Genomic DNA, 64713 nt, shown 5'->3' on the forward strand with positions numbered 1-64713 from the left:
GCAAGCCAGAGATATAGTAGTTCTCACAGAATTATTTTAGTTGATCTGATTCAAAAGCACATGAAGAAATGATAGCTGTGACCAGCTAGCAATGAAAATCTATAGGTTTTAAGTTAGAAATGGGTTGGAAAGAGAGGCCTGAATGTAGGCAATCGTTTAAATGCACATCTGTATTTTTTTTACACCCCTGCTCTATGAAGAGAGTGAGGAGGGAATTGGTGGGTATTCCTTGATAGCTGGGGAAGCTGGGTCTGAGGGGTCCCAATCACCCCTGCACACATGTAGCCAGGGAGCAGGGCAGCTGGGTGGCTCCAGCTCCAGGCATCAGGCACCTCCATGGGGCTAAGGCCTGTAGAGAGATGGGCAGGACACCAGGCCTATGGGGAGCTGGACAACATCACAGTTGCTCTCTCTACTGTCTTGCCTAGGCAAGTGAAAAACCTCATAAGAGAAGCACTTTTGCAATACTCAGAGGATTCTCCCTGGGCCATTTATGAAGTCCAGCCACCCCAGGCGGTGCTCTCCCACCAGGCTGCAATGGTGCTTTTGAAGTGTCTCCCCAAACACTGTTCCATGCTCACTTGCCTGTGACACTGCCCAGAAATGCCTCTTTCAACGTGGAAGAGGTGATGAGAGGCACTCCTGTCCTCCCAGTCTCCTCAGGGCCTAGGTACCTGCCTGCCTAAGCAAAGGGCAGAGCAGGCAGCTGACCCAGGGACAGATGTCTAAACACCCCCTTCCTCCCCTCACTTTTTTGGCACATCAGGGCCAGGTGCTGCTTCCGTGCCCTGTGTTTTCACACCATCAATTCTCTGGGGTCTGCTCAGGCCCGTAGAGCTGGCCTCCAGCCCGAAAAAAGACAGAGGCCTGCCCAAAGATGAGCAGATGTTCCTCTCCCCAGGATGCAGGGGCCAGCCAGGTGTCACCCACTGACAGAGCCAGGGCAACACACAAAGGGCCTTCCTTGAAAGGGACTGAGTCACGAACCAGGCCCAACTTGTAAAGCACAGAAATAATTTTTTGTTTGCCATTGTAAAACTCTGGTTTTTTACTCTTTCTGTTTTCAGGTGAAACCAAACTTCATTTACCTTGCTCGAAGGGGGTGAGGGCAAAACTATGTCCCAGAAATCATAACACTTTAAAACCTGCCAGCCCTATGGAAATGAGGGGGGTGGGAAGAACATCCATGGAGGCCAGTGACTGGTCACCCACAGAAGCTGGAATGCTGTCCTTCCATCTAAAATTTCTCAGTTCAAAACAAGAGCACACACTGACCTTCTAACTTAAGTGTTGGGCTTGTCCCTCAGGGAAAGTCAAGGAGGCAGAACCAGACCAGTCTGTCTTGGTACTTAAAACCACTTAAGAAATAGCATAACTAGAAACAGAGGTTACCGGCCTGCTCTACCCCATTTTTAATGTTTTAATCCAGCTGCAGGGTGTTTGGCCATGTTCCCAGACAAACAGAGCAATATCTAGCCAACCTGCTGCCCCCCCTCCAGGCCTTCACTTTGTGGGCCTGCAGGCAGCACTGGCTGCTCCTCACTGGTGCACCCAGTGTCACTGGGAAGCAAACATGCCACAGCCACAACCCTTGCTGGTATAACTAGAGATTTTAGGACAGGGAAAAAGGATGTACTCTCACCCCAAGCATGGGATTACTCATATTTTAGTCATGCTTGGTTATATGCATAAATATCCAGAGAGGGGAGAACATGCAGCTCTTCAGGGACCTGTGTTTTAATAGCAAGTTTAACAGCTGGGAACTGCAGGATGCTTATTCTCAATGGTATTTTCTTGACAGATTATTTTCAAGAATCCTGAGTCAGCAGTAATAACCACAGGTTACAAATATTTGTTTGCAGGATGCAGTAGCTTTGCTATGTTATTCACCTCTGTTCCCCAATCTAGAAGGTTTATATGTATAACTAAGGCTGGCTTTCCATGGTGAGCAAATATCAACTCATCTCAAGTAACTATTGCCTTAACTCTTAGCTCCATAAGAACTAGATCATATGGTAGCAAGGAATTAAAGGGTGAAGGGTTAATCATTTCACTGCACCCTGGGGATTAACTTCACACTAAAACCATGTGCATTTGTATCCAAGTGACATAATGAAAAATGTGGGAGATGGAAGGTACACTTATTCAAGCAAGCAAGGATTTATGGAGCTAGTGCCTCAAGATCCTAGGAAACCTGACTGAACATTTCTCAGCCAAGGTACTGGCTGCTCCCTCAGTTAAACTGGTATGGTGATCCCATGACTGACAAGAACTTTCATTAGCAGGCAGATGAAGGCTGTGTTTCAGTACTGGATTTTAGAGGGCCTTGGCAATCATCCTGTAACAGTATGGTGACTGAACTGTGCAAGAGCCCAGTAAAGGAGAAATTGCACAGATTAGAAGGAATGGAAATGCAGACATGCCATTAAAGATCAGCAATCAGCTGCCATTTGGGACAGTCCTTATGAACAGTAGCACAGACTATGAGCATTTGCATCATTTTGAATGAGCTGAGTTCACACATGCTGTCCTAATGAGTTACTGGTGTGAGAAAATGGTCACCTGTATGAGATGGGGAGCTGCTGTCCGGCTTCCTGGAAAAATTACATACAGCTCATTTTTTCCATCACCGATGTGGCTATGTGCTGACTGACACAGAGGACAGTTTGACAGCATTCAGCAGCAAGGAGTAACCGGTGCCACCAAAAACAGAGAGAGGAGGAGAAGGCAGGAGCTCTGGTACACAGAACACAGCCCCTGGGACTTCTCAAGGAAATACAATTCATAACTCACCCTTAAGGAAGTGCAGCAGGAGGTTAAATCCCTGCAGGATATCAGTTTTACAACCCAGCCAAACCCCATCTCTCCAGCAGCACAGTGTCCTTTACCAGCTGGCAGAACAGCACTGAGAGATAAAGTACAACCTCTTCCTGTCTGCACTTGTGGGTCAGCTCTGGAGACACTGTTGCCTTTTCCACAGAGCTCTGGCTAAACCGAGAGACCCTTGTCTGGGAGGGTACTGTCAGAGCAGATTGGTCTTGCACTGTGAAAAGAGCAATAAAAGGGGAGGGGTCACACTATTGAGTCCTGTGTAAAACCCTAAGACAAACATGACAGCATGCATAAGAACAACCTGAAAAGCAGACTGTAAGCAGCTAAAGAAGGATGCAGTGGGTCAAGTCTGGAAACATCAAGTTAGGCTACTTGAACTGTAGGCCAGCAACTAAATCTGAAAAACTCAAGTCGTTGTGTTCACCAAACTGAGGGGATTATCCAGCCACTCAGTGGCTTCACTGGTCAGGTCACCTCTACCAAGGCACCCTGGAGCAGTCTTTCATCCTGAGTCACAGGCCTATTTTTCTGTTTTCTGTGAGCAGCTTGAGAGAGTCGCTTGCTTTTCCTGAAATTTTGCAACCCTGTGTTCCTGCATATCACCTCTCCTTTTTTGCTTTGCATGTGTAAGTTTTCTTGAGCATGTGATTCAGAATTAATGCGTTTGCAGTGTAGTGGAGGGAACTGACACGTCCTCGTGATACTGCAAATGAGCAGCGGCAGTTCCTTTGAGTTCAGAACAGCTATAAAGATCTTTATCAGCTTTCTAAATGGCTTGTAAATCATCACAAGCCCAGTGAATGTCGTATTACCTACCTCACTTCTGCAATGAGTTGTTGAGTCATGAGAATGCGAGGGAGCAACTGTATGACATAAATTCATTCATTTCCTACACAGCAAAGCAGAGCCAGACTTGCCTGCCCTTGTGATTTGCTGAAATAAGAACATTCCACCTGCAAAACACAACCAACAAACAGCCAAAACCCATTAGGCATGGGTCATTGAGTATGGTGTGGGTGGAAAAGCCTTTCTTGTACTATGTCATAAGCCATGTAGAGCAGGTGGGAGTAAGAACTAGCTACTAGTTGATATTTATGTATGAGGAAACCAGTTCAGTCTAAATTATATTAACACTATTTGTTAAGGAGACAAGTTTATTCTTCACAGCTAAGCAAAATTCTGCCCATGGTCTCACTGCACAAACCTATCTGCACTGGTCCACATTGTGCCTCCAAGACCTGGGGCAATTAGGGGAATGTGTCCATGGCTGCAGCATGCAGCCTTAGACCATCCCATACACCCTCTGAACACGTTCTGGGTAAAAAGCATGGCTGGTACTTGAGGGGATTGGGCAAGGGAGCCATCCCCACCATCAGAAGCAGTGACCTGCTGCAGCCTTCAGTGGAGCTGCAGGAGAAAGAAATGCCTCAGATGCATCAAGCTTCTGGTACAGATAAAGTAGTATTACACAAAAAGCTAATTTGGGCCTTATTATGCATAAACCCAGCAGGAAATGAAGGTAAAATACACTCACATACCCCTAAGTGCGAGCAAGTTTAAAACATAAAAGCTGTGAAAGAAAATTAGCCTCTTGAGAGGTGATAGTGTTTTACCTTGAAGTTTTCTCCACTACTGTATGTTTATTACACGCGCTTCTGTCAAATAGATGTACCAGTATCACCGATCTTCCTTCAGCTTGCCTTCCAGAAGGTTACAGGATTCTGGCTTGAGTGCTTGCAATGATCTTATATGATCATCATTAAAGCAGCCAATGATCAAAATAAAATATAATTCACTTATAACTTTTGTTATCATTTTATTTTTAAAAAGCTTTAAAATACTCACTCCTGGCATATTCCATGTATTGCTCAGAAGCTGTAAAACAATACAAGAATTTCTATGGCAAATGAAACAGTGATTGCAGGTTAAAGGGGCAGGATGAGGGACACTGAAACCATCCATTTTAACTTAAAGTATTCCTCTTCTTGAAAGAATGAAGACAACAAAATATGTTTATTAATCTGGACAACCTGCAACTAACAGTTAGGGAAATGACTGTTTAAGCTGAAGCAGAAGTTCTGTGGACCATCTGTTGAGCAGTGAGTCCTCTCCACATCTGTGTGGTTGCAGGAAGAACTGCTGGTATAAGGAGGTGCTATTTGTACTTACAGGTTTCTGGTGCCTGGGGCATCTCATTGGGTGACAGGCTGGCAAGGGCAGCGTTATTATTTTGGAAACTGATGCTTCAAGCACATGAATGCTGACCTCCTGTTTTTATTGAAGTGATTGGTAGCACTTTTCTGCCTTTCAGAGGCCCAATTAAATATAAAATTCTTCATAGAACAAGAGACTTGTTTCAGAAATCCTGCAAACTGAGAACATTCCTTTTATATTATCTTGGTTTGTCCTTCCTTTGCCTCTGGCCATGCCTGCCTCTTCCTTGGCCCATCCGTCAGCCAGCCATTGTGTCTGTATCCTGGTAAGGATCAACTGTGCTTCATTCTGCTGGTGAGAGACAAGCATGCTGAGGGTCAAGGAGTGAATTCTTCCTTTTCCAGATGTTGCGTGGGATGTCTTAATTCCAGAGCTATTTATAGGATGCATGGGCACTTATCTTTCTAAAGGAGATAAGCTCCTTTTTAGGATTTTGGGTTTCTAGTTGATTATTTTTCTTCATAGCAATGACATCATAACCAAAGCACTGAAGGTTAATTAATGAGCAAGCTCTTTTTTATTAACTTTCTGGTTCAGTTGTAATTTTATCCCTCAGTAGTTCTCTTTTTTCATCTATGGAAATGGCTTTATACTGGTGTGAACCAAATGCTGTCACACCATTGTAACACACACCAGATCAGACTGGGCAACTCTTAAGTGAGCACAGTCCTGGGTAATGACAGAAATATAAGTTAGAGCTTGCTGCAGGTAGGATGCATGTGGTAGGCAACGGCTTTGTCCTGTCATTTTAAGTATTCCATAGGTGTATAAACACAGAAATTTTATACACATTTTGAAGTAAATCTCCACTTGACATGATTAAGAAGACAGTGTCCTCCAGCTGAGGACATGTCTCTTTAAGTTTTGTGTCTTCCTCACGGAGCTGGGGTGCAGACTTGGGTTGATAGTTCTTTCTGATCACTGTAGGAGCTATTGTTGTTCTGGAAGCAACTTGTTTTTCTGTCCTTCTTCCCTACCTGAATGGCATCAGATGTCAGAGTGAAAGGGAAGTTTTGAAATGATGAGTAAGGTTCAGGTTTTCTTAGGGATGCTGATTTGAGTAACAGTGCAATCTTGGCAGCCTTCTGCCTGTTTGCATTTCACATGATCTACAAAATGAGTGTACTGAATAAAATATTTATTGAAAACTGCAATTTTTTATGAATACTGGAGAACTCTGGTGATGGACTTTGGAATTATGTATACATTGTGTATGGGCAGACAGGAAACACCATGTGTTTTGGTGATTTTATCAAAACTGACCTTCGTAGCTGTGATTTCACATGTTGAGTACAGAATATTTGCAGCACGTTGCTGATGAACAATCCCCAGACTAATCTCCAGTCTTGAAAAACTGGATGTGTGTTACTTAAAACACTGAAGAGTCTCAAGGAAGTCAACATAGTCTCTTACAGGTTACAGAGAGGAACAATTTCTATGAATAAAGCATGAGCTGTGACTCTGTAAAAAGCCTGGGTGTAGCTTGATGCTTTAAAAATATGCAGAGTCAAGTGCCTGGGTTCACCTTTGAAGAACAGGGGTGAGGACTCATTCGTGGAAACAGATCAATGAATGCCTTGAAATACCAGAGGAAATTTTGAAGTGTCTTAAGGTACCCAAAGATAGTTCCCACAGAGAAAGAGATACTGCAATCATACTACTATTTATTTACTGGAAACAATCTTTCCACTCTATTTTAAAAATAATACATATCTGTTTACATTTATACCACTGACACTGAGTTTTAGGACTTAAAATAAAACTGGGCTAGATCCAAGTTGATGTAAGGTGATTAGCAATCAGTGACTGCAGCATAGTGGTGATCATATTCCACTCTCACTCACTGGGCCAAACACTCTTGTTTCCAAACTGGGAAAACCTCATCCAAGGTGTGAAGAGCTTAAAGATGTATTGCATAAGCATGTCCTTATCAAACTTCTTAAAAAGCCTTGAGACTTTCAAGCCAGCACAATATAGACACAATTTCAGGAGAAAAGTGATGCATCAGGACCTAAACCAGCATGTATCACCTTCAAAACTGGAGAGTTGTGGGTTTGGTTTTTTTTAAATCTTCTTCTAGAAGCCATGCTCTGCCAGCAGACTGGGCAACCCCTTAGAATTGTGGAATTGTTTAGGTTGGAAAAGACCTTTAAGATAATAAATTCCAACCTTCAGCCATTAAGAACTAATACTTTGCTCTAAGGGTGCCTAGCAACATTGCAGAGGGAGGGGTGTACAAAAGTAGCAGATGAGCCAACAGCAGTGCCTCCTCCAGTCAAACACATGAAGCTTGTACAGATAGTGGGTGTGGAGGAACCTGGCAGGGAAATAATGGGTCTGCCTGGTCTATGGGAAAAGCAACTGAGGTCAGTCAGAGCCTACAAGAGACACAGAGCCTACAACACATCTCCAAAAAGCAAAACAAAAAGTGTTGGGTAGTGCCAGAGGAGAAGTAGATCTCACTTAGCATGTGCTTGTAGTACATGACCATAATGAGATCACTTGTCCAGGACTAACTCAAAAGGGAGAATGGGTGACTTTTGGGACACAGGGGGGAATCGAAAGAGAGAATTTCAGGAATCTTTGTTTGCTGAAGTGGTTTCAAAAGACCCCTTTGCTCCCCAGCTACATTCCTTGTTTCTTACACAAAGGTTACTGCATCATTATTCGCTTTCTGGTGTAGACGTGCAAAACTCCCCACCGCGTGACTTCACCAACATTAGGTGAGTTACAGAGGGACATCAGTTTGGCCAATGGAAACCACTAGAAGGATCTCAGAAGTTTGAACTAAGAACTGGAATAGCTGAGATTTCCACCTCTGACATGCACACTTAACATCAGAGGCACTCTGCACAGAAACAGGTGAGGAAGGAGGCAGCTGCAGGATCAGACATCCTCGCACAAACACCTCTGTATCATCACACTCCCTTCAGCACTGACCCTTCAGCACAGGTCGCCTTTCTGGGCGGCTTTCTGTGGAATCCCTGAGAGTCTAGTTGTGACCATCAGGCTGTCTTCATGCATGGCACCTGCTTTGGAGTTGGGCTACCAAAGAATTGCTTCAGAGATGTAAACAAACAAAATGTAATGGGTGTCACTTGTCTGCACTCACATCAGATTAGGAAAAACAATTTGCTTGTGCTGCCTTATCTTCTAGCTCTCTGACTTCTGAATGCAGAGCCATACTACCACAGCTAGTTTTAGCTTCTGTAAATTCTCCTTGCATACAGATACATGCACAGTGCTTCACACACACAGAGGAAAGATCCTAAGGATACTTTTTATCTCTCCATTAAAGTGCAGCAGTTGTGCAAATTAACACCAGCTGAAGGTTTTGACCATCCAGGATAGAGATTTATTTTAACAATAGTGCCTGTCAGGCTTGAATAATGCCAGGGCATACTTTATTTATTTTTAAAAACATCTTTGTGCCATTAAATTTTCATTGGGTTTTAGTACAGCTACATGCTAGAAAAGATATCCAGCAGCATATTCTGTGAATAAGCCAGACTGGAGAACTGGAATGACCACAAACATTATTGATTCTATTGCTCTGCTTACTCTACACAGAGAAAAAATGAATATGTATGTTCTGCTGATGCCGATACCATGGTTATAAAACGATGAAAGTCTAAACTGAGTCAAAAATATTAGATATGACTACAGGCCCTCAGCTAGAAAAGGAGAAAGCTCTGTGTGAATAGCCCTGTATATTACACTCAGTGATGGTGGGTGAGCAAATACTCAAAGAGCTTAGTTAGTCTCATCAAAGTTATTGTTGTCAGAGCAGAACAAGTTGAAAAGTGACTCTTTGGTTTCCAGCAAAGTCCTGGATGAAACAATGTTTTATCTGTGTCAAAAAAGGCAATCCCCTAAAAGTATCTCAAAGTGAAATAAGCCAGGTGGTAGGACACATTCAGCTCTACAGCCCTGGATGATTCATCTGTTGCTATTCTCCCTTTGGAAACTAACTCAACTACCAAGAATCACTTGGTTCATTTATCAGATTACATTCTCCTTCCCAATCATTGTGATCTGTATCAAAGATTACTGCCATTTCTGCTTTTTCTACTTTTGTTCCAGTTATTGCACTGGCAATAGGTGCTGTACAAACACACCGTGATAGGCAATTTTTCTGATGAGAATCTTCCTTTAAACAGAGATTACAGTGGACAGGCAGGGGAGGCAAAGAGCTGTCCCTTCCCAGCTCAGCTAGGCAATGGCTCTGTGACCCTGAGCAAGGAGCATCGCAGAGCAGATCCAGAGAGAAGCCACAGGGACCCAGACCAGGGTCGGTACCCTGATCTGATGCTGGCCAGAATATTGTCTATTAACCATATGGTAAAACTCTTTGTGTTAGAAAATCCTCTGCAATAGGTTGGAATAAAGAATCTGAATTTTCAGAGCAGACCTGGAATTCTGTCTGCTTTTAGGGAGGCCCAGCCTCAGAGGAGGACATGAATGTGTATACAGCAGTTGCAAGTTTGCATTTATAACTTCCACGCTGCAAAATCCTGAGCAGCACAGTCCTTTCATTTGGTGAGAATTGCTGTAACATACGAGCCTGCGATGGTCTATTGGAAACAGACCCCTGACTAGGAAATGGAGACTTTAGATGTTGTAAACTGCTAGTAATTTATTATTTTGAGATTGGCATATATTTTGGCAAAGTTAAAGTTGGCTGGACTGATAGTGAGTGATGAAAGATGTTATGGCGGTTGAGAAGTGGCTGAATTCCTTTGTTTCCAGACTTTTCACTTTTTTTTTTTAAGGCGCGGAATGTTTATATAGAAAGTGTAATATTGTTTTATGAGCATTTGCTGGACCCTGTTAAGCCCAAGTATTCAAGCTTTGCTCTTCTAACAAAGTGTTTTGTTACGGAATTCCTCTGGGTTTTGATGTTTCTAAATTAGGGTTAAATCAGGTTGGTATGTGGGGGCCATGGGAGAACAGCCCAAAAGTGAGAAACTGTCTGATATCTAACAGGGTGCACTTCCTCTCCAGAAGGTGATGTGATGGCAGGGAGAGAGGGGACTCCTCAGCTGGATGTGAAGAAGCCATAACATAGGGGCACAAAAGGGGGAGAAAAGGGGCTTTTAAGCACTGGGAGAACTTACAGTATGTTAAGAGTTTACCGTTCTTAATGCAAGATCCTGCCTGTCCCTTGTCTGCTCTCTGGGCCACTAGAGCCTGCTTGCTTCTTCTTTCTCACTCCCATCATCTGCAACGCATTTAGCCCCATGGTTATAAACCAGCATTCCTCCTTCCTGGTCATCTCTATTTTCCTCTCCAAAACTGTGGAATACAATTAGCTGTGATACACTCAGGAAACATGTTCTTGTTTCTGATATTTCGTTAGTGACTCAAAAACCTCATTGGCTTCCTGCCCTCGGCTTGGCCCACTAAACCCTGGAGTCGGGCTCAAGCCTTTTTGTTTTTACAATAAAGGACATTCTGTGTACAGAGCTCTGATCTGGGAGCAGATCACAGAATCCCAGGACATTGTAGCAGCACGGAGAGAACTTTAAACCATTAAGGAATTGGAGCTGCTAAAGCACCCTCAACTCAGCATTTTGTTGGGGTGAGCCATTGCACAGGGGCTTCCTTCAAGCTGAGTACAAGTAAAAAGAGCAGTCTCTTTACTAATGCTAGGGAAAAACAACTCTGGAATAACTCTCAAAGCTTATTAGGAAAAAGAGACTAAATTTTCTGATTTTGTCATGCAGCCTGTGTTGTGGTAACTTTCTGAGTCTCTGTTCTCCCATTTAAAACTCCTCTTTAATGAAGACCTCACATAATGCTTCTACTCTGCTCCAGCCTGCTTGCATTATAACCTTCACAAACTCCTTTTCCCAAGTAGCATTAAGCACTTCCAACCCTCCAAAAGATGAAGCAGAGGTTATCTTTTCAGCCCTAGCGCTGCTGGAGAGCAAATGAGCCAATAAGGAAAACACAGGGGGAAGAAGCAAAAGAGCTTGCATCAGAGAAATTTAAGAACAAGACATATGAACCCTCATCTGTACTAAAATAAAAGACCAATTTGCCAGTGGCTTCAACAAGGTAAGCATTATACCTCCAAACTGTACAATCATTTTTAATTCCTTTTTCAAACTCCTAAACACACACACACACATATATATTTAGCTTAGCACTGCGAGGCCTCAGCTGGAATACTTTTCACAGTTTTGGGCACTGCACTTCAAGAAAGATGTGAACCAACTGGAGAGAATCCAGATGAGAGCAACAAGAATGATCAAAGGTCCAGAAAATGTGATGTATGAGGAAAGACCAAAAGAATTGGGTTTGTTTAGACTAGAGAGGAACAGTCTGAGGGGAGACATGACAACAGTCTTCAGACATGTTAAAGGCTGCTGCAAAGGGGAAGAAACTGTTCTCTATTTCTACTGGAAGTAGGCTAAAAAGCAATGGATTTAAATTACAACAGTGAATATTCAGATTAGACTTTGGGAGAAACATTCTATTGATTACAGCAATTATACCTGAGAAGACATTGCCTATGGAACCTGTGGAATCCCATCATTTGAGGTCTGGGTACTGGCACAGTAGGGTCTGCTTTGTGGCAGAGGCATGAGCAATATGGCTGGTCCAAGTGCTTTTCAGCTTATTTTCCCCAATTTCCCCCATGTTCAGAATGTTGCACAGAGACTGTGTGTGAACAGAACAACTCATTGTTTCTGAAGGAAGATGGACGGGTCTGATCTGAGTGGTCCTTGAACAGGAGATTAGTTGCTTAGTATGACTACCTTACAACCATTACAAACCATTTGCAACTACCATACTCAGGCAAACAGAAAAGCAAAGTTTTGATTCTCATCTGCTGTAGTGTCTGACACTGTTCTGGCAGTGGAGGCCTGTGTCAAAGAGTCTGGGTGTAAATAAGCTTCACACCCTAAACATTGTAAAACATACCAACCAGTCATAGATTTCTATGAACTCTGTTATATAGAAAGATTTAATACAGGAAGGAACCCAAATGTGTGACACTTTGTTAGAAAGAAGAAGATTACATAGTACAACGTGTATTTTGGAATGAATTTACAATTAATTTTAACTATAAAATAGAATCAAAGAAAAAAACAGGTGAAACTAAGAAAAATGCAGGGTGAATTGAGATAAAGTGCCTGCCTGATTATTCCAGAGATAACTGGGGATGTAAGTTAGCACTTCTGAGATCCCTTGTTTCAATAGGTGGCTTTTTGTTTCTGTTGGTTTGTCTGCTTTCCATATGTAATGAAACAAACAAACAAAAAAGGCAAGATTGCAAAAGCCAGCTTTTTCCTCAGTTTCTTTGGTGCTTTTTGCTAAGCAGCCTTGGAGCTACAAAGATTCACAGTCTTTCAAACATAGATTCATACCCCAGAAGTGTTTACAATGGAAAGAAGAGTCCTTAAAACATATGACCACATAAAGAATCATATGGGATCTGCTGACGGTGCATCTTCAGATGTCTGCATCCTGGTAGGGACTGTGCATGAAGAGGCCCCCCTCCTCAGGTAGGCAAAGGTCAGTGGGTCTGTGGAAATACTGGTTTGGTTTAGAGCTGCTATAAGTACTGGCTTCTGAGGAGAGAGTTCTGCAGAGGAGGAACCGTCTCTCTTGTTTTAATGTTTCCAGGGCACAAACTCAAGGTTTAGAAGGAGTACTGTGATACATATATCCTCAGCCGGATGACAGAACTTCCTCTGAAGTTGATGACAGTGTTAACAGTGATCATTTCCAAGTCCAACTGAATAGTACGGGGCCCCTTCACAGGGCGGGTCATCACTAGAGTAGCACTGATTGGTCCCGTTTGCTATGCACAAAATAAGAAGAAACAGGTTAGATTTAAAAAAACAGGGCTCTTGAAAACAACCATCTCAGGTAAGACCACATTTTCACTATGGTCTTTGAGCAGCTAGAGTAACACTGTTTTCTGCTGCAGTGTTGGAAGATACTGCAATTCACAGGAGAGAGAGGTTTGTTTCAGAATTTGGTTCCATTTCAGTATTTTGTATGAACCATCACCTTCTGTGGTTTGTAAAGCCTTTGGGAACCCTGCACATGGAAGGAGCTATTGAACATAGAAATTGGTGATCATCCAAATGGAAAAAGATGAGAACATGGATTTAAGGCATGTGCAAGAAGCGGCACCTTTTTTGTGTGTGCATGAGCTATTATTTAGTTTGATGTAAAGACCACTGTTACTCTGAAGCAAGGAACACCAAGAAGAGGTTATGTTAACAGATCTCGGAGAACAGATGTTCCTATGGATCAAGGTTTGTTGTATAATTGCATATGTTAACGTTGCAAAGCATTAGCTTCTGAAGAGAGCTTTGAATATATGAAGACACTTCAGAAAAATCTGTCTTCTGGTAAGTGGAAGCAGACCTTTGGAATAACTGGCCAGAACAGTGGACTATGAGTATTTAAAAAATCAGCTTCTGATGTTAAAGCATAGAATCACAGAATGCTAGAATAGTTTGGGTTGGAAGGGACCTCAAAGATCATCTAATTCCAAGGCCCTGCCATGGGCAGGGACACTCTCCACTAGCCCAGGCTGCCCAAAGACCCATCCAACCTGACCTTGAACACTGCCAGGGAGGGGGACAGCCACAGCTTCTCTGGGCAACCTCTTCCAGTACCTCGCTGCTCTCACAGTAAAGAATTTCTTCCTTACATGTAATCTAAATCCACCCAACTTCAGTTTAAGGCTTTTTTTTTTTTCCTTTTAAACCCTTTGTCCTGTCACTCCATGGCCTTGCAAACAGCCCCTCTCCAGCTTTCCTGTAGGCCCCTTCAGGTACTGGAAGGCTGCAATAAGGTCTCCCCAAAGCTATCTCTTCTGCAGGCTGAACAAGCCCAACTCTCAGCCTGTCTTCGTTGGAGAGGTGCTCCAGCCCCCTGATCATCTTCCTGACCCTCCTCTGGACTCGCTCCAACAGGTCCATGTCTGTCTTATCTGGGGACCCCAGAGCTGGACGCAGTACCCAAGTGGGGTCTGACAAGAGCAGAGGGGCAGAATCACCTCCCTGGACTGGTCATGCTGACAAAGTGCAATTTGTTTTCCAACAGAAACACAAAGTGGGACCAGTTTTACCATGAAACGGATCATTTTCTCTGATCAGAGAAGCCTGACAAAGCCGTGCGGAGGTGTCTGGCCACGGGCCTTGTCACCTCAGCCCCCGGGGTGCAGCATCGGAGGCTTCCCTTAGCCTGGGCAGCCCTTCTTCCTTTCCTCCTGCCGCCCTCGCCCTTCGCAGAGCAAAGAGCAGGCACCACCTGCTGGCTACCGACCTGAGACGGGAACAGTGCTGCTGCTAGGGAGGGACCAGGACAGCTTCTGTAAGTGGAGGGGGTTAGGTGACAGCTGAATGGGTGTGTGACAGATGAACGAAAACTAGCAGACTTGAGAAATGATGCTGGTCGTTGGAGCCTTTAATGTCTGGCAGATCGACCGGGATGAGGGAAAAAGGTCAGTGGGATCACTAATGACTTTGCAACAAGAAAGATATTATGAGATGGAAACGATCTTTCTGGGGCCACTTGGTATTTTGGAATTTTGAAATATTTTCCTTTTTTTTTAAACAATGAAAATCTGAGACTCTTGGGAGAAAAGGGTGTTGGAATCTACCAAAATCTGTCGTGCTATCTGTTTTTGTGAAACATGGGAACCATCAGTAGCCACTGAACATCAGTTGAGTATCAAATCCAGGTTTTGCCTAGGGTTAAAAATCAACCTTCTGAACACCACCATACCTAGTGGCTGTGTCTTACTGTGTGCAGGCACTTCCATCATCCCTGTGTGTGAGAGGACCAGGGAAGGTCACTGGGGAACAGAGATGTCTTCTGAGGAAAATTCAGATTATATATATAAAAAAGCAGTTGTATTTTCTCTAACAGTGTCTACATAAAATGTTGCTCATGGAAAAGACATTTGCTTACTTTTTTTAGTTTTCAGGTTTTCATTTTCCAATGAAAAGTTAAAAAAGCCAGATGAGAAACATTGGCTCTTTCAGTGACAAGTACAGATTGTCCGTCAAAAGTAAGGTTTGGCACAACTCCTGAGCATGGGAGATGTGAGCTGTTCTTAGACATAGGTAAAGCCCTGGACTTTCCTGAACCTAATGTCTCATAAAACAAGTGCAGTTACCTTCCTGCAAGAGCCAGCAGCCTCTGCAGATCAACACACGTCTGCAGTAAAAGTGCCTCATGATATTAGTTAAACAACATTAATTAAAACCAGAGTTCTGCTATTGGCAGAACGTTCAGCTAACAATAAGATACCCTGGCTTCTCTCTCAGAAAGCACTAGACTTACCCGCATGTAGAACTCCCTGCCCTCGTTCCCTGATTTGATTTGGAAGATGTAATAGGCTCCAGGGTAGCGAGTTGTTGCTTGCATCTGAAAGATGTCCGAAGGTACAGACCGCCCGGACACCATATCCATCACTCTGTACAAGATGGTGAATGGCTGATCTCTGCAGCCGGCGTTTTCAGCTGGACACATGCAGCGGCTAATTGTCAGAGATAGGATCATCATCAGGGGTCACAAATTGCTACAGCATTTGTTTCTTTATATGCAAATACAGATAAATAAATAAATAAACAAACAAATAATGTGGTTGACCAGCCAAGAGAATCAGTGAAACTTTAGTGAGTTTGCTCACTTTTTAGTATTCTCTGTACTGCTATTCTGGCCTACCTAGATCTCTGCCTTCTTTTTCTAGTCTTCTAGGCAAAAATATTTTGGCATCCTTTGTCTCCTTAGATCACTTGAAAATCTGCACTTTCTTTAAAGTTGTTCTACAGGTGCAGAATACCCTGTACATGTTCTGGTAGTTCCCAAAATAATGTTAATTGCTCATTTCACTAATGATGCTATATAAATGCTGTAGACTTTGTTTGACAATCTCTTATGAACTACATAAAAACATACATCTTGAAACAGAGATGTCTTCTGCATATTCATCAGCCCCTAATGCATTTATAATCCATCAGCTTGTCCAGCTTCCCCTTATACCCAACTGAATGTTTGGCAGCCACAGTGCCCTGCGGCCAGGAGCTTCACAGCTGCTTCACCCCTCTCTGCACTGCCCCTTGCTGACTCCATCTGATGCTCCCAGCTCTGAAAGGAGAGCGGTCAGGCAATCCCTGCTCATCCTTCTCATGTATCTAAGGGTTTCATGTATCACCCTGTGCACGGCTGAAGAGTCCTAACTTAGTTGTTTCTCACAAGGAAGCTATTGCATACTTTTGATCATCCTCACTGTTCTTTATGAACCTTTGTCCAGTTATATTTCTTTTGAGAGGAGGGGAAGGAACTACACAGTCCTGAAGATAGGGGTGCACAATGGCTTGTGTCCTAAGGATATTCTCTAGCTATTAACAGCTCAAATTCAGATTGCTTTTCTCATCTCCAGTGAGTACTGCAGATCAAAGAACAGATTATAATCAGATCAGTGTTCATTATTTAATTTGTGAATTTTTGATTGTCTTTTAACTTTACATACACTGAATTTCCCCTTGCAGTCACTGAGGTTCCTTCTGCAATTCTTTTCTGCCCACCCTTTTCTCTGCTGCCCTCAGATACTCTTATAGACTTTGCCCATGTCATGGTTTATCCTTTTTCCCACGTTGCTATCAATATGTTGGACAAAGTAGGTCCAGCTCAGACCTCTGTAGAACCTCACTTTAAAAGTTGGCAATTTAATATTGTAATGTATTTATTTTTTACCTTTCAACCTCTTATCCTTCTTTGCCAGGGACTTCTCTCTTACTTATAGCTGCTTAATTTCCATAATAACCTTCTGTGAGGGTCTTTCCAGAACCCTTTGGAAACAGACTGCATTAGCCCATGTGCCCTGACCACATGCTGCTGCTTTCTTCAGAGAACGCTAATAAAGCTGTGAGGCAGGATGTCACTGCATAAAAGCCATGTTGGGGAATTTACTGGAAGGGTTGGGTATCTTTGCCCATTTTTTCCACGATCTCTACTACTGACACCAGTTTCAGACCGTTCATCTGGCATGTCCCCCATGAAAAGGCTGCTGACATGACAAACACCCAGCTGCTTCCACAGAAAATACAGAAACAAAGGATTCACTTGGCTTTTAAACTGGCCACTTCTAGACATATGCCACAAATTAAATGCAGTCCCATCCAGACACAAGCCAAAGCCACCAGACAAAAAACTCAGAGATCAACAGTTCTGGTGCAAGATGATCTGTGAGGACTCTGTCATTCTGCTCTGGGCAATTTAGATACAGAGGCTTCAGATATTTCAACTTCCAGTTTAAGACTCTACCACCTCTGAAGGCAGGTAAACACAGAACTGGAAGAACAAAACATGTCCACTCCTCACCTGCCCTAGTTCAGAAAACAAAGATGTGAATAAGTTATAATGTAAAGAAGGGGATTCTTCATCTCTTGCCTTTCTATACAGTACATTAGGCCACCAAGTAATCCCAAATGATTGGGTTTGGTGCAAAAACTATGGATGAAATACCATTGACTGCAATATATAGAGATCTGTCTGGAGCTGAAATATTTTGAGCCCAGGCCAGTACATACAAAAATTTAAAAGTAACAAACAGTTTTCATATTTTTTTTTTTTTGCTTGCTCAAATAATTCCAAATGTAAGTAGTAACAGTGCTCACAGTTCTGTCCAGACATACCCAATTTCCAGACAAGGCAAATGAGTCTGTGGACTTTTCAACACTTTTACGCTTTAAGCAGTAGTAAACTACTTGTATCCTGCTGTAACTATCATCTAATGTTTTAAAGCACTTCCTAGACATAAGCTAGTTAATATTTACAGGGAATACTGTTACTAATAAACAGGCTGCATTTGAGTATATATGAAATCAGTAAGTAATGTCAGTAAATGTCTCTTCCTACATTAGAAATCTTGCTGTTTTCTCTACTCCCTGATGTTTTTCCAGTCTAACTTCCCACACATCTGAGTATCACATCATATTGTATCATCATATCATCTATCATATCATATCCCACCTGGTGACTGGGTAAGGAATTGCAATTTATGATGTTTATAAAGCTTACCAATGGTAAATGCAGGAACAGCATGTATGTATAGCTCTCTAGACACACTTCATGGCTGTGTTGTAAAAATGCAGCTTATTTGGTTCACTCTAGATATGCTTCACAGAGATAGAATTTGCTTCTGTGGCTGTGGGTATGTTACTCACTTCTCATTAATCTGGATATAAGGATCCTCACATCTTACTGGGTCTAAACATTTATATTCTCCCGGGATATTGAAACACGTTTGCTGTGGAGTGCAGGTGAAGTTTCTGTTTTCACATTCATTGATATCTAAAAACACAAGAAACGAAAGGCTAAAGCAGGGGAAATGTGCAAGACACCACTCCTACAAACTGGCTTCCACCTTGAGGAATTGTCCCCAAATTCATAACATTCCTGTACTGTGAGAAGTGGCCTTTTGATAACTGATCCCTCTTTTAAGATCAGTTGTCACTCTACGCTTTTCTGCTATTGGAATGCTCCCAGACATAAGTGCTGCAACAATAGAAAACAGGTTGGCCACTCGAGCTCTCTGACCTTAGAGAATACTAGAGAGAGACGTGCAGCAGGGCTGAGAGCATCTGAGGGCTTCTCTGTGTAGCTGTTTCTGAGTCAGTAAAGTCTGTCTTACACCAATACACCAGCTGACCTCTGTGGGACTAGTAACATGATGACATTCTTACCAGAATTACATAATTGGCCCCTATGAGTATTTCACTGTGCAATGCCAAGACCAAGCATCTCAGTTCTTAAGAAGCTCTTCCCAGACAGAACCTATTTTCTGGTCCCCTTGGGTTTTAATCAGCACAGGAATGTTCTTACCTTGGCAGCTTCTGCTATCGTCAAGCAAGTTGTAGCCCGAAGGACAGATACAGTAGTAAGAACCAGGCGCGTTCACACATTCATGCTGGCAGAGGAACTCTGAGAAGCTGCATTCATCCATGTCTGCAGTAGTAAAACAAAGTTTAGTGTCTTTGGCTTTACAGTCAAAAGAGTGGCCACTGCAGGCAGGTGGCCATCCAGACTATGTGCCCATCACCCCTGCTGGAGGTTGGCACCCTCCAGCTCCTTAGAGCTCTACAGCAACCTGGCAAAATGCTATACAAGTCCTTGGTTCAACATTTTTCTCCTAGGGAAACCAAAGCTGCTGCTGAACACAACACATGGCTTTTTAAAATTTATTTTATTTTCCCCTTTGAATACCTGTCACCAGTTGGCCATGTTTTCAGTTCTGTTTTACGTCAGAGGTAGAGCTACTCCAACAACAAACTGCAACTGTAGTTTGAAAAGAGAGACTTAGTGGTGGTTTTCTTTTTTTTTTTATTTCTTTCTGGAGAGTGAACTTCCCCTTCCCAGGGCCACATGGGTCCCAGCAGAGCTCCTGCAGCCAGCCCTGGCTGTTTTATGCTTTTTAGTCTCTAGCCAGTTACTTCCAAGGCATTCCAGCAAGACTACAGAGCTCATCCCAGTTTGGGTCAGACCTACTGGAAGGCCCAGCCATCTCTCTCATGGTACCCAGGGAGCTAAGCAGTCTGTCAGATCTCTGACTGAAAGCAGAAATCATGCTCTTTTCCCCTTGCAGTCATGATTTTACCAGGCATTGTATTCTGCAGAACTGTGCTCAAATGAGAAAGATGAACTTCAGAGCTGCACATGGAGGCACAGCTGATGTAGGGGAAAACACATGCATAGGCGCTAGACTAAGGGAGCCTGCAGCTAATCATTTCCTTATTTCCCCATCTGGGGTAAGAGACAAACAAAGGCCAGAGCCCCAGCCAGGAACTCCCAAGTTCTTATTCCCAGCTCTGACAATGCTGACTCTCCCAGGCAAATCACTTTTACTCTTCAGACTGAATTTCCCTTTCTTCTGAATTGGGCTCAGACCATTTATCCACTTTTGGTGTTTTGTGCAGGTGGATTGAAGTCCAAGTATGTTAAAGTGGCTTTATGGCTGCAACCACCTTAGCAAAAGGGAGATGAAAGGAACTCTACACCTACAGAGTCTTGTTGTCTAGAGGGGTTTTCTGGGAAAAACACCTTCCTGACAAAACATGAGCCAATGGCTGACTCCATAAAGGGACCAAGATATCACCCACCCACCTTGAGGTGTCCTAGCCCAGTGCTCCAGCACATCAGATTCATATAACCTGTGCTCAGCTGCTTTCAAGTGCTGGAGGGAGTTAAAGCCCTGAGGGTTCTACATTTCTGCTGCTGAGCCCACACAGGACAGACACATCTTTGCATTTCCTAAACACTTCTGGTGTTTTGCTCACTACGTGCAGGGGACAAGACGGGAAATGTTTCACAGTGCACCTAATGCACATGCAAGTTCTGTCATTAGAAAATCATGCTGACACTGGGAGACCCAGGTTGAAATCTCTGCCTCTCTTCTTCGCTGGGGCAGAGATGCCTTCTATCTTCAAGATAAGCTGGCTGCTGCACCATGGACTAATCCAGAGACTGCTGAAGTACATCTGGATCCTGGGTGTCTTATAGGAGTGTCCTTCTAACCAGACATTCCATTTGTGAGCCTCGGCGATGTCTAGCAGGTGCCTGTGACGTGAAGAAAGCTCATCCAGAGAAATGTGACTGGCTTTGACAAGCATTTTCTTGAACAGAGTGGTCAAGAAAACATTTTCAGCTCTAAATCCGGGTGGTGGAAAGTCCCTTTTTCTGGCTTAACTCTCAGACATGAATGAGGCTTGAGAACCACCTCTCCTGGCACCATTTCATATTGTCAGTGTTGCTGTGGCAATGCATTAAGCTTAACTGGTTCGGGCTCACAACTAGCTGAGGAGCACATAAAAAAGGTGCAGGAGTCAAATTTAGCAGCAGAAGCTCCATTAGAAAGCAGAAAACTTAAGTCAGGTGCTGCAGCTCTAAATGTTAAATGCATAAAACCCTTTAGAGATTTAACTCTTTGTTCTTTCCCTTATAATAAGGAGCTTTGCAAGGAAGATTAGCTTTGGAAACACTAATCTATACACATACTGCATATGACATGTCTTCTCTCTCAGAAACAGCATGTTACATCTGTTTACTGTAAATTAAAAAACAAGTATTTTCCAGTGTGTTTTTCCTTCCAAGAACTATTGGCTGGATTCTCTAATTTTATCAGGCTGTGGGAACATTAAGCACAGAAAGGAGTTTTGCCTTCAATTAAAATAAAGCAATAAAATAAAAACCAAGGGAGGTAAAAGTACAGTGACATAAGCACAGTTTCTTCTGCTATGTGCTGAACACATTCACAATAGCTGTACTAAGAAGTCGTATATTTTTTTCTGAAGCGTAGCCAGAGCCATACAGGGCAGATGGGGAAGTTTTCAGGCAGAAGTGTGGAGTAGCAAGAACAAGAGGAATACACATATCCAACAGTTAAGTGAAAAAGTGCTTTATAAAAAGTATAGAATAATGTTCTAGGATAGTCCCTGCTTTATTTGCTCTAATAACGGTTCCTCTTCAGCATTTAGAATGCATTTTCTTATGTTTTGCTGTAATATTTAGCTTATTTCTTTAAAATCATTTGCAGCCCTCCTCCATTGTGCTGCTCTGGGTATTTTCTATACGCTTTAACTGGAAAGATGATGATATGATTAGCAGCTATCATGCTGCCAGCCGTGGACCAAGGCACAAATCTTTTTAAAAAGCATATACGAAACAATATGTTGGGAGAAGAAAACTTGATGTACTTAAAGAAACCAAAACAACAAATAAGTAAACCCAGTTACCACTGCAGTTAACTCCATCAGCTTCCAGTTCGTAGCCAGGTTCACAGCGGCAGAGGAAAGAGCCGTAGGTGTTGACGCAGCTCTGAGTGCAAGGGTTTTCACTTGTACATTCGTTCACATCTGTGGGAAACCAATGCCCAAAGCATCAGTGGCTTCTCCCCAAACTCTACTTTCAATTCATTACTGTAAAGCGGTTCAAAGAGATGAGCTGCACAGTCAGAATGATTTGTTCAGAAACAATATACCCAGCTCAGTACTGTTTAGTGGGATTGGAAGTATCTCAGGCTGACGAGCCGATCAGCATTTTCAAAAGCAACACTGGGAAAGTTACTTGTAGCCTGAAAACAAAGCAAGCTCTGGGGATTGGGAACAAGGATTACAGTCATGGTTTACCATACAGCAGTACCTTGGCATGATCTTCCATCATCATTAAGGGTAAAGCCCGGGTTGCACGTACAGGAGTAGGAACCAGGCACGTTGGCACACAGCTGCTGGCAGTAGCCATAGCGACATTCATCTATATCTACAGGTGGGGAAGACAGAGAGCAGAGTGGTCTGCATTTTCACGTGCAGGTACAAAGCAGCAAATGCACTGAGTCAACAGTACCAATAACAGCATCTTAATTACAGATCTAACAGCCAAACTTCAGAGTTCAGATCCAGAGTTGTAGTTAAAATACAGCTCTACCCAAAAGAATGCAACCATATGCTGACATCTGTCAGTATGTCCTGTGAACTGACTGTCATTGCTGTGATCTTCAATTCAGTGCAACATCATGAGGAAGCCCAGTCAGCCACTTTAAGCAGTAACTTCAAGACATACCAGACTGCAGCATTAGTAGCACATGCAATGCATGTGAAAAATCAACATGACTATTCTGCCTGTGGTTCACACGCATACATACATATCTGCATGTGTCCCAGCAGTTTATTATTTGCTAGCTAAATTGGTTGCTTCCTGTTTTAGTGTTAAATATTAAGAATGTTTTGGGAAACCGAATTCTGGAATGCCTTGAACTTGTACATGATGCGGTAATATCATAAAAACAACAATGTTGTGAATCTGTTGTATAAGTAGCTACATCCTGCAATTCAAATTTATGTTGTTGGCCTCATTGGGGTAGTTTTGCCATAGAAAGCCTCTGGAAAACATTCTGAAAATGTCAAGTCTTGGAAATACTTTGTAAAACAGTGAGGACACTGACACTCAGCTTTGTGCTTACTAGCTTTTTTCCCCCCACTGCATTCTGAATAGCCAGATAACCCAAAGGCCAGGGTCACCTATTGTACGTGCACCAGCAGTAGGCTTGGCTCAAATCCTGCAAAAATTGTCAGGGGATTCAAGTAAATTTGAGGAACCTGGTCCAGTGGAGGGTGTCCCTGCCCATGGCAGGGGGGTTGGAACTGAATGGTCTTTGAGGGCCCTTCCAACCCAAACCAGTCTGTGATTCAGTGATTCTAAATGAAGATCTCATTTCACAAGGAGATACATGCTTCAGATACACACTCCTCCTGCAAAAGCCAAACATGTAATTTTGAGGATAAGGAGTTTTACAGAGCTTCTTGTGGGTAGATTGTGCAGACACTGCTGCACTGACTCCTTCCACACAAACTTTACTGGAATAATTACAATAGGTAGAAGCGTTCCTCTTTGTAACTCTCATTTACCAGCAGTGCACCATAAAAGTCTATCTCTAAAAGCCCAACCCTGCCCACTGATTACATTAAATGATCTTCTACTGCTTTATGCCAGCAAAAAACACTTCTCTGAGGCTGTTGGAAGTATGGAAAGCTGAGATTTTTTTGACACTTAGGAAGAAATGAAGTGACTCTAAATGCAACTTGCTTTCAGCTCTTTGCTTTGCCTTGTAATAATCTACCCCATGATAACTTAAAGTGGGCATGTTATTGCCTCTTTTAAATGGCATAAGCAGATACTGAAATCAGTTCAGCAATGCAGCCACTGCAGTTCTCTGGTATATCCATCAAGCAGTAAAGCACTTTAGATCCGTGTCCAAATCCTGAATGCTGCACACAACCCTTAAATTTGAGCTGTAACTGGGAGAAGTAAATGGGTAACTCAACAGGCATTGTAGGGCAGAATCCCTCTCCCCACCCACCCTTCCTTCCTCCCTCACCCCCACCCCACATGCCTCTACATTTTTGTCCTCCAAGAGAAGATGAATTTTTAGAGATTAAGGAGCAGAAGGCTTGGAGACTTCACAGCAGGGAAATTGCAGGACAGTGACTCCCCAAAGCAGCTATGGCTGCATGGACCCCACTTGGAGGAGGCTCAGCTCTGTCCCTGCCAGGTGAGTTTCACAGCAGCTGTTTGTGGTAGTCAGGAAAGCAGCCGTGAGTCAGTCCTTCACTGGAACTGGTACTTGGGAGGAGAAGGCTGGAAAATAACTGGAGAGACTCCAGGGACGAATGGGCAGGGAAAGCCTGTTCTCCTTCCAGCAGAGGTGTTGTGACAGGACAGTCCAGCTCCACAGAGCTGACAGGCAAACAGCCTGCACTTGGGGGGTGGGGAGAAGAAAAGTAGAGCAAAATTTAAGACTCCTAGGTCCTATCAGTGTACCTAAAATTAACAGCTGCTTCATCATGCCATGGGCATGGCAAGTGAGGGGAATGGGCTGGAGGAGAGGTGAGCTGGAAGGCTTTCCTGCACTGTTTGTTCCCAACAGGGCTGAGCTAAAAGAATGCACAGGACATTGCTGCAAGAAAATTAATAAACTAGAAATGAAACTGCTTGGAAGCTACTGAAATGGCACCTGGTTCAGGGGTAATTTTTTTTCAAGGGTTCATTGAATCTAGGGATTTACTGGTCTGTCTCCTTGTATCAAATACCAATCCTTTTGGGTCTAGACTGTCACAGTGTAGAAAGGACAGATCTATTTGGGACCAGATCCTTTTGTATACATGCCTCTGAGGGATCTTATATGAAAGGGAATCCTTCAGACTGGGAATATCAAAATCCCACGTGTAACATGGATGCTAGCTATATGGCATTTACATCTACTTTTCATTCCATGAGGGAGCCTCTCTGCCAAGCATGCTGTTGGCACTTGCAAGTATGAAAGACATAGCTGCATTCCACGTAGCTGAAGGTTTAACCATGTACTTGGCAAAGATGCCCAGTGACATTATTTCAGCTTTTCACAGGTACACACACACAGGTGCACAAATCTCACATCACATGAGGTCTTTACCTAAACACTGGCCTTCTAACAGCCAGTAGCCTTCAGTGCAGGAACAGGTATAGCCCCCCTCAGTATTTATGCAGATCTGGGTGGGGTTACACTGATGAGAATCTGAAGCACATTCATCCACATCTGCAACACAGAAATACAGCAAAAATATATTAGAAAGGGATACAACAAAATACTGTTCACAGTGTACAGGGACTTGGACTCACAATGTGTACACTGGCTCTGTGTGAGCGACCAAGGTGTGGTGGAGTAGAAGGAAAACAACCATGACCTGAAGTAAAAGTGGTAAGTCTTTGAGGGCAGTGAGACCTGAGGGTGCTCATCAAATCTCTCTCTTTTGCAGATGACCCAGTGTTTCTCAGAGCTCTTCAAGAAAAGAATTGCACTACCTTGAGTTTCTTAGCACTTCCACGTGTGCTTTGATGCTGAACTGCGATTCCCATGCCACAGGTCAGTGTTCAGCCCTGGGGAAAGGCTGCTGAAAGGGTATATAACCTCACTGCTGAGTAGGCAGTGAATGGGAATTTGAGAGATGTATAAACTCAACTCAGACATATATAAATATATAAAACCATCACTTCCTACCCCCACCAATGCAGAATTTTTCAAAAAATGCACTGTATTTTCTCTGACAGAAGGTTCAACCAAAATCAACCTTTACCTGACAAAAAAATGTATGCTTCCCTGGAATCAATTTCCTGACAATAAAACACTTTTTATTTTTTTAAATTTTTTTACCATCCTTATTGTTTTAATGTATTTGGCTTTTTATTACATCCCCTTAGGGTGTTTTTGTTATAGGGCTTCCCCCTGCCCCGCCCTTTTTTTTTCCCCTCCAAAGGAGGTGACTAGCATTCCTACATTTATATAAGCCAGGACACTGGAACCTAACTGATTAAAAATGCCTTTCAGAGTCAGAAGTTCAATTTTAATCCCTCCTTGCTCAATCTCTTCCTTGATGTTTCTGGCGTTGGGTTTGCCTCTAGATGTCAGAAATGGAAATATCGAAAGATAAATTGTGTCATTTTTCCAGCCAATTCAGATTTCTAGGTTTTATTTATTGATACCTAAACAATTTTTTATTCCAACATACTGTGCGCTGGCCTTTGCTGAAATACTATGTCATCTGAGCTATGCTACTCCCTTGATCCCTCCCTGATTCATGTTAACCCAGACTTTGTTGGGTCATGACTGAACTATCTCACAAATGCACTGGGCTGGAGCAGGCAGCAGAGGACAGGAATTATATCTCAGTATTTGCCTCCGAGGCACCCAGCACAGCCAGTCAGCTGTACAACCCCAGTAAGTCATGAAATAACTGATCCAATATACCACAGGAGCATATCTACCAGGTTTGGATATATAAATAAATGCATAAATGGAGAAAGTCTAGAGTTCTTATCTTGCCAGCATCTGTACCAGAGCAATTGACAGTGAGTCAAAGCTGGTAAGATGAGGGGCACAATTAGAGGTAATAAACTCTGTCAGAAATCAGTTGCCAAGTATTAATTGGCCAGAGGAAATGTTGGCAAAATAGTGAGGAAGTGAGAAAGGAGTAAGATAACAAGTCTAGACTATATAGGTACATATGTTGTTGAGATCATTTATCGCTCCTACAATTGGGCTAAGAGTTCTGGATCCTTCCTTCATACAGCATATCACACATAACTGGCCATGTTTGAACACAGATTTTATCTAACCAGAAATTTAGTAAACGCGACATAAATGTTTTCTGATGAAAAAGCTTTTCATTTGTCATGTTTGCTCATTGTTTTAGGAGTGGGACCTTGGGAACTGGCCAACCCTGCTGATTCCAGCCTACCCTAAGCTTTAAAAGAAGATTTTCATTGTCCATGCTACCTACTTTCAGTATTATGAATTCGTGGAGGACAGAAGAGACAAGATGAGGGCCAGGTTATTACACCACATGCAGTAGGAATGCTGTTTGAAGACCACAGATGCTGCAGTGCCTCTTTCTTGCAGAGGTGCAGCATGCACCCTTCACCAAAGCAATGTGACCGGGTTTGTTCCAGAGTCATCTTTGTAGCAGTTGCATAAGCAGCAGCACAAATCACTCAGGAAAAGTAAAGCATCAGTCCTCTTTTCTTTGCTATCTATCAAGCAGATTTCTTCGCTTCCTCCCAGTTTTCACCTGTTGCAGTGGTATTGGAGACATATTTCTATCTGAACATAAATTTCTGTTACAATGGAGGCTACCTGTGGTGTTTCCAGTGCTTCTAGAAAACCTGATCAACCTGAACTTACCTACGCAGAAGCCCTTGACTCCTCATGTTTTACACTGAATCATACCTTACTGACTTAATAAGGAGCATAACTGGTAGCAAAAAATCTCCTTGCTTGGGCCTGAGTGCACGCACCCAGTTCTACATTAGGTATCTCTGGCTTTCTCTGATTGCCCCTTCCCATGCTGTGCCATTAAACTCTGACAGGCACAGCCAGAGCAATCAAATCAATTCTTTTTGGCAAGCAGCTTCCTCAGTTCAAGCAGGTAGCATAATCCAAGCCTGTCTGCCAGAGGTTATGTGCGTTACACGGGCTCACTAAGTGAGTCCTGGTATTTGCACAGCGAGACAAACGCTGATGCAGCAATTGTCTAACCATTAGGGATCCTCTTGAAGAATATCAGAGGTGCGAGGACAGAGAGTGCCTTACCCAGTCCATTTTCACAGTGCAGAATACAGTGAGAACTTGGGTGGCTGATAAAGTCAAAACTAGACATTTGGCAGGGAAAGATTGAAAAAAAAAACCCCAAACCTCAAAACCAACATCCTTATTTCTGCTGGGGAGAAAACTATCCATAAAACTTTGGGAGATTGAGTATAATGGATTCACTAGACTCAAGTCCTGCATAGAACTGTATCAAAACACTCCCAGGGGATTTTTGGTTCAGTTATTATTTCTGGCCAGTTCATAATATGCATTCATGGCCTGGAAACGTCACTTCAAAGCTCATTTGTACCACCTTGCCTTGTGATGGGCATAATACTCAAGTAAAACTGATTTGCTAAGTGTACATGGTACTAAATTGTCAATAGTTTTCTAAGTTAAAAGCAGATAAGAAAAATTCATAGAACAAAACACTGTAAGGCCCACTCAATAGACGGGCAGCGCACCTGGCAAAGAAGCTCCTGAGATGCAGTTCTCTGGAGCTTGGAAGAGTGCCTTGGACCCAGCACAGCTTGTGCAGCAGTCTTCACTGCAGAAAGAAATCCCACAGTGACCTGTCTGAGCCCCAAAGTAAAGTCTAATCAGCTGGAGAGCTGAAGAGTTACTAAAATGAAGCTGTCTCCCATTCAAGGTGTTAATACATGGTGATGTTTGGCTATTTTGGAACTGGTACTGTAGTCATCAGATGGTGTCACCCATCATGGATATCCAAAGATGGTTTTTGTAATAGTAAACCTGCTTTTCCTGCCCTTCATTGTCAAGTTCCTTACAAAACATTACCTGCATTCCAAGACCAAGGCTAGGCTTTACTAATAGCTATTTTATTGGACACCTCTTCTGTGATTTTGGCTAGATTACTCACTGTGTAATTGGCTGCAAGAAGAATTGCTAGGAGGTGAACTGGGAAGAAAATATAAATTAGATCTGTCCTCAGTGAAAACAGACTAAGGTTGTTACTGTGCATAAAGAACGAGCACCATGTCAGTGACCACACTGTAGCTCATGGGCAGAGATTTACCCACATTAATCCTTGCTCTTAGTCTTCAGTGTCCTGCCTCCTGTCGGAAAAATGGGGATAACAAAATCTCTGTCATAGTCCAGCTTCCCTCAAAACTATTCATGGCAGGTCCTGTCCTCTTATACATAAAGCCACTTCACAATTAGTCCATTTTTATTTGAAGCATTCCAATCCTAATTCAAATAAAACTGTACTATGGAATTCTGCAATCTCCTACTTGGTGATAACTAGCAATGAATTTTAACTGGGAAACTCAAGAGTAAGCAGTTAAAGGGCTAGGCATGACCACTCAACAAGGTAGAAGCAAGAACAAACAGGCATCAGACATTTCTGACTTGTAATCTTTCACATAGCTCAATACACCCTACACCTATTACATGAATGCTTAAAGAGGCAACTTTTTCAGGCGTTTCCAGCAGTCTCTCTATATAGCTGTGGTGGTTCAGCCCCAAGCAGTGGCTGGCTGCTCCCTAACTCCCAGAGAAGAAACAGACAGAGCCTCCATGAGTTGGGGCAAGGACAGCTTACTGACAAAATCACCACAACAGGGGAACAACAACAGCCCACAACAAATTTCACTTAAACCTGGTGATAACACAGAGCACCTTACCGACTGACCAGACACCCCAGCCACGCTCAGATTGTCCTGGAGGCACCCAGGAGCACTCCTCCCCAACCAGCCCCTTTTATAGGGAGTGATGTCAGGTGGTGAGGAAAACAGCCCAGGCTAACTCAGCTCACCTGTGCTGGCTGCTTGGGGACATTAACTCTGGCCTGGCCGGAACCAGGACAATTGACTAATGAGATACAAAGTAGAAGATTAACCACCATTCTGAGAGCATTATACTCTGCTGGGAGACTTCAGAGGCGTCAAAGGCTCTTTCAATTAGATTTATTTCTTCTGTGCTACTCACAATGCTACTGTCTTACCCTAATGATTTACCCAAAGCTTCAGTAGCTACTGAAACAGGGAAAGAACCATTGATGGTGGCAAATTGAACAAGTTCTCTAGCTTCCTGTTCTAGTTTCAGCTTTCTAGTAGCCAGTATCACACCGTGTTTTGGATTTAGTATGAGAATAGTGATGATAACATTTTGGGTGTTTTTCAGTTGCCACTAGGTAGTTGTAGTGTCTGCAAGGACTTTTTTTGGCTGCTTAGGCCCTGCCAGGTGCACAAGGAGCTGGGAGAGTACAGCCAGCCCAGGCTGGCCAGAGGAATATTCCCTGCCACATAATGCCATGCTCCAGGGAAGCTGGCCAGGAGGCAGGATTGCTGCTTAAAAACAGACGAGGGCACAGGGGTTGTTTTTCTTCTTTCAGCACGATGTGAGCAATTGCATTTGTGCATTAGGTGGTGGGGTTTTTGTATTATCACTATCACTGTTGCTATTCTCTTCCTATAAACTGCCTTTATCTCAACCCACAAGCTGTTTTTTTTCTCATTCTCCTCCCCATCCCCTTGGGGGAGGGAGGGGTGAGCGAGCAGCTGTGTGGTGCTTAGTTACTGGCACCATGACACTGCCACACCTCCTCTCACCCTTACCAGCAAGGCAAGAGCTATTGCTGTGAAATTACATTGAAAACAAGATGTTAAAACCTAACATCATAAGAACTAATATTTTAAAATAAGCCCAGATTTTCCTAAATGGCTCTGGGTGACTCCTTAAAGGTTCTCTTTTTTTTTTGGCTCTTGATTTTACTGCTGTGTGCTATCAAATTAACAGTCATCTATATCCTCCCATCCACCCTTCCACTCGTGTTCACATTACTACTCCCACAGTTAGTTCCAAGGGCATAAGATCAGGCAGAAGTCCAGACTGAAATTAAAATCTGACCTGAAGCGGGAACAATTCACTTTGTTACTTCCCAACTGAATGCTGAGAGCAACCACATGGCCCATCCAGACTGTTCTCTGCCTCCTAAGAAGTACCACCTAGAATGACCACAGAGCCTCACAGCTCAAAGCCATGAGTTTTAAAGATCTTTGGTTTACAGACTGAGTAATAGAATAGGTAGGAGGCATCTCCACATGTATTTGTCAGGAAGCCCTTGCTGCAAGACCCCGAGCCCAAATACTCCAAAATTAACCACAACCCTCTCTCAGCTTGGTGTGTTTGCCTTAAAGTTTTATGGCTGTGGTGGTTTAGTCTAGCAACCCTGGGGTGTGATGTTCTGTTTACTTGACATTTTGACAGAGGTGAGGTGGCTGGGGCAATGGGGTTTCATTTGGGGATTGGAAGGGTGGAGAAAGTGTTTTTATATTTCTGGCTGACTGACTGCCTTTTGTGGGATGTGATGTGCTGATGCTTTGTTTTTATTGGTACAGATTGTATTTTTAATGGATGGCAGGATGCCTGGTGACTGGATAGATATCATTTACAATGTCAAAATAAACAAATGAACTAATTGTGTTTAGCATGCAAATTACTGGCTTTGTGTAAAAGCTAGCAGTAATCTTCATGGATTCTTTTGAATTTAGCCACATCATAGAAAAATGAATGATTTTTTTTTAACTCATTGCCCTTAAATTAAAATATAAATCAATTCAAAAGCCATACATTAAAAGAAAAAAAAAATCCAGCCCAAACAAACCAAACAACAAATTGGGAAGTATATTCATATAGTCAGAAAGAAAACCTAGATGTTAAACTGCAGCACAACATTACATCTCACCAGGGAGGCTAATTCTTATCAGAAGATGTAGTGATCTTTTAAACTGACTCATGTCCACAAAGAATGAAGGACTGAGGCCACTCTTATTTTTATCAATAAGATTGCAAGAAATCACAGCATAAAAAAAAAAACAATGCCCTAATCCATGGAATTAAGACCAGACATATTCAATAGTGCTCAAATGACAGAGGCTAAAACTAGGAGACCAGAAATCACAAGAGAAAGTCTTAAATGTGCAATCATGCTGTGACTGCCTGCAGGATCCTGACAATCTGGGTTTGGTCCAGTTTTCCACATTTGGGATAAAATGCAGAGGATCACAAGTTGGTGGAGTTAAGAACTAAAAAGTTAACAGAATTCATGTAAAAGTAATTTCCAAGTATGGTGGGCACATTTGAAAGTGCATTTCAAGGCAGACAAATGCAAGGTCATATATCAAGAGAAAAAAATGTTGTCATGAAAATAACCCTGGTGTCATTAAAGATGATCACTTGAACATGAACTTTTCCTGACACAGTGTTGCTGAAAGAGCAAGCATAAACATGAGAACATTGAGTAGACACAGGAAATTGTTCTTACCACTGTATATTGCATTAGTAAAATTATTACTGAAATATATTTCTGGAGTCAGCACTTCAAAAATTGATATTGCAAAGAGATCAAGTAATCTCCAAAAGTAATTGCAATTCACAAAAAATTGTCTCAGAGCAAGATAATTCCATATTTATTAATCTATTTAAGGTTCAAGGTATATTTGCTTAGCATCTTTGTTATGGAAACAAAGTTTATAGCTGGAGATGGTCAATAAATCTAACAAAAGACAACAGAATATGAATTTAGTGCTTAGAAGAAAAATGAAAAATAAAAATAGGTCACCAATTTTAGCAGCAAACCATTTTGACATTTTAAGCATCTGAAAAACATAATAAAGCACGTAGTACATGGTCCATTACACTAGGGCCTCATACCTGAACAGCATTACTTAGAAACATACTGTAGCAAGAATTGTGTGCTTGAAACATCAACTGCTGGATATGATCCTATGGCCTGAGTCACAAAAAATGACAGATTATGGGATAAAAGTAGTATCTTACAATCTTCATTGAATGGTTTAAGATAGTTTAGTTATTTTTATCTATATTAATAATTATCACACCTGAAACTTTCTGCTTACCTTACATCTTTTTTCATGTCCCTAGGCCATTAGGAGATCTATCTTGGCCACTGAAACTCTGAAAAGGGGGATAGGAATTTGTAAAGTTCTTCCAAGTGGTATCTCCTTTGCAAACTTTTAAATGTTTGTGTGTGCAATTTTTCATTTTATGTTTGTACTTTTATCATTTTTTTTTATTGGGACATGTTTATAGGAACTACAGAAGAATATGGAAAACTCAGAAAGTGTTGATAGCATTCTTCTACTAGATAATGTTGGGTCATTAGCCTTCCTTTCAGGACATGTAGAATTATTAAATAGTTATGAAGCCTGAAGCAAGAAGAAGAGGAAGAATTCACGTTATTACCACAGAAAGTGTGTTGAATCAATGAGCACAGAGAGAATTAAGCTATTTAAGGGAAGTGGATATGCTGGAAGTAGGAGATTGTTTGGCAAGCTAAATGACTTCAGGATGTGGAAAGCCAGCAGACAAGAGGAGAAGGAGCAGAGGTGCTTAGGAACTGGAAGCACCTGCCCACTCAAAGGTGACTTTCACAACCTGTAAGCAAAGACATTGTTTGCCTTTCTTCTGCTCAGAAAAACAGGGCTTTGTGCATAAACAGGACTTTACACATTAAAGAATACAGAAAGAAACAAATTCCTTGAGATCAGCTCATCAGTTCAGAGACAACATCAGAGTCCTTCAGGAAAAAAACTCTATTGAAAAAAAAGCTTCATTTAAAAGAAAAAATAATACATAATGATGAATTTCATTGTGGTATTTATGAGCATGTGGTCACACCCCACACCACAGAGAAAATACATGTGGAAAGCTTACTTTAAGAACCTCCATCCCAAGAAGATGATTTGTGCCTTCCACTACAGAAACAAGGGACAATACTACCTTGTTAAGTACATCCACCAGTGTTGAAAGCGGTGGGATCTGTGACTACACTTACCCCTCTGCATGTGGTCTATGCTGTGACCATTCCGCTCCATGACAGCCCCTTTCTCTGCTGGCTGGCAAGGCGGTAACACCCCTAGCAGAGAGCTATCATGGAAGGACAAGGACTTATCATCTCTGAGCTAGAACCACATTCTTGGAGACTTTGGTGATTAGAAGAGAAACTTTGCTTGGACTCTGTATTGAAGAGGGAAGCCAATGTGGACAGCAGATTTCCAAGGCGATATGATTTTGGCAATGTGAACTGTTTCACAGATGGGCTGTTACATTTTGTTCTATTTGGAACATATTTAGCATGCATGACTTCCTTTCTTAAGTAATGAGTTCATGTAATCATGCCACAGATTTCTGTGGGTCACAGTAGTAGCTATGGCTGTGCTTCATTCCTTTGACCAACCATTGACAAAAGGGGATATGCTTTTGCCATCATGGCCACTTGAGAGCCAGTAACACCACGGGGTTCAATGGACTATGGCTGAAGATTATCCTGACAGTCGTGAAAGCACAGGTCTTGCAGAGTGAAAAAAAGTTGGCTATAAAAAGTCTTCTTCCCCCTTCTACTAGGAAGGGTAGGTGATTTGGGGCCTGACTCCTTTATTTTACTCTCTCTGTATTGCAGTCCCACTGTTGAACCAACACAACCACGGGAGCTCACTCTGCTCTTGAGATAGAAAAGGTCTTGCAGGGAGGCTCAAAGTTGCAAGCTCGTTCCAGAATCTCTGTCTGCTCAAACACTAAAGCTCATTCAGTCATTTATAACCCTCAGGGCTCCATTTTAAAATAATACAAAGATTGGATGTCTATTTTTTTAATAGAAATAATTGCAGGCCAGGACTAAACATTCGAGCTCAGTAACATGGGTATCAGTTCCAAGATTACTTGGAACAGAGCACTTTCCCCAAACTTCTCCCCCACTCCTTATTTGGACACTGAGGAATAATTTCCTCAGTAGTAGATTTTTACTTAGTGAAATCACATGTTTTCTCAAAACTTTTTTTTCTCAAGATAATTACATTTGATAAGAAAAGGGGAGAAATAACAGTGCCACATTCCTCAAGTGCAGACTGAAGCCAAATTCAAACTGCTGCTGTGTGGGGGTCAGTATTTTTTTTCCAAGGACGACTGACCCTGCTGAGCTTGGACACAGTCCAAGATCAACTCCCTAAACACCTGTTTAATTGCATAGTTCAGTGTCTGAGGATTTGCTGCTGATTGCTGAATTCATTTTCTACCTGCACACATGCATTATGGTATTGGTCAATTGCTAAGCAAGGATTAAAGTGTTTTTTCACATAGATGTCAGCCTGGAAGTGGATACTAAGCAGTGTGAGGCATGAATCTGTAATGCTGCTCCTTCTGCCTGATATGAAAATTGCTCAACATGTGTCACAGGTTCTAGATCTCCTGCCAGCTATCTGAGCTTTTCCTTAGCTGGTGCACTTTTAATGTTACTCAAAGATGATAAACAACAGCTCAACTGTGAAAGGACTTTGGTTTCTGAGCACAGTTCTGGTCCTGCTTTTGTGACTGAAACTTACAGGACAGCCATGCAGAGAAGTGCATAGCAAGGGGACAACAGGGGCACCACTTGGCATCACCCACACGACTCCCACCAATTCCCAGGGTTCCCTGTTGATACAAGGTCACACCTCGCTGTGTGGACTATTCCCAGTGTCCCATGAGAGCCTCTGCACAAATGCACAGCCTGCATGTCAATTCTGAGATCAGACATGAGGCAAAGTATTGATTTCAGTTAAGGACTTTGCTTAAACACAGAAACTCTACAGACTGGAGCTCTTTGGATTCTTTTGTACTCTTTGGGTTCATGATCTCCTGATGCGGGTTCTGCACAGCTTACAAAATCCATGGGCAGTGCACGTGATTTGGAAATGTCAGTTACTATCCTGCTGCACTTCATGCTATTCTGAGTGGCTGTGGTACAGCAGAACAAGAGCGACCCAAATACTATACAGGAGCAGGGTAAAGATGTGTTTGCCATCCCACTGAATCCGCTGAATGAGGAGGTACTGAGCAGTTGCTGCTCAACATGAGTGGTTTCATCTTCATCTGTAGGAAACATTTTTCAGTTGAATAAACGGAGTGTTACTGTTGCACTATCTGATTCCCAAAATGACCTATTTCAAATGATCACATATTTCACTGAGACATGCTTGTAGGGTGGTGAGAGGAGCCCATGAGCACTTGTGGAGAATACTGCCAGCAGCTGAGAGATTATATAAGTGACACTTTCTATTGCATTGGAAACACAAAAGATGTGCAGTCATGACAAGGAAACATATACAAAGGAATGAAAACATACTTTCAGCAAAAGGTCCTTATATTCCTCCCTTTGATGCATTATATGAAATAGTGTCACACAAAAGCCTCTAGAGAAGGCTTATAAAACTTCACAGAAGTGGAACCATTAACACTGAAAAGGTGTATTTTCTATAATTGTATATTTTCTCTGCAGTTCTATGGGATAGTTTCAAAAGACCCTGTAAGAAGGAATATATTAAAGATATAGGAGTTTAAAGCACTATTTATAAAGCTTTTAAACATGTCTCTGAAATCCTATCAGCTTCTCCTCCAGCGAATTCTTTCAAAGACTTCTCTGTTAGGGTACAGAGCATGAGAGAACTGAAAGAAGAGAACTGCTATTCCCACTTTCATTCCCCGGGGAGCTTTGAGAAATCACTAGCACAAATAGTCCAGCCAGCTGGTTTAGCCAATTGGTGGTCAGTTTACATTTCCTCTCATAAGTGAACTTCTTGACCGTACATTTTAACTGAGTCATTAAGAGCTCCTTTTCCAAGTGTTTTGGCAGGCTGAAGTGGTCTGAGACTGTGAATAGACCACAATAACTAGTAAAGAGGAGAACAGCCCTACTTTAATACAGCAGAAGAAATTGATCCAAATGGAGGCAGAAATTAAAGCCGCAATGCAAACACAGGGATGCAGCCATCCACCTGCCGGACAGAGCGGAAGTTTCATCGGAAGGGTTGCTCCACACTCCTGACCTGTGGCATGACAAAAGCTGTAACCTTCACTGAAACATGGTGTGCAAACAACTAGGGGAGTCAAGCAGTGGAGACTGGAAAGTACAAGAGAGATCCTAGGCATGCAGTATGTACATGCCCCTAGAGAGAATACCACATGGATGCTCTAGTCACTCTCACGGAGTATCTTGAAATCTTTAACATATATGAAAAGAGAGGAGCCCATGCATGTCGATAAACACAGGATCTCCATTATAGGAACTGGAACAGTAACAGGAGATTCATCACTAACTAATCTTGCACAAAGCTTCAGCAATCATCACCAACATTTCATTCAGGAATGGACTGGATTCAAAGCTGCTTGGCTTGAGTATACAAGGAGACTGTAGATGGAGGTAGTATGCCTGCATATTACTTCACGTCACTCAAACTGCGTTAGTACAGCACACATGCAATGGAGACTGTAGTGCTTTGTCTTCCAGAGGAATGATGCTATACCCTGAATGATGCTAAACCCTGAATCTAGCAGCTGCAGAACTTGTCTGGACAGCAAGGCAGTTTTAAATTTGCTTCAGAGGCTCTGTAGAGCCGACCAGCTCTTCATGACTCACCCACATCACTTGTTTGCCCCGACGCAGCCACAAGCTTTGCGAGTTAGAAGTCCTTCTTGGGAAGGCAGAGCTTCACATCTCTGCCCATGGCAGCAACCCTTGCCAGCTGTGCTGGGAGCTGTCATGTTGACTGCAAAGAGAGTGTTATGCTTGGCACTAAGGGCACTGGGGAGCTTATCAGGGGAGAAAATTGTTTTTTTAATATTTCATCTGAATTTCAAATTGTGTCAGCATGCTTTACAATAATCTCAAAAGTGCCACAAAGCCAAGGTAATTCTTGTATAAATGTTAGGGCCTTTGGGGCTCTTTTGTAAGCAAAGAATTGGTAGTGGACAAAAGCCAGTGGAGAAGAAAAATCCTTGAGAATTATCCCCTGCAAATACTGGCTTCCAGGCTCAGACAGCTGTGTCCTCATTACTGTTAATAGCAAAGAGCTATGCATGTTGGGCAACATTCCCCTTTGAGTGTATACATAGCAAGCCATCTATTTATTTATTTCTGTGGTGGTGATCATTGGAAAATGCCTATAATCCCTGCTCAAATAACTGGCTTTAAGTCAGATTTGGCATTCTCTGTTTTATAATTATTGAGCCACATTTGCTTGCAATGTTCCAAAAATCACCGCCAGCCAACTGGGTTGCAAACCTCCCTGCATAAATGAAAACTGTGTGGAGGGGGGAGGCTTACTTTGTTCCAGTTAGCCTGTGATGTGGATGTCTACTGGCAATTCTCCAGCTCTCCTCACCCTCAGTTCATGGCTCCCTCGCAAAAGAGGTGTTTCATCTCAAAGGGCTTTTTCCCTCTCTCTCTCTCTGTCTGTTTTAAAAGCTACTCAGTTACCTTTAATGCATAAGTTATTAAGGAAACTTTGGAGATTTGTGAAATCCTGAGATAACAAGCCCCCAAAGCAGATGTGCCAAGCCTTTAGAGACAAAGAAATGAGCTTCATTTGGGCCCAAGAACTGCCAGTTTTGAGCAGGACCACAAGAAGTTCCTGTTGATTGTGAAACTCACAGGCAGGAAAAGATGTGAGGCTGAAACTGCAGCAAACCTAACTTGCAGGAGTCCTGCCCTCCACCTGTCAATCAATAAATCAATCAAGATAAGGACAGATCTTCCCCTGTACTGATCCTGCCATAAAACAGATGTGTTGATCTGGAGATCCTGGACTGAATTTGCAATCTGTGAAACTCGAGATTCATTTTACAAATAAGGTGAGAACAAAATCCTTCACTTCTGCTTATTGCTTCTACTTCACTTTATCAACTTCCATCCAAAGATCTTACAGCACTTTAAAATCAACAGTAAAACACAGTCTATCTGAGAAAGAGAACATCAGTTGAATTTTATGGGTGTCTTAGATTAAAGACTACAACCAGTCTCAGACACAGGCTTCTGCACTTCAGGCACTGTAGTCTCAGAACTGTTACCCAAGACATGTTGGAGGTAACCTGTAGAAGTCACCTGTCCCAAGCCACTACACAAAGTATGGGAAATTCAGTTAAGTTGCTCAGGGCCTTCTCCAGCTGAGTTTTGAATTTCCCCAACATTTTGATTTTCCCAACCTTTAGCTACAAACTTGATGTGCCTCTGTTCCAGTGTTTGACCACTGTGACAAGAATGCTTCTCCTTATATCTAACAAGAATCTCCCATGCTGCAACTTTTGCCCATTCCTGTCTGTATGCACATCTGAGATGAACCTGGCTTCAGCTTCTCTAGACGTTCACACTAGGTAGTTGAAGACAGCAAAGAGCATGATCACCTCACCAGCCTCATCTTCTTAAGGTAGAGCATACCCACTTCTTTCAACCTCTCCTTGCATGTTATGTGCTCCCACCCCCTAACCACCACAGTGGTCCTTCAGTATGCCCATGTCTGCCTTTTACCAGGGAGCCAGTATGGTTGGGAAAACTGGGTGCCTGTAAAGGCAACAGGAATCCACAGCACACTGATCTCTCTCCTGGAGTTAGCTAAAATATTTAGAATATTTGCTTGCACAGATTAGTTGTAAACCTTGTTCTTGGGGCAGCATCACAGCAGCAATATTCTGTCACTCTCTGCTTAATTTACTGGAAAGTGTTGAGGGGGAAGAAGTATTTAATTGGATGCTGTACAAACACAGCTAGAACCAGGACTCTCCAGCTCATGCATAAAGATCTGTGCATTTTTGTCCCCAGAGCTTCAAGGTAAGTCTACGGGGTTTTGCACCAGGAAACTGCTGCCTAGTGCCCAAGGCTGAATGCTGAAGGCCAGTCACATCACCAGCGATGTCACAGGCAGTCCCACCAGCTCCCACAGAAACCTTGATAGCTCAGAAAGACACATGTTCACACTGAGCGTTCCCAAGCCAAATAGTTCAATTCCAAATAGCCTGTTCTGAAAAATATGTTCTGTTTAGGTAATTAAACACTGCCCCCCACCCCCCAAGTAAATAAATAAACAAACAAAAAAGACAGTGTTCCTAACCAGCAGGAACATTTAATGTCTGTGGTTATTCCTGGAGCAAACTCCTGCTCTTACTCTCCACAAGGCACATGCCAGTGAATTTTCCATTGTGCAGGCCTGTTTTAGTGAAAAGCTAAATCACATTTTTTCCTTTATCACAGTATTTTCTTTTATTAGCCCCTTGTTACCACAAGGTCTCTGGTCATAATCGTTCAAGAGAGCAGGCACAGTGTCCAGTAGAGAAGCATGTCTAGCAAATCCTTAGCATGATTAGCATTTTGCCACTTTTTATCATCTCACATCACATACAGACAGTGTGCAATCCAGTGTTGCACGTCCCTCCTCAGGGCAGAAGGAAAGGAATGAACCAGGTATTTCTGAAATGGTTTCATATCCCAAGCTTCTAGCTGTCAGCTTGAGGTTTTGGTGGAGCAGAGTGTGATGCTATTCTGTGTCTGATGATGATATACATCCCTTATCAGCTTCAGAATGGACATGACCTGCTGGGTCGTTACTGGATATACTGCAAATTGTCAGCTAATAATGACGTTTAGATATATACTTCAGTCTGTGTAGGACACATCTATGCCATAGCTCTCTGGGCTCAAATCTACAGTCATGTTTTCAAAACTGCCTGGCAATATGGAGATAAAATTTTCACTTATTTCAATTAATTATAATCATAGGCAGTGTTGGATGTCTTATGTGTAATTCTGTAAAATGTAATACTCTCTTCTGCCGTTTGTCAGCTCTGTCTTGGTGCAAGCTGGAAAAATAAAAAGTCACTGCTTACACTGAGAATTTTGTCCCAAAATGCAGTGTACCAGCTGCATAACATAATACAGGTTTTACAAAACCACATCTTCAAATAGCACTGATTTAATGGGGAAGAACACCTCCTTCCTAGAGCTGGCACCTCAGTTTTTTGGGACAACTGCGTGAAACCAACCGATAGCTGTCAATACACAGTCCTGGGCCCTTCCACCACAAAGTCAGCCCTGCTTTCAATTAAAATAATTTCAATCTGCTTCTGAATTAAAGCTCCAGATGCAATGCTTAGAGATTTACTGGCAACAAGTGTTGCATATATCACTGCAGTCTGTCTTTGAAATAAACGAGCATGATCCAAGGCTGCTCCAGCCTATGCCTGGCTTGGGATTCCCCACAGGAGTTATGACAGCAGGAAGTCAGCAGCTTGCTATAGCCTGGGACAACATCTCCTCTCCCTGGCCTGGCTCCTGCTCCAGGAGGAAGGAATGGCAGCCTGGCAAAGTGACTCTGCACTGCTCCAAGATTCCTCCCTTGGAAAGGGGATGTCAGGCTAACCCATCTAAGCTATCTCAGCTTTGCACCGCTCCACCCTAGTGGCAATCTTACCCGTGATATGAGCTTTCCTCTGCAACGTTAGATAAAGCGAAATGTTTTGTGCTTCTCTGAACACTGGAAGCTGGAAATACATCAAAGGACTCAAAAGTACAGCAACTTAAAGATACCTGATAACATCTATCCCACTCCCAACTTGTGCAAGACTCTTTTGCTAACAATTGTTTCAGGCAGCTTTTAAATGCTTCTGCTGATACATTTTGTTCTATTCCTCCAGTAACATACCTAGTGTAACACACCTTCTTGTACAACCTGGTACACAGCACTGTCTTAAAAGGCTTTGCTATGTTCAGTCTAAAAGTAGTTTTCCTTCATTTCAGCAAATTATACCCTATTCAGGAACAATCATTCTTTTGTGGCACCCACCACACACAACTTCTGCTTCTCTGACATTTACAGTTCCCATTGCTGCCATCTTACCCTAAGCTTCATAATGTACTTAACCTTTTAAATCCAAGTCAGCCTCAATCATGCCAGTGATAACGCCCCCAATTTACTGGTGCTCTCTACTGAGATTACCATAAACAAAGTAGTAAAGAACTTAATGTCAGTGGCTTGGATCCATTCTAAGCAGAATATATTGAAGGACCATTCCCTCTCTGTTCTGAGCTGAGAAGTCTCAGTCCACTGCCAGAAACTGCCCCGTGCTATACTGCTCTTGACATCACTGCCTTCTACAGTTCATCTGCCATCAGATAATCATGTGTTAGCCTATCTTTTCATCTGCTGCCAGGTTTCCAGCCCCTTAATTTCCTGACCACAACTGTAGCTTTGCTAGACTTCTGTGTATTACTATTTGTACAATCTTCCTATTCAGTGTCACCTATAGATATGTCGGAGTTGTACCACAAAACCCACACCAACCACTAATTTACTGGCTCACCAGCTAATGCTTCATTTACTCAGGGGCTGGCTGGAAAACAAGAATTTTACTTCACAACAAAACAAAAAATTAGAGAATGGAAACAAGCTCAAAATACTATAAGAAAGCAGACATTAAAATTATTTCTTTCTGTGGAAAAACAAAACAAAACCCCATCCAAACAGCACAGTTAGTGTCCCACCATGCTGTACATCACAGATTCACTTAGACCCTAGAAGTTTATGAGGCACTCCTCTCCCTGGTTAGCTGAAGCCTTTCCAGTGTCAGAACGCCTCGTGGGCACAGGTGTATTCTCCCTGCAGTGGTATGTGACTGGTGCAAAGCTGAGACATAGAAAAGCTACGGCGATTTTTCAGGACTTAAGAATTCATATATGCACACCTGCAAGTGTCCAAATGGAGACACCACTCACACCCTGATTTTCAGGAAGTGATGAATGCCTCAGCCTAAAATCCAAGCCCCCCACTAGCATTTCCAGCTGGGTACTCAGATATTCTGATTCCTCAGGTAAGTACTCAATTATGAAAACAGTACTGAGTAAAGAGGTCTGAGGTCACACAGGCAGCTTGTGGCAAAGGCTACGGGCCAGATCAAGGGGCATTTACATGCTACTGAGGATGAAGGTCAGTGAGAGCAAGGGACCTAACCAAGCTCTGGGGAACTGGGCTTAGACAACAGGGCACCACAGATTTTCCCCTTAGGCTATAGAGCACCTGTAACTACGAGTTATGGTTGAAAATAACTAAAAGCATAGAGTTTTACGGAAGATGGACTTCTGTGCACCTTGTCAACCCCAATGGGCAGCACGTCCCAGCCAAGAAGCAGACCAGTGAAATTACTCCCCTGAACTGGGCTGGCGCTGTGTAACTCCCATTCATCTCCCAGTAGCTTTATTTGCTTTGAAAAATTCCCTCATCTCACTGAAGTACTGAAATGGGAAGCCAGTCAATTGGCAGATGAATGGGTAAGAGCATGTTAAGCTCCACACAACATCAGGCAGCTCTTATATCTCCGTGTTGCAACTGTGTCATGGGTTGGGTGTCCTCCGGAAAAGACAAAGGAGCAATGACAGCACATTGCCTCTGCCTATAGAGGCTGGCAAAACATCTGGCCCATCTGGCTGATTTATATTGGTAAAGAAGCCAATTCATATTTTCTATATATTTTGGCCTAACATCTTGATTGTGACATATAACCATAGCCAATTTCAGGCTGGAACCAAGCAAAAAGAAACAAATCTGACCCAAAACATATACGGGAGAGGCCAAGAAAAACGGTGACGTTTCAGTCACTGCAAACACTGCCACCTCTAGGCACTGTGGGTCCTGCAGACACACGGCCTGGGCAGAGCGCTGGGGTTATTAAAGGCACTGAAAAGAAATCAGCCTTCCAGGTGAAAAAGGACACTCCACCGTGTACTGAACTCTGCACGTTATGCCACAGGGGGGTAATGAAGGCATCACTCATGCCATCAGAGTCCCTGAGGGGACTAGGCATGGATTGCCATTTGCAGCTAAAACAGGCACCCGCAGGAAAATGAGAGAGCCAATGGATTAGGGAAGGTACTTGTGAAGTCTGTCGATCTTCCAGCACTGTTAAGTGACTTCATTTTCTTTTAATCCCTGTTATTGTCTCACTGGCAGGACTGCCTTGCATGACAGCCATCCCACAAAGGAAAGCTCACGAAATCTGCTCCAGAGCAGACAGGGCTAATGGGAACACAGTGACTTTAACTGATCTGGCACTGCTGAAATCCCTGGAAGTAAGACATAATAAAGGCAAGGCGGCCACAAAACCCCATGTATCAAATGCTGTCAGCAGTCAGTCTAAGGAATTGTTCAGAGATTAACAGCCAGGGTGAGAGCCCTGCCCAGGCCAGCACATGCCTGAGGATATGGCAAGCTGGCACCATTACTGCTCCTCTGAAGTGAGTCAGATATAGCCTCCTGCCAACTAGCTCTTGGTGACAACTGAAGTCTGTGTGTTATCTGGCTCACAGCCTAGTGACCAAAGCCCCCCAATTCAGGCACCAAGCTTAACTGAGATCGTTAAATCACCCAAACCCCAGAGTATCAGCTAAACCTCTTTCCCTTGCATACCTTTTCCCTCTGCAGTCTCCAAAATGCAAGGGAGATGGGTTCTTGCCACCTTGTATACCAAAGAATGATACAAGTCCAAGAAAGAGGGAAAACCCAAACACATAATGAAATAGAGAGGTCACAGCCTAGACAGATTTTAACTTTCCTGGGTCTGGACCATGTCCTTCCTATCTAACAAGACAGGGACATTGTCCCGTCTGTGCTTATGCCCCTTCTCTGCATACAAACCAGCAATGTTTTGTAATGGGACACATTCTTGTTCAGCTGCCCTTCTCTGTATGCCACTGTGCTTCCCCCCTGACTAGCAGCCTCAGGACAGAAGAAACCAGAAAACTTTTAATCATCTCTAATAAGCAAGTGATGACACTTGTGCAAACAGAATCAGATTAGCTCAAGGTAAGGTAAAGTTGAAAGTGAATTCAAACAGTCCTGGTGGCTGCAGGTTTTTAGTCACAAGGAGCTTTTCTGACCAGCTGCCTATTCTTCTCCCCACAAAGTCTAGGAAAGACTTACCAGGAGTCTAGCAGGAGAAAAACATGATACCAAACTCCCTAACCATAAGCCACTTCTGGGCAGTGACTTAGGGTCAAGACAGATTAACTCAAAACTAATAAATTCACTGCAAAAACTTCTGCTCTAAGATCTTCACCAAAGTCAATGAGGATCATATTCACACGTCACAGAATCACAGAATATTAGGAGTTGGAAGGGACCTCAAAAGATCATCTCATCCAACCCCTCTGCCAGAGCAGGATCATCTTGACTAAATCACACAGGAACACATCCATGTTTCAGAGGAGACTCCACAGCCTCTCTGGGCAGCCTGTCGCAGTGCTCTGTTACCCTCACAGTGAAAAAGTTTCTCCTTATATTCATATGGAGGTCTGAGAGGAGGTTTTTGTCTCATTCAGCTATCTACCTAGTATGACTGCAGTTCAGGCAAGTTCTGTTGTGGCTGCATGTAGTTGTGTTTGTTTTCTTTTCCCTTCTCACATTATCTCACATAAATACAGTTGGTCAGTGATGGTTGACAGGCACTGACATGCAGAATGATGGACCTGCATGTACAGTTACACTTTGCCATACCCAGAAGCCTGCTATTTTTCATTCTAGAGCACAGAGGTGCCAGTTTCCTTAATAACATGCCAGCCTTCTTGGCTTGCATTTTATAGTTCTTGGTTCAATTTTACTAATTTTTTGGTAGAGGCTTCACAAATAAATGAAGCACTCACCCATGTTTTAACCACCAGCCTGCACTCCTCCCACACTGCACTTAGCGAGGAATGAAAGAAGGAATAACCCAAGCCACAGAAGGCTCAGCTTACCGCGCTACAGACAGATACATGCAACAACCTTTTCAATCAAGCCAAGTCCACCACAAATGCTTTCACTTCAGTAAAAAGCAGCATTTCAACCCTCATTCTCCTTGGTAAATTCTGCTGGGCTACAACTTGTTTATTGCTGGTCATATTCCTGTAGGAATGACCCTACTGATGGACCCTACTGTAGGAACTAGCTGAACCTTGCCTTTCCTCAGCCCTGGCCCATCCTCTGTGCTGGTGTGATGGTTTCCTGAGGGAGGAAGGAGTTCTGAGTGCTTTCAGATGCACCTTGTTACCCATTAGTATTTTATGGTCCACTCACGGTTACCTTTATTGAAGATTGCTGAGGTTGTGAATAGATCAGATCATCAGACCAGAAGCCCTGAGGCTGGACCCAGAAGAATTACAGTTATGTGTGTCTGGAGCAGTACAATGTGGGTTTATCCAATGGGACAGGGCTATGTTAAGTATGTCTGCAGGTATGTATATCAGTGATCCTTCTTTCATTAGTCCCCTGGCATATGTTCCTCTCTCTTAATGCACATAGTTTGTATTTTCCACATCTTTATTTTACCTGGCTTGTCTTGTCTCATTACATGATATAATCAAGTGCCAACCATCTTGAATTGTGCTAAACCATGAAATAAGCATGGCATGAGTAGATGGTGACTGAAACCCCCCAGGATTAAATTACCACCAAAAGTAGCACGGGTGCTCCTGAAGTAAATGGGAGTAACTGATAAAGTTCTGGGACTTGCCCTCTCCTCTGTCCTGTACAGAAATTTAGACAAAAGTGCCCAGTGATTTCCAGTTTAGTACACTAGGAAAGTACGTAAGTTTCAGATGTCTCACTTTGAGCTTCACTGTTGTAAGATTATTAAACTGGGCCTTTTTTATCCTGTTTACATATGTTTACATAGTTGTTCTCAAGGAGTGATCTCAGCACCTATCACCTACTTACACGATTATCCTTGGTACAATCCTGAAAATGAATTATCATTTCAGTTTGCACAGAATGACCTGAAGCCCCAAAATATTCAGCACATTTGTCTATGGCAAAGTCAGGAACTGAATCCAAAATATTACAACCCAAGTCTTAGTCACCACCTAGACCTTTTCCTTGAGATGCTTCAGAGGCAACATTTCTATGCATGTCATACAGCTATGGCAGCATGAGATCTGAAACCCAACAGGAGAACCATCGTATGAATAAAGGCCCCTAATTTAATCAGAAGTTGTCATCAATTACATAACCTTTCAGGAGGATGCTCTAGATCTCTTGAAGAACGTACTTTCATGCACTCTTTGTTTTTAGTTAACTTGGACATGATGGCAGTGCTGCCTGAACAAGGACTACGTGTAGCCTTCAGGAACTGTGCCTCTGGAACAGCAAAAGAGGTGGTTGTCTCAAAGACCAAGAAGAAGAGGGGAAGACACAAAGCTGAACCCCATAGGATTATAGAAAGCAATGGTAGGAGTGGATTCCAATTATTTTTCCTTTACATAACCCCTTGCAGAGGGTAATCCCTTTGTTGTATTCCCCTCCTTCCTCCTCTTTTCTATATGCCCAAAGAGTTCACTGTAGAAAAGTCACTATTAGGAGGTAGCCTGACTTAGTGGCTAAGCCATTAGATAGGGAATTCTGGGCTCTATCCCCAGCACAGCCATGGGCCTGTCGCAAAAAAGACCTGGGTACCTTCTCTCAGTTCCCTGTATCTTAATTTGTCTCCCTTCTTGCCAGACAGGCACATCTGGTTCCCTTATTTTGCTTGAAAACTCATCAAGGCATAGGCTGTTCCTAATGAGGTTGCACACGGGGCAGTTCAGTACGATTGCAGGCTTGGATGTGGGTTTTAGGTATGCTTGCAATATAAATGATAATGATCTAAACTCCAGCTGTGCAAAGGTAATATGTTGAAGGAAGGAGTTTCACTCCACAAATGTAGGACTGGGGACCTGTAGGTGGGGAATGTAGGAGGCCCTCAAAGTCTTTGAGAAATGTGGAAAGGTGAAGCAATGACTGCTCCACAGATGAGGCCTTGAAGAACAAGTTTTAGCTTTTGTTTTAGAAAGAAAGATGATGCTTGGTTTTTTGTTTGTTTGTTTGTTTTTTAAATGTGCATGGGGTTTGCATGGCAAAGTTTTAGTAGTGGGAGGACTACAGGGGTGCCTTCTGTGAGAAGCTGCTAGAAGACTGCCCGATGTCTGACAGCTAATGCCAGCCAACTCCTAGACAGACCAGCTACTGGCCAGGGCCAAGCTCATCAGCCATGGTGGCAGCAGTTCTGGGATTACACAGTTAGGAAGGGGGGAAAATGAAACCTCACCCCAAAACCAAGCACCCAGAGCAAATGTAGCCAGACAGAGGGGTGAGAATATGTGAAACAGCTCTGCAGATACTCTGAGGGGAGAGGGAGGAGGAGCTCCAGGCACTGGAGCAGAGATTCCCCTGCAGCCTATAAAGAAGGCCATGGTGAGGGAGGCTGTCCCTTGCAGTCCATGGAGGTTAATGGTGGAGAAGGGATCCATGTACAGTCTATGGAGGACCCCACACTGGAGCAGGTGGACACACCTGAAGGATGCTGTGACATGGTGGGAAGCCTGTGCTCAAACAAGCTCCTGGCAGGTCCTGCAGCATGGAGAGAGGGTCCCACATTGGAGCAGGTTTGCTGGCAAGACTTGTAATCCACCTGGGGACCCTCACTGGAGCAGTCTTGTCCTGAAGGTCTGCACCCTGTGGGAGGGACCCCATGCTGGAGCAGGGGAAGAGTGTGAGGAGTCCTCCCCCGAGGAGGAAGGAGCAGCTGAGATAATGTGCAATGAACTGACCACAACCCCCATTCCCCATCCCACTGTGCCACTGATGGTGGGGGAAGGAAGGGAAATTGGGAGTGAAGTTGAGTCCAAGAAGAAGGGAGGGGGAGGTGTTTTTAAGATTTGGTTTTATTTCTCATTATCCTACTCCTATTCCTGATTGGTAATAAATTAAACTAAATTCCTTGAGTCAAGTCTGTTTTGCCTGTGATGGTAATTGCTGAATGATCTTTCCCTGTCCTTAATTCATTTTCTTTCCCCTGTCCAGCTGAGGGGGGCAGTGTCAGAGCAGCTTTGGTGGGCACCTGGCCTTCAGCCTCGATCAAGCGACCACATTTATAAACTTCTCTGGCCTCCTCCCTTCCTTCTTTCTCTAGGTTATATTCACCTTGCCTTATGCTTATAGCATTCCTAACTTCTACTGCTCTGTCTTTGTGGTCTGCTTTCTGTGGTCCCTCCATTCAAGCCTCTTAGATGCCTCCCCACCCCCATCATCTCCTCACATTGTGCATGTGCATTAATGGGAGAAAGCAAAAATAAGAGCCCACCCATTACAGTTCTTTCCACAATGCCCAGAAGGTTCTGTGCTAGAGGCATGTTTAAAAAATCATTGTAAATCAGGAAACAGCAAGGTGGAGTGAAGGGAAATTGGAAAGAGCTCTCAGCTTACGAATGCATAATGCAAGAACATGGGCCCTTGCTCCAGTCTAACCTTGCCAACAGTTACTAGACCAAGTTCCTTGAACAAAAAGTCATTATTATGACTAACTGTTCTGTATTTATAGAGAAGCAGCGTTAAAAGACAAACAGTTCAAGCAGCAGTTTTGCACTGGTTGTTCTTTGCATTTTCCTAAATGCTGTCTTCTATTCCAGTGTTAGTTGTGGTTCTAAATCATTCCCAACCTGCTCTGGAATGAGTTTACACAGTCTTTGTGCTGTTGAAAACACTGTACATTTATACTTGCAAGATACAAAGCACTCAGCAACTCCAAAGTAAAAATACCATATATTAGGGCTCAAACCCACAGAAGATTTAAAAAGTAATTATGGTTAAAATATTTCTCTGCCTGTTGCCACACAGAGGACACTGGAGTAGGCAAAATAGTCACCAATGGGTGTCTTTTGAGAGGCACTTGTGCCAGGAAAAGTTGTGTTTTCACAAAGGACAAGATCTGGAGATAAAAGATTCTTGTTTAAGATTGAGGAGTGAACAGGATGGGGAAGGGACATGGACACCTAACCTCTGTCTCCGACCATCTAGGTAAGAAAGGATGAGGCAAAAAAAAACCTTGAAGGGGAGAATAATGGCTTTTTTTTCTTTCTTTCTTTTTCTGGGTTAGAATATATCAGCTCCCATGAGGAGGAATGTTATTTGAACCACCGGGGGTGCACATTCCTCTGAGAGGCAGGGAAAGTCGAGCCTTGGTAGGTAGGCCAGATGCCAGGCCAGGCCAGAGTGACCCTCTCACAGCCTCCCTATGTTTCTGTCAGCTCTAGCAAAGGAGGGGAATATTAAAAAAAAAAAAAAAAAAAAAAAAAAAAAAAAAAAAGAGCTTGTTAAATTTCATACCACTCAGATCAAATTTTTATCCTGTTTCACTTTTGAAGTCTCTCAAACAAGCTCAATGCTTCAAAGCCAAGGCCGCAAATCTCCCAGGGAAGGTTCCTGTGTTTAATAAGCTGTTTTGACTGGAATTCAAAGAGAAAGTAAAGATTTCTGTTGGCCTAACTGTAGAAAATGTGGCCCAGACCTGTAACCCCATACCTGACCAGACAAAAATGTGTACTCTGTTAAAAATTGGAGGTTTCTTAGAAACACTGGCATTAGAATAGCGCTGTTCCCCTGAAATTAATAGCAAAAGGCCTCATCATCTCTAATGAAAATATCTGTGACTAGTTTTATCTAATTTTATTTGGAAAGAAGGGGCTGGAAAGTGGTGCCAGAACACCAGCATAACAAACCTGTAAGCTACAGAATGGCTCAGCTACTGGGCAAAATAGCTTCCAGTTTACTCTTTACAACCATTCCACCACAAAAGTAGCCCCTGAGGGGCTTTGTATGCTAAGAGCATGCTGAATGATGACAAGCAGGGAAGCACAAAGCAACTGAAGTATTACTAACATGATGCAAAACTTATGATGAACTTATAATAAGATGGAGCCATAAGTTAGTGATTCAGGTTTTCTTGAATGACCTCAGTGAAATTTTGGTGATTTCTGAGGTCCTTGTCAAGGTTCCCTGGTGCCTCATCTTCGAGGCCTTTGAGGACAAGGCTGCAGATCTCTCCTTTTAACTGCACCAGAAGTCCTTGAAACAAGGGATCAGTCCTTCCTACCAGTGCTGCATTGAGACATGCACTCATACCACTTCCCTTGGAGCTCACACTTGCCATCCTAGGGCACACCAACGCAAAAGTAAATACTGCATCAAGACAGGAAAAGTCTCCAGAGGATTTCGCTAAATGAAAAATGAAATCTAACCCCAGAAGAGACCGCTTCTCTCTGACAGGTCTTGTTTTCTTTAAGTTTTGTTTTTCTTCCTCTAACACAAATACGATCCATCATCTGCCCAAATTCAAACCTGATGCAGACTTTCAAGAACTGCTTCCAGCTAACTGTGGTATTCAAACGGTCGGTCCTTTCCCATCTACTCTTGTTAACATCTCTGTTCACCAAACTTTCCCTCACAATTAAACTCCTGTATTTGAAAGTTGAAGTGACAGAAGTGAACAGCCCTGACTGAAGAAAGCATTAGTCCTCAAAGCTCTGTCAGCATGGATAGGAACATATATGTCCTTTGCAGGCTAGAAGGTCCACTGTAAAATTTCCAAAATCCACCTGTTTTGATTATTATGGTTTGTGTGAAGCAGGCCGGAGAGAGTAAAATACAGGACTTTCATTTCCCCTTTGATTTCAGCACTTCTTTTCCACTTACTGCCCCATTTCCTGATTCGTTTACATCAAAGTCAGCAAAATGAAACCACTCCTGGAAGCCTACAAATCAGTAGGTAAAATAACTGAGGTTGATCAACTTGCGAAGATCAGAAGGACTAGCTGCAGTTTTTCCAAGGACTGGACAGTATACACAGTAGCCCAGGATTGCAAAACTCATTGGGAAAAAAAAGTGTGGGGTTTTTTTTCTTCTTCTTCTAACACTAGGTGTTACTACTAGCATTGGTTATAAAATAGGTTTTTCCCATCTTGGGACATGACAGCAATGATTCAAATACAGAAAAATGTTCCCAAAATAGCTGAATTTAAATCTAAACTCTCACAGTTCCCCTGAAGCATCGTGGTTTCCTCACTAGGGAAGCAAACAAAGGACATTATTTGAAACCAAGTCCTGCCAGAAATTTCAGACAATAGGGCAGAATCAGCCCAAAAGACAAGTCAGTCTTAGCTCTTGTGTTGTTCCACAGCAGCATTCAGAAAAGAAATGTTCTGAGTTAAACGCAGGTTCTTAGTCTACAGACAGGCAAAATTCTCTATTGAAAGCTCGTTTCATTTGGGGTTTTTTTTTCTCATAAAAGTCCTATTTCATGAAAGATTTTTATAAGAACCTCCAGACGGTTAGCTACATGTAATAATATACAAAAACTTCACTTTACAAAAGACAGATGAAAACTTCACTTTACAACTGAGATGCAGGAAGTAGATGAATTTTGTGGTAGACCTGTGGGCATCCAGCATTTACCCTGAGCAGCTGCCAATGATCAGTTTGATCTTGATCACTTGATTCCAATTTTGGCACAAAAATAAATATTTTGGCTAGTGGAATTTAATGTAGTTTAGAAATTTTCTCTCCATTTCTTCAGAACATGACATTATCAAAAGCAAGCAAGCCAAAAGGGTATCATCTAAATTTCCCTTGTATTTGAGTAACGTAGGAACAACTTGTATCCAAGTTAAACACAGAATGAAATTAAGTGGAATCAGAATCTAGCAAAAGATGCAAAAGTAGAAAAACTACCAACACAAGAAATTTTTCATAGGGTTCTTCGGGGGGTGGAGGGAATGTGTATTGGAGATTGGGGAATATCAAGGTGCTAAGGCAATGTCAGTGCTCTGCTGGGCAGCAGTTTTTTTCCCTTATGTTTGCACAGATACTTGAGCAAGGGAGTTCCAGTTTCAGCTGAAATCTGTAGCCATTAAAGCAATGGTAATGCTAACAGTTGTGTACCACCCTCTAGATATGCAACCTACGACTCCATAGGTCTAAGTAAATGAAAAATGTAAAACACAGAAGGAAACAACCTGCGTTTGTACCATTTAAAGGAGGAAGACCAAGGTCCAGAAATCTGAACAACGCCACATACTGCTGAGAACAGAATCAAGGTTTCCTTAGTCCCATCTAATGCTTCAAATGGAGGGCCATCTATCTGCTCTCTCAAGGACACAGTTGTAAGCATAAAAGGCATGCCTTTAATGCCCTGACATCAGATGGTTGTGTCTCTCATAAAAACATTATTTCCCTCATAGCAGTGGGTTTCCTGATTAAATAATAAGACTAAATCCTATCGTAGCTTGCACTGAATAATGACTGTATGAAAGGTAGAGCTCACATCCTTAAAAAAACTAGTTGAACTTCAAAAGACTGGGCTTGAGTCATACAGTAGCATAAGACAATTGCAGGAGAATTGTTTTCCAATGTCAGACAAGCTTTAATATAAATAAAAATATAGAATAAAGATTTCTACTACTTACCAGCACACTGATTGTTTTCATCCAACTGGTAACCAAATCGACAGATCAGAGGTCTTGTAACAGTGGGGTAGTTAGGAACAGGGCCTGGTGCTGGGGGTGGTGGATAAATATTTGAATAAGGATTCAGATATGGTGACCGATACACTGGGTTTGTTCGGGGTACGCATAAATAGCCACCATTCTGGTTGACACACACCATATCTCCTCTGCAGGCCTCAGGAATAGTCCGACATTCATCAATATCTGGAATGAAATTGCAAAAGTTAAATGAGCGATTGCTTCTTCATGGGACCTATCGAAAAAATAGTTAACATGCTTTTCTCAAGACTTCAGTAAAAAAATGGATATTGTCTTTGAATGTAAAAGCTAATCCTTCTTTGTGGAGCCCCACTTTGAAGTTAGATCATGCTTAAACAGGAAACATCCCATATATTCAACGTATCCTGTGCTCTACTTGGTTTACTTCGCTATTAGAGGGTAGAGGGAGAGGGAAAGCCTGCTTTGTTATTCTATAGCTGTTCGGTTTAAATGCTGATTTACACATGGCTACAGCATACTACTGTCTGTTCCTGCTAGAGGGTCTGTCCAAACCACAACATGCAGATCAGGATTTCAAACACTGGTGGTTTGGTTTGCCCAGCTGTGAAACTTGGATCCTGATTTGGAACTCCCGAGCTCCCTCCCACAGAAAAAGTTAGGGATGTCCAGGTCTGGGGATGTGGTTCGGGCCTCTTTCTTGCTCTGATCGAGAGAGTTGCTGAACTGAATTTTGGAATGCACATATGGTTTAGCCAAATAGAGCATTCACTTAGTTCTTGGAGCACATTTGTAGGCTGCTATGGCAGGGCAAGCAACCTGCTGCTGGTTTTTCCCTTACTGTATGAGTGATTTAATGCACGCAGAGGATGCTGCCCTGGAGACTGAATGCCATTGATAAAAAGATTCTACAGGGCAAAGTGTGTGTTTCCCTATATTACCTCAACAATTACTTGGATTTTCAACCCTGAGCACTGGTAGACTTTATCTGAGCCTCCAGGTAGAGGCTACCAACAAAGATAGTAAATAGTCTGGAGGAGAGAGAGGAGGCTAAACAGCCTTGTCATTTGGGAATGGGAGACTGAGCTCCCAATCTCATCTCAATGCATCGCAGCTATTTGAGAAGCAGGGACAGCCAATTAGTCTCTCAACAGTGTCAAAGATCAATATATTCTTGTGCTATGTAAATACATACACATATTTTATATATATATGTATATATTTTTGTATATACATATACACAAACACACACATTTGTCACACAACAAGAACTTTTCAACTAGAACATGCTAAGAGTAGCACAATGTTAACTCAATCCAGTCAGGACTTCTGAACCTCAATTTAAATGTATTGATGTAATGAAAGTCCTACCTAAGCATTGCCCAGAGGCACGGTCCAGGTCAAACCCATTAGTGCATTGTTGCTAAAATGAGAAAACAAAGGACACTCAGTGACTGTGAAATGAGAGGGTTGCAGAGTCAAATGCTCATCTGGATTATTATACTTAGTACAATTGTTCAGTGCTGTACAGTACACCAAAATAAAGTCCCTTCCCCAAAGGACAGTCAGCAAGGCATGAACCTAAGACCTCAGCCCAGATGCCAGCCCCTTAACTCAGGAGGTAGTTCCCTCAGGTGGTGACGGTGTCAGGCTGTTCATCTCCCCAGGGTAACCAACACACAATGTGCAAGGGGCTCCATACCAGCTGTTAACACAGGAGTAGAGTACGTTCTTCTGTTTTGGGGTGGTGTTTTTGCCAGAACAGAAGGGCCCAGTTGAAAGGTACTAGCTAACTTCTCTAAAAGGCTCTAAAACACCACATTCAGATACTTCAGTACCCATGTCCCAACATGTAAGCCATTGTACTGAACTGAAGCCATAGCTAACATCACAAGCTTAATAAAAGTAAGGCTTCTACTTTACACCAAGCCTCTTGGCTTTCAGAAGATAAATCTTTACATGATTTACGTTTTAGGCTTGAAAGTTTACTTGTTCCTTCCTATCCTACGGTGCTGGTCTTTATCAGGGCTGCAACCTGGTGTCTTCAGCACCTCATCAGTGACCCTCAGCAGTTCTATAAGAGTGATAGCTCTGGTGGTGATTGTGTCCAAGCCCATTAAAATTATTTCCTGCTCTCCCTAGTTTTTGACTGGGCCTCCAGCTATTTAGCAACAGGCCATGGAGTTTTCACAAGCAAAGGATCCTGCCAGTTAATAGGTTACACTGAGGAATCTAAGCAAGAGATATCCAGAAAACAGGAACCATTTGAAATAACCAGAGGGGGGAAGGATGGACCGTGTTCAAGATTCCTCCTTTGTTGTTGTTGTGGTTAAATGATAAAGAAACTTATTTTTGGACTTCGTGGAAGAAATCATTGGAAGAGTAAAGTACTTGGTTCGTGTTTGGAAAAGTAGTAAGTTGTAGATGGAAGACAAGGGGGGAGACAGATAAGCCAGTGGAAGTGGGCCATTGCAGGAACTAGGGAGGGGACATGAAACATATGGCGCTATTGTTTGGACTGCACTTGCCACTTGCACACATGAATACGCTACTAGAAGTGTCAAACAACCATCAAGGAATCCTGCAGTCATTTAATTTTGCATTCCAAGATGTTTTGGTATCATGCTGTGGAAAGCCAACATATTCTGGTGGGAGAATGTATAATCAGCCTCACGTTTTAAAGAATGTACATACTCTTCTTTTTGTTCTCTTTTCTGTCCTGTGGTGTATACACTTCACCTAGGTTAGCAGGAAAAATTAAGATAGCTTTCAAACAAATTCTTTTCTTTTGGGCAGTAAACAATGATTCAGATACACTGAAACCACTGTAGAACTGGTTTCAACAACTTTCTAGAACTTTATTCTAGAAAAGATTCCAGTATTGTTGAAATGACCAGTTGCAGTATCTTCAGAGAGAATTTCTTCCTATCATCTTGGTTTCAAGTTGCTTTTTGCTTAGACTTCAGAATGAAGTTATGTTAGAAGATGTTTTTATAAAAATAACAATGGAAACAATATTTTTTAAATTACAAAAACAAGCCCTTAAAATCATCTCAAAAATTCTCCAGGGGCATGAAAATTATTTCCCATACAGACCCAAACTTCACAAAAAATATCAGTAAGCGTGCCATGTGCAGGAAATTTTCAATGTAATAGAAAAAACCCCAAACTGCTTTTCAGAGCCTTTTGGCAAAGGTATTTAGAAACACAGCTCTGGACACTGAGTATATCTGGATTATCAACTAGGAACTGAAACTTAAGATGCCTTTGGGAACTGTTTTTCCTAATTTAAAGTCCACTTGGAGCCCAAGAACACAAAGAACTAATGCTTCTGCTATTTCAAGAACTGGACTGCTTTACTTCCATCCACCCTCAAAAGCTCTGCCTCTTGAACAAAAATGGTGTCAGGCATAAATTAAAATGAGAACTGGGATGCAGTCAGTCAGGATCACAGTCCAAAGTCGCGTCTTAAGACGAGATCCTGCTACGCCTGGAAAATGCCTGTTTATTTGACTAAGTTTTCCAAACGCGGATGTTTCCCACCACTGAACTGAGCTGTCCCTGCTCCTGTGGGATGGCTTTTCTTATTTCCTTTTCCAGAAGTGTTCAGTTCAGAGGCAGAATCAGGTTTTCAGTGAGGTCCAGGTTTCTACAGGGATATTTTGCTGAGCTGGCAAGGACGAGACAATAAGCTCAGTCCATGTTCAGCTCCAGAATCCTGCTGGCTCCAAGTTCTCCCCTCTAAACCCTTAGACCACACAGCTTCCTTTTCATGTAAACCCCAGACCACAGAGCTTCCTATTCACCTGCTAGCCAGTTAAGTCTCATGCCATATAGTGCTCCAGCACAAACCAGTACAGAGATCTCTGTGTGCACCTCTCACCTGTGCTTTTCCAGGGCTTGAAAGGCAGACGGCCAGTGTGAAAGCAGTCAGTATCCTGTAATGTGCATAGAAAATAGGCTGAAAACCTTCTGATACTCAGGCTCATTATACAGAATTAAATACACACGGACAAATTATTTTCTAGTGACACTTCAGTGTATTCCACAGAGATTTGCCAACACGAATTTGGCCTCTGGAGAGGGAGTGATAAAACTGTAGGCCAGATTCAGATCTCAGAGTCACTAATTGTACTATGCTTTTATGCAGCTGGGATCAGAATCAGAGACTAAACATGTCTATTAACTAATCTGGTTTTTATGATGCCCCATGCGGCAGCTGTTTAATGAACAAGCGTGTAGTACTCAATAAAGTATTTTTGTCCCTCTCTGACACCTTTCTTTTGAGAATATCAAAGATTTTCTTGCACATTATGCACATTTTACAGATGGGTAAACCAGACCACATGCCCTGCCTAAGCTCAGAGTGCAATGCATTGGCAAGGCTGCGGACATGTCATGCAGGAGGTCCTGAATCCAAGCCAGTTGCTCTAACCACTAAACCACATTTCATCCCCAGGAGACTCTATTTGAGATTAATCCCTTTTCTTAGGGCCAGATTCTGTCCCTTTACTCAGTCTTGAGTAATATGTTGTTCTGCAAGCAGACACACTGTGCCAGCTCATCAGCTACTAGAAGCAGTTACCTTCAGTGGAACCTTCCCCAGTTATATCATGTCAGTATCTAGTGGGACACATTGGGGTCTCTTCATGGCAAGAGAAAGAAGACCCCCTCCCATCGTGCTAACAGATCCCTGTGGCTGTATTTAGAACTTCTTGCCTGGAGCATTAAAATTCCCAGCAACTGAACTCCCACCCCAAGTATTTAGTGACAGAAACCCAGGAAAGGACAGTAAGAACTTTTATTTTGTTTAATTCCCTGTGATTTCAGTGCTTTGCTACTGCCTGATATAAAATGTCTTCTCAATACAATTAGACACACGTCTTGCTTATCTTGGATCCTAGTTCTGAATGGCAATTGTATTCAATACATTCCCACAAAACCAGTACAGGAAGCAAGAGATATTTTAGGTAGCTGTAGTTCTGCTACCCAAGCAAGCTGCCAACTTTCTCTCTTAGTGCTGTCTCTGATTTCCAGTGCAAAGTGAGCTACAAATGCACCAGACAAAACCCACACACGAACAGTGACCGACACATTTGAACATACTTGTTTTAAACGAGGAGACAAGCACAAGCTCTGACAAGTAAACATAAACGCTAAAATGGTTGTTCGTAGTGCTGTGCAGACAGACAGTGCTTGTTGGCAGCTTCTGAGTGACATGGAAAGGCAAATTCTGCACAGACTTTTCCTCAGAGTCAGATGCAAAGCATTCAGAACACCACAGAACCCATCTAGGCTTGCATTTCATGTATGGATTCCTCAAATCTTTTTGAAGAGCTTTTAAAGCAGGCGCTGGTGTGACGCCTGCGCTCTCACTCTGCATGAGCAAGGAGAGCACTAGCAGGAAACGCAACAGGTTACAGCTGAATGCTAGCAGCCCCCGCAACTGCGCTACGCTCCACATGACTGCAGAGCAATGAACGCTCACAAAACCTCCTAGAAAACTGCTCAGACAAAACTCATATGTTTCTAGACAGACTTTTGTTTCCGCTGTTACGAGATGATCTGTTCTTTCCCCTCGGTGCGCGGGGGGGGAGGTGACCTTACTGCCTCATACGTGTTCTGCCTGCAGCCACCATCGCAATTTGCTCGTTACTTTAGATCTCAGATTTCCCTGAGAATTATTAACCAACATGCAGCACAACCTATCAACACTACATTCAGCCGGTCACAGTAGCCTGCCCAGCAGGCAAAGTATTTTAAACTAGTAATTAACTTCAGCAATAGTAACTAATTAGCTTCAAATCAATCACTGGAGCCAGTGGGATCATTTGCTGTCGCAATTCAGCACTCCCACGGATGCTGGGGTTCCTAAAGCGTGGAGCATAAGCACAGATCGAGAAGGAACTCGTCAGAGACAGCACAGCTTTAGTCACAGACAGATCGTCTTTCCCCACCTCTGACCACTGAGACGCCGTCTCTTTGCAGATGGCTTTAGCAAGTGGATTGGCATATCACATCCCTGCCATGGAGATTTTTCACAAGTAGGTTTCCCTTCAGTAAGTAAAGAAGTTTCATACATACCACTTACCTTTTTAATCCTTGCATGTCCAAAACCGTTGGGGAAAGGTGGGAAAAAACCAGAGTCTGCGCTGATGAATAACTAGAAAGTTTTCCCAAACATTACCCTCTGCTAGCACTGCAGTTCTTCTGTCATTTATAGTCCAGAGAATGAAATAGCAAGTAACGGAGAAGATCGGGAGCCGTCTGTACCTCCTCAGACACTGGAGAGAATACAGAGAAAGCACCTGGTTTTGCTTAGTTCTCTTCTGTAATTCAGCATTAAACCAATTGGAGGAGGAATGTTAAAAATGAACACTTCATTTTCTAAGTATGTTAAACAATGCAAATGGGGGCCTCAGCCTGGGACAGCTGGTTTAGATTACAAAGCTCACCAACTGGCTAGACTCCTCACAACAACCTCGAGGAGCCTGCCAGGATAAAACACTAACAGCTTGAAGGAAAGCCTCTCCCGCTGCAAACTTCACAGTTAAATGTGCCTCAGAGCAGAGAGCACCGTTATTGGACAGAAACCCTTATCAAGGGACTAGAGAAGGGAAGGGATTGTTTTCCTTGCTCTGAGAACAAAAAAAACCAGTCAGGCTTTTTGGAGGCCCTCTAGCCGGTGTCTCGGCTGATGAATATGCAACACTCGCTGCTTCGTGCCAATGGCATCCTGATGAAAGGTCTGACCCTCTGGGAGGTGAATAACTTGAATTCATGACGATCGCAGCTACAGGAACTATATTGCTTGGGGATTATTTGAAAACAGGAATAAACAAATTAAACGCTCAAAGGAAAACAAATGGCCTGTCTGCAAACACTGGCCCTTCTTTAACTGACCCCACGGTTAAGGGAGAGGTTTGTGAAATGAAGTATTTTTCAGGGAAGACATATCTTTCAGATTGCCAGTTATGATTGAAGGGGAAGGAAATAAAGTACTTTTTCAGGTGTTTTGCAACTTCGCCACAGGCAGAGCTTTAGTAGGCCACGTTGAACCTTTAGAAGATGTGAGAAGTAAGCAATCAGATGATGCAAAGATTATGCTAGACCCAAAGATGGACATCGAAATTAAATACAGACATGGACACTAAATTAATATTTTGAACTTCTGTTGAGTCTTTCATTTGAGGAACCCTTCATCCCTAAGGAACATGAAGTGTCTGACAAGATAACAATCTATTGTACATCTCTCCGACAGACTGAGTAACAGTTGTTTCAACAGGTGTGCATAGAAGTGGCCTCTAAGCATGGATACCCAGCTTGAGATACAAAAGACTGAGCTGCTTTAGGGTTGCTGAGCACCCACAAGTCTCAAAAACGTCAGCAGCAGACGCTCAGTGCCATTTCTGACATCTGCCTCCCAGTGACTTGCTTACACCACTTGCATTGCATAGAAATTTAAACACGCTCCTAAAACCATTGAAACAACGTCAACACATCTGCAGATAAACAAGAAACAATTAGGTTATTTTAAACAGACTTCCCGACAGCTTGACAAAAACGCACAGAAAGGACCTCTGAAGAAGCTCACTGGGCAGCACATTGTGAGAGGAAAGTTTTGTCGTGGGTCAGAAAACAGGCAAGAGAAAGCAAAGACTGGGCAAATGTTCACTGTGGCAGAAGGTTAACGGGGAGCATTTTCATTACTCTGCAAGACCAGTTTCTCAATTCATTCAATCATCTGGAGAGCTAAGAAATCTAAAATTAGCAGTGCTTACTCTATGTTAGGTCTGTGAAGATCTACTGAAACTTGGAGAAACAGCGCCACAGCAAAGCAGAGGCTCTGAGCGTGTGAAGAGCTTTTCTTCATGTACCTGTTGATACTTCACTCGCCCATCCACTGAATTTTCCTCACCATCACATGGTAAAATCATAGCACGTGAGCCAGAATCACCGTGTGAGCGCAGCACCCATCCGCTCCCGAAAGAAATGCCTCAGAATAGGGAGTGCTGATTCTTCAGCCAACTGGCAGACATGCTCCAGCGCTGGAGACAGAATGTGAATCCAGATCTGACCAGGGCAGAATAGAAGGGGAGGATCACCTCCTTTGACCTGCTGGCCACACTCCTCCCGATGCACCTCAGGATCCCATTGGCTCTCTTAAAAGATGAATCTTTTTTTCACTGACAATTCGGGTTGTCTTTCAACACTGCCTGCTGATATCTTCACTATTTACACCAAGGATGCTGGCTAAACTTCTGTGGTCCAACTATCTTCCCGTCTGATAAAATCCACAGTGCCAAATGGGGATCTATTAAGCAACTATGCGCTGTGCATAGCTAGGGTGGAAACTATAGCTCGAATTAGGTCTTGGATTTCGAAAACTGGGTAATCATCATATGGGGCACAAGCTGTGTCATGTAACCTTAACTCTCCTTGGAGGAGACAACCGAATGTACGAACTGCACTGTGCCCTTGCAGATAAGACACGACACCCGGTTAGCAGCAGCCCGCAGCACCAGAGAACATAACCTAACAGCTTCTGAATGCCAAGACAAAAGTTGTATTTAGGGCAGGGAACTCCCTGAGAGTTAACTATGGTCAGCACTCCTGAATAAAGAGTCTGCTTCACAAAAACACGTCCTCATCTTTAACAACGCTGCAGCTCCTTTCTTAGTTCTCTCTGAAATGATGCTTACCCTTCTCCAGAAGTGTATCTGCCAAACACCCTTCTGGGATGCTCTTGTCATCTTTTTTGAAGATCATGTCCTGAACATTTGCAAGGACATTGTCAAACTGCTGGGGCAGAGTCAAATCATGTAGATCTGTGTGGTGATAGCTGTGCAAGCCCCAAGTCATTGAAAGTGACAAGTCTTGGACATCTTTTACACAGCCACACAGACCCGAGCTCACTACAGGACTTTACCAATAACTGACCCTTTAAGGGCCTATGTCCAAGCTTTAGATGCTTAAAAAATGAATTTGTCTTCTATGAAACCCCAATGGAACCAAATTTTCTACCAGCAACACTGGTAAAACTCTTAGAGCACGACTGCTGGGCATTTGCAGGAAGAATTGAATTTTGATAGCACCTAACCTAGGCTCCACGAGATTCACAAGTTGGGCTTTTATCTGACTATGGAGGTTTATCTTAGTGTTCTCAGAGACTGCCAGATAATCAAGCTTCTGCTATTGTCACAAATTGATGTAATAGATGACAGGCAATAACTCAAACTACACACATCTCACTACTGTCACATGAATAGCACTAAGCATATTGGGAAACTTGGTCTCAAACCCTAATTCTGCCTGAAAAACAGTAGGGCTTGTTTCTTTCGCCACCAAGGACAGAATACTAATTGCAATCTCCAGGCGTTTGGGGACGAGTTCCCTCTCCTTTTTCAAAGGTGGACTACCTGTGCTCTCAGCTGAGGTCTGCTTCATTCGGTGCCTTAATTGTAATTGCCATCCCCTAACATGAACAATGCAGTAACCTGTTCCAGATGGCTCTGGTCAGAAGCTCAAAAGCACAGTCCCACACATATTTTCCTTCCCTAGCCAAACATAACACAAGCAAGAATTAGCAGTGAAACTGAACATAATGTGTAATTTCAAAACCATCAGGGGCGCTAACGGAAACGTACCGCTAACACAGAGTCTCCGAGACACCACGCTGCGCTGATTTGCAGGTCATGCTTGTTAGGAAGGCAAAAGTGGAACAGTTGCTGTTGTCTCTTGGGGCTCAGTTGTATCAATATGGTGCAGTCATCACCTGGGTGAGATTCCCATGGAAAACAGAGCCAGCACGGCAGCCCTTCCTTCCCTCCTGCATGAGGATGTCGCCCATCTGTCTGAAACACGCACTCCTTCGGGATGACAGTACCACTGATGTTCTCAGAGCACCCTACCAGGCTGACCACATCATTTGAAGTTTGTGCTTTACCTTGCCTAACTCTACACCTTACAGATGTAGCTGTCTTTACAGGTCTGTGGTCACTCTGACACTGGTTTCTAACAGAACATTTTCTTTTAGGGAAAAAAGTAGTCAATGGAAAATTCAGGCACCGCTGGATCTGTTCTGAAATCCAACCTGGACTGACACGTGACTCTGCTTCATTGCTCTGGAAGCAGTTAATCATCCCAGTAAATGAGGAGTAGTAGAATCTAGCAGATACGTGCTCAAATCCAAACAGCTTAAACCTGTGCCCAGTGAACTGCATCTGCTGTAAGACAAAACTGGCCCCAGGTATAGTTCCTTTAGTGAGATCAAGTTTGATGTTCACAATCTCCTGTTTGGCTGCAGTGTTTTCTAGGAAGGTCTAGGAAGGCTGCCTGAGGCAAAAAGAGAGTAATATTCTTGGAAGAATGCTTTAGTACAGTTAAGGGATTTTTTTTCCCCAACCAAAGTAAGGTAAGCAAACAAAATAAAAACTTTATATAAGTTTTCCAGGAAAAACACAGCCTTTCACAGCATCTTTGGTGCATGTGACAGCTCTCAGCAGGTCCCTGCACACTATTATCCATTTGCAACAGCAGACAACCTTCTTCTTGATTTTTTCAATCCATAAGAGACCAACATTTATACTTTCAAAATTATTTTCCCGTGAAGAGCGTGCAGAACACGGTCCTGTAACAAAAGACCAAGTATCTCCTTGAGAAGTCAGAGCTCCCCCTTGAGTCGCTGCGAGCACCTGAGAGCGCCACGGCCCAGCCGCAGTTACCGGCTCTGCTCTTCCTCCTCTCGAATCTCAGCCGTGAGCGCAGCTCTGGTAACTGCAGTTCGCGTTTAGCCTGAAATTAGACAGACGTTTTAGTTCTGTTTTGTTTGTTTTATGAGATTGACATGTACATAAGCTGGGCTGCGGTCTTCTCTCCTCTGCATTTTTGTCGAACAGTCTAGACAGCAGGGTTGGACACAATGCCCTTTCATCCTGTGACAAGATGTTTACCAGCCCCCTGTAATAACAAGCGTAGATCCTCTACGGGCAGTTTCGGCTGAGAATGACCTTCTATAAATAAAGACCTAAAACTCTAAATACTTTTGGACCGAGACTAAAGTCTGTTTCCGTGTTTGAGCAAGCCAACGTTCAGCCTTTGCAAGAGCCTGGGATACATAAGCCCGCGGACTCCAACCAGGACCAGTCAGTCAGAAGTAGGTACTCAAACCGACCTTAGAGATACTCAGGACTGATTCTTTTTATGCTTGAAGATGTCAAGACTGCAGTGTTTTGTGCAGTCTCCCAAGCTCTTTACAAACTTGTGCTCTGTGCAGGGCATGTCTGGCACAAGCGCATCAGGCTAGCACGCTTGAGGAGATGACTGGAGACATCAGTTTACCCTTCCAAGTCAACCTGGCAGCAATCCCTGGCTGCTGGGCCATGGGTGCCAGTTAAACACATCAGCTTCACCTGTTCCTCCTCCTCTCCCAGGTACTACACTTCCATTTAAATTTGGGTTTGTGTTTTTTTTTTTGGTTGGGTTCGTTTTTTACATTTTTCATATTTAATTGAGCATCCTTTGAGCATCCTTTATCCTGATTTGGTTTTTTTAAATATTTCTTTTAGTATGTTTAGGCAATTCTCTCTGTTTTTGAGCAGAGCAAAAGATCTCCCTCCGTACCATCAAGGATATTCTGCATTTTCCATTAAAATGCTTCAGGTTCTGAGCAAACCCAAACAAGTCTGTGGAAATGCCATCTCTCAACAGGGATGTTTGAATGTTCACAAGTATGTGCACTATTTTTGTAAGGGCACCTGCCAGAACCCTGCTGATGAACCCAGAGTAGAAAAATATTTGACATCAGTCCTCTCTTCCAGAGCTTCTCACTATCCAAGTGGTGGAAAACATTCCCTTTTTAAACATGTTTCACTGTTTTAGGTGCACGTATAAG

The 64713-nt window shown here is 42.9% G+C and overlaps 1 protein-coding gene across 1 annotated transcript; it reads right to left on the reverse strand.

Annotated features, from left to right (window-relative positions):
- Positions 1–12568: 12568 nt before the first annotated feature.
- FBLN5 (fibulin 5) lies at positions 12569–52998 on the reverse strand. The gene is made up of 8 exons (XM_084270591.1): positions 52785–52998; positions 25028–25150; positions 22222–22338; positions 21816–21935; positions 18910–19032; positions 18252–18378; positions 15364–15559; positions 12569–12859 (listed from the first exon to the last, which is right to left on the reverse strand). Exons 1-8 carry the CDS (start codon positions 52981–52983, stop codon positions 12698–12700), a joined length of 1167 nt encoding a protein of 388 aa, XP_084126717.1. The 5' UTR covers positions 52984–52998; the 3' UTR covers positions 12569–12697.
- Between the last annotated feature and the right edge of the window lie 11715 nt (positions 52999–64713).

This window comes from Gallinula chloropus (assembly GCF_964237585.1).
Source record: "Gallinula chloropus genome assembly, chromosome: 14".
Classification (NCBI taxonomy): Eukaryota; Metazoa; Chordata; class Aves; order Gruiformes; family Rallidae; genus Gallinula; species Gallinula chloropus.

Bases quoted from the DNA above. Each gene is read 5' to 3' on its own strand.
- FBLN5 (XM_084270591.1), bottom strand. From the start codon at position 52,983: ATGGTGTGTGTCAACCAGAATGGTGGCTATTTATGCGTACCCCGAACA. The intron at 15,560-18,251 runs GTGAGTAACATA...TCTGACAATTAG, and splicing joins TATATCCAGATTAATGAGAA to CCGCTGCATGTGTCCAGCTG. The intron at 12,860-15,363 runs GTAAGTCTAGTG...TTTTGTGCATAG, and splicing joins GCAGGGAGTTCTACATGCGG to CAAACGGGACCAATCAGTGC.